The sequence below is a fragment of the Bidens hawaiensis genome, unplaced genomic scaffold, assembly GCF_021521415.1.
Source record: "Bidens hawaiensis isolate Kalapana, Puna unplaced genomic scaffold, B.hawaiensis_p1.1 tig00004931_1, whole genome shotgun sequence".
Lineage (NCBI taxonomy): Eukaryota > Viridiplantae > Streptophyta > Magnoliopsida > Asterales > Asteraceae > Bidens > Bidens hawaiensis.
Genome location: NW_027491311.1, coordinates 1,541,573 through 1,613,661, shown reverse-complemented (window position 1 = coordinate 1,613,661; position 72,089 = coordinate 1,541,573). Strand labels below are relative to the sequence as shown.

General features: G+C 35.8%; 6 protein-coding genes across 6 annotated transcripts in view; 4 read left to right on the top strand and 2 right to left on the bottom strand.

Annotated features, from left to right (window-relative positions):
* LOC143628379 (leucine-rich repeat receptor protein kinase HPCA1-like) overlaps positions 1 to 2,218 on the top strand; it is a 5,347-nt gene extending 3,129 nt beyond the window's left edge. The window contains exons 9-11 of the mRNA XM_077097992.1: positions 909 to 1,128; positions 1,218 to 1,453; positions 1,751 to 2,218. Coding sequence (XP_076954107.1) covers positions 909 to 1,128; positions 1,218 to 1,453; positions 1,751 to 2,218 — 924 coding nt within the window. The remainder of the gene's footprint in view (positions 1 to 908; positions 1,129 to 1,217; positions 1,454 to 1,750) is intronic.
* A 3,407-nt stretch (positions 2,219 to 5,625) lies between these two features.
* On the top strand, positions 5,626 to 6,273 carry LOC143628378 (uncharacterized). The gene has a single exon (XM_077097990.1). The coding sequence runs from the start codon at positions 5,626 to 5,628 to the stop codon at positions 6,271 to 6,273; it is 648 nt and encodes a 215-aa protein (XP_076954105.1).
* Positions 6,274 to 16,168: 9,895 nt separating this feature from the next.
* LOC143628377 (uncharacterized) lies at positions 16,169 to 17,785 on the top strand. The gene has a single exon (XM_077097989.1). The coding sequence runs from the start codon at positions 16,169 to 16,171 to the stop codon at positions 17,783 to 17,785; it is 1,617 nt and encodes a 538-aa protein (XP_076954104.1).
* Positions 17,786 to 37,155: 19,370 nt separating this feature from the next.
* Positions 37,156 to 43,040, top strand: LOC143628391 (leucine-rich repeat receptor protein kinase HPCA1-like). The gene is made up of 19 exons (XM_077098006.1): positions 37,156 to 37,246; positions 37,374 to 37,494; positions 38,087 to 38,158; positions 38,243 to 38,317; positions 38,424 to 38,495; positions 38,695 to 38,856; positions 38,939 to 39,013; positions 39,095 to 39,166; positions 39,242 to 39,313; positions 39,438 to 39,506; positions 39,596 to 39,667; positions 39,813 to 39,881; positions 40,040 to 40,171; positions 40,246 to 40,712; positions 40,805 to 40,945; positions 41,315 to 41,454; positions 41,573 to 41,792; positions 42,248 to 42,486; positions 42,564 to 43,040. The coding sequence occupies exons 1-19, from the start codon at positions 37,162 to 37,164 to the stop codon at positions 43,038 to 43,040; spliced, it is 2,832 nt and encodes a 943-aa protein (XP_076954121.1). The 5' UTR covers positions 37,156 to 37,161.
* Positions 43,041 to 43,412: 372 nt separating this feature from the next.
* On the bottom strand, positions 43,413 to 44,036 carry LOC143628376 (nuclear pore complex protein NUP98A-like). Its single transcript, XM_077097988.1, has 2 exons — positions 44,033 to 44,036; positions 43,413 to 43,938 (listed from the first exon to the last, which is right to left on the bottom strand). The coding sequence occupies exons 1-2, from the start codon at positions 44,034 to 44,036 to the stop codon at positions 43,445 to 43,447; spliced, it is 498 nt and encodes a 165-aa protein (XP_076954103.1). The 3' UTR covers positions 43,413 to 43,444.
* A 197-nt stretch (positions 44,037 to 44,233) lies between these two features.
* Positions 44,234 to 58,825, bottom strand: LOC143628374 (uncharacterized). The gene is made up of 7 exons (XM_077097987.1): positions 58,495 to 58,825; positions 46,687 to 46,758; positions 46,369 to 46,563; positions 44,850 to 46,065; positions 44,622 to 44,760; positions 44,404 to 44,513; positions 44,234 to 44,319 (listed from the first exon to the last, which is right to left on the bottom strand). Exons 1-7 carry the CDS (start codon positions 58,823 to 58,825, stop codon positions 44,307 to 44,309), a joined length of 2,076 nt encoding a protein of 691 aa, XP_076954102.1. The 3' UTR covers positions 44,234 to 44,306.
* Between the last annotated feature and the right edge of the window lie 13,264 nt (positions 58,826 to 72,089).

The following is a 72,089-nucleotide window of genomic DNA, read 5'->3' as shown; positions in this document are numbered from 1 at the left end:
TTTCATTATGTTTTTTCCATTGCGTTATTTACATTGTGTCATACAAGTGTGTTTTTTATTGTGTTTTTGTCATTGTGTTTTTTTTCATAGTGTATTTTTCCATTGTGTTTTTCATAGTATTTTCTATTGTGTTTTTTCGGACTTTTCCGGCGAGGTGGTGGCGGTGGGTGAGGGTTGTAGTGGCGGTGGGCGGTGGAGTGGTGGTGGTTGTAAGAGATGAGTGAAGATGTAATTGGGTTTTATGTAAGTGGGTTTTTGAAATTAATTTAAGTGAGTTTTGAGATTAAAGTAAGTGAGTATTAATATTAAAGTGTTAGACTAAAATACCCTCCTTCTTAGCCTTCTTAAGAAAATCAAACTTCTTATTTGAACACACACACACACACACACATATATATATATATTAAAAACGAATAATGTAAAACAGTCCCCGTAATACAGGGATAAAATCTAGTGTGACGTATATATGGGTAGGTTGATCAACTGTTTAAAATAAGTCAGGTTCAAAAGAGATGATTTTGTTCAGATCCGAAATGTTTTTTTTTCTCTACCAAATGCTTACATTTGTTTTTGTCCAAAAACTTCAAGGTTTGTTTTTTTTTAATTATTATTGTTTTTAAATTTTGTAAATGAAAGTGTCTTAATATAAGTACAAACATTCAAATTATTTCAATAAATCTTAGCCTTTTAACAACATTTGTTCTCTACATTAGTTTTTTTTTTACCTTATTTCCAACCCAGTTCAGTCTTTACAATTAATTTTAAGTATCAATCCATTAGAAATAAAATAGAACCAAAATCCACCTTTTCTATAATTATAATTAAATGGGGTCAAAACTAACAACTCTTTTTGTACAAAGACTAAAGAAAATAATTAAGGTTGGTTTTTGTTACATTATTTTGTGTAGGTATATAGAGGTAGCCTGCCAAATGGGCAGCTAATTGCAATCAAAAGGGCTAAACAAGGATCAACACAGGGCGGGCTCGAGTTCAAAACTGAGATAGAGCTTCTTTCAAGAGTTCATCACAAGAATCTCGTGAGTCTTGTCGGTTTCTGTTTCGATCAAGGTGAACAAATGCTGGTTTATGAGTATATTGTGAATGGTACAGTCAAAGATAGTCTTTCAGGTAATACTACCTTTTCACATGGAAAAATCATAATTACCTATTCATCTTAAATTAAAAAGCCCGATGATCAATGGTTATGATCCAAGCAGGGAGATCTGGAATCAGGTTGGACTGGATAAGACGACTTCGAATAGCATTAGGAGCAGCAAAAGGTTTACAATACTTGCATGATCTTGCTGATCCTCCTATCATACGTAGAGATGTCAAAACAAATAATATCTTATTAGACGAACGCTTAGTTGCAAAAGTGGCGGATTTCGGTCTTTCCAAATCGTTGGGTGATGCAAATAGGACTCATGTTACCACTCAAGTCAAAGGGACAATGGTTAGTATATGTTTTTTTTTATTTGAATTAATAACATGGATAGTCCATATGGTATGCACTAATTTTGGTTTTAGTCTCCAAGTTTCAAAAGTTACACCTTTGACCTAGTTTGCACAACGGTAACCCATTTGGTCCGTGGGATTACGTTTGTGTAAGCTAGGTCAAAGGTGTAACTTTTGGAACTTGGAGACTAAGACCAAAATGAGGGCATATAAGAACTGTGGAATTAATTCTTTTTATTACCTGATTATTAAAGGACTCACTATGAAAAAAAATATGCCATTTGGTTTGATACAGGGCTACATGGACCTCGAGTATTACATGACACAACAGTTAACAGAAAAGAGTGATGTTTATAGCTTTGGAGTCGTGTTGTTGGAGCTCATAACAGCAAGAAACCCAATCGAGAAAGGGAAGTACATTGTGAGAGAAGTGAAACAAGCCATGGATACAAGTAAAGAGCTATACAAACTCCATGATGTCCTTGACCCCACCATCGGTTTGAATAGCCAACTAAAAGGTTTGGAAAGATTTGTAGACGTGGCATTGCAATGCGTTGAAGAAAGAGGAGACCGGAGGCCAACAATGAGTGATGTTGTGAAAAAGATTGAGAGCATTATGGAACTTGCGGGCCTTAACCCGAATGCCGAGTCTGCATCAAACTCAACAGATTATCCAAGTAAGGGAAGTGAGCATCCTTATACTAATGATAGCCTTTTTGCTTATAGTGGCGACCAATTCTCTACGAAGTTGGATCCCAAGTAGAAATATTCGAACATGCAGCTAGACGGAAGACTTCTTGATTGTCAAATGTTTTTTTGTTTGTGTAAATAAGAAGTACAAAATACAGATTTAGGCATGCGAGGTTGTATGTATTTCTTTAAACTTGTTTATATTTTATGTTGCACACATACTATTTGAAGCTATTGCACTTTTCTCTTATCGCAATACAGTAGGTTTCATATTTCAGTTCTTGGATAGCTTTATGAATCGTGGATGCTTCACTATCACATTAAAGTTTTCATGGTTACACAATATCAACAATCAGATAAGACATAGATGGTTTATGCAAAGGCAAGTTCATTTCCCTTAAAACAAAGTGTAGATTATGTGTCTAAAAAAGAGCTTATGATTTTCTTATAGAGAGGGTCTAATCATCTTAATGATTGGAGTGAATCATTGCAACTCTTTATTAAAGAATGATAATTGTTGTGTAACCGGCCAGTGATAGTTACAACAGTTATATAAATGGAAACTTCTTTAGTTACTCGTGCTCACAATTTTTCACACTCCCAATTAAGTTGTCATTAAAACACTGTTGTGGCAGCGAATCTATAAGGATTCACTTGGACATACTTAAAACGACGTTAATTCGGTCGGTAAAACCCGGGTTTTGCGGCAGACGTGAATTCGGTCAAAGTATGTAATTTCTTTTATTTTTTGTCAACTCAAACTGAAGAGGTACACATAAAATAAAATTCTTTTTATTGTTTTGTATAAGTTTTAATTAATTTGGTATAAGAAAGTTAGGTTTATGTAAGAATAAATATTAAATATGCATACATCTATTGAAACGTGAGCAGCCGGGCCTAAGTTTCCACTCTCGCCCTGAGGGTTAACCAAGACACGGTGACAAGTGGGACAGAGGAGAGCACAAGAAGACATCAAGGAATCGTCAAATTCTACGTAACCAATTTACCGGATAGATGCAATGGGACAGAGGTAGCCGAAATACTAAACGCTTTTGGCAATGTGTTTAGGGTTTATATTGCCAAAAAGAGAGACAAAGAAGGAAGGCGGTTTGGTTTCGTAAATTTCAAACAGGTTGCGGATGTTGTAGATCTGGAACGGAGCATGCAGAACGTCCGAATGGGAAGTAACAAGCCGCTGATCAATGTGGCCAAGTTTGTAATGGAGAATAGTGATTACGAGAAGAAAGAAACTGATAAACAAAAGGAGAAGACCTACGAAAAAAAAAGCAGAAGATCAATCTAAACTGAAAACAAGGCAACCTGGAGTGTCATTCAAAAGTGTGTTGTCAGGAGAAGAACCAAGCACAAAACATAAGGAGGTGATTGAGATCGATGAGAAGATTACAACGTTCGGAGATCGGGTCGGTAGGGCGCTTATTTTACGAATGTCAGATCTTGAATCATTAAAGAAGGTGGGTGTTTTGTTGAACAATTTTTCTCAAGAGGTCTGCCATATTCAATATTTAGGAGGCCTTAATGTTTTTGGTACGTTCTCCAATGGAGAGGAGGCTGAGTCGGTAAGGTTGAATGCTCTTAAGATGGATAATTTTTTCTTATCGGTAACACGATGGGAGGGTCAGGTTTTCTATTTTGAAAGGTTAGCTTGGATCAAAATCCAAGGGGTACCTTTACATTTGATGGAGAACGAGGTCATCAATCTAATTGGCAGTAGGTATGGTACGATTCTGCAAATGGCACAAGTTGATAGAATGGGAGGCGATTTATCATACGAATATTTAGGGGTGAGGGTAACCGAATCAATGAGGAAGTGATCATCAGTTGGAAAGGAAAAAAGTTCCGACTTTGGGTAACGGAAGAACTAGGCGAATGGATTTCGGACTTCCTAGGTTGTCCGCCATGGAAAGACTCGAGAAGAAACAATGAGGAAGATATTCAAAACCCCAATAATGATACCGGCGAAGATAATGTGAGCAAGCCAGAGGAAGAAGATGACGGTTATTCTGGAAAGGATAATTGCGCATTTAATGGGGAGGATGTTTTGGAAGGAGCCCATAAAATCACTTCGGCTTCTAAAGGAAATGATGAGGGGAATATTGGTCCAGAACTAGAAGAGGGGGAGATTGAATGTGGTGTTGACTCGGGAATCAAAAGCATCAATTTAAGTGGGACCACAAGGAAAAGAAGAAAAGTTAAAAAATTCAAGAGAATAGGGTCAAAATCACCCCAAAAAATATTCTAATGATGAGCCTGTCACTAAAAGAAATAAACGTGTGGATCCAAATGATCTAGATCGTTTCATTGGGCTAGTAGAGATAGTAAACGGGGAAGAGCAAAGATCATCCATCATATGATAACATTGAAGATAACATGGAGGTAAATTATGTCCATATCTTTTTGGAAGATAATTCTCTAGAAAGTGAGTCGCACCTGGAGGCACCTAAGGAAGATGAGGAGAGTTTAGACCTTAATATTTTACCGGAAGAAAACAGAGAAGAAACAGCAGGTAGAGAAGAAACCGAAATCGAGGGGGCTGCTATGACGACGGAAATAAATCATACAGTCACTCTCGGCCGAATGTTGGGAGCGCAATTGCAATCCTTTGAAGACTTGATTATAGTGAAGATAAAAGATTGTGTCATCTATGAATTTTCTTTCAGTAAATATTAGAGGGATTGGTGTGGAAAAGAAAGCTAGTTGGATTAGAGTTATTAAGGAAAAGAATGGGGTGAGTTTCTTAGCTCTTCAAGAAACTCAAGTGGGAAATTTGGGTGATTTTAAATGGAATTATTTTGGGGCTAAAGAAACCTTTAGATTTGAGTTCGTAGATCTGGTGGGAAGGTCTGGCGGGTTGGTTTCAATATGGGATCCAATAGTTTTACGATTGAGGGATCGTCTAAACATAGAAGATTTTTGGCGACAACTGGTGTTTTAAAAGAGGGTAATACATTACTGAATATTATCAATGTGTATGCTTCCCAAAAGAGTAATGAGAAAAAGTTATTGTGGCAAGAGTTGGGTCAGGTTATGAGAGCGAAACCTGGGTTTTGGATGTTATTGGGATGCTTTAACACCGTTACATTGCAGGAGGAACGAAAAAAATTCTGTTTTTAAACAGTATGATGCCTCAGATTTTAATGACTTTATTCAGGAGATGGGGTTGAGGGAATATGCTATGAGAGGTAATAGATTCACTTTTCTGGCGGGCAAAGGTCGGGATGCTAAGCTGAGTAAGATCGATCGTGTCCTGGTTTGCCCTAACTTCTTTGATAAGTGGTCTGAGGCTAGCTTTAGGGCTTTGCGGAGATGTTATTCAGATCATACTCCTTTATTACTATGTTTGGTATGCACTAATTTTGGGCCTAAACCATTCTGGTGGTTTAATTCGTGGGGGGACAAGGAAGAGTGTGACCTTATTGTTAAGGAGGTTTTGGAGAGAAGAGATATTAAGGCCCCTCGAATATGGTTCTTAATAATAAATTCAGACTTGTTAGAGCTAAGCTTCAAAGTTGGGAAGAAAATTGGAAAGCCAAAGAGGTGGAGGTCTTGACAAAGTTAAAAAATGAAGTGGAGGGAATTGAAAAAATTATGGAGTCGAGAGATTTGGAAGAGGAGGAATGGTGGACGTGGGAGGAATGCAAGAAAGAAATTGAAGGCATTGATCAGGATAAAATTCAAGATCTTCATCAAAAGTCTAGAGTTAATTGGGCGAAATTTGGGGACGACAACACGGCTTTCTACCACGGGGTTATTAATGGTAGGAAAGCTAAGAACTCTATTCCAGGTCTTCTTATTGATGGGGTGTGGGTGGCTAAACCATCTTTGGTAAAAATAGAAATATTTAAACATTTTAGAGACCATTTTTCAGATCATAACCAAGTACGACCACCCCTTTTTTGTGAAGATATCAAGAAAATTCCAATAGAATTGGTTGAGTCACTGATTAGTCGGTTTTCTAAAGATGAAATTAAGGCCGCAGTGTTTGATTGTGGTTCGGACAAAACGCCAGGTCCGGACGGGTTTAATTTCCGGTTCATGAAAAGATATTGGTCCCTACTGGAGGATATTTTTTGGAAATTCTTAATGCTTTTTCGAGACGGGAGAGTTTAGCAAAGGATGCACTTCCGCTTTCATTACTTTAATTCCTAAGGTGGATAATCCGGTTTTTTTAAAAGATTACCGACCTATTACACTGATTGGAATTATTAGTAAGGTGGTTTCGAAACTTTTGGCGGATAGGATTAAAAAGGTGTTACCATTTGTGATTTCTGAGAACCAATCGGCTTTTCTAAAAAATAGATTTATTCTTGATGGGCCGCTAATGGTAAATGAGGTCCTAACCTGGTTGAAGAAGAAGAAAAAGTCCACTTTCTTGATTAAGATTGATTTTGAAAAGGCTTACGATAATGTTAATGGTCCTTTTTATTATCGATTCTTGAACAAATGGATTTCCGGAGAGGTGGGTTCTTTGGATTAAAGGGATCTTAAAATCGGCGAGAGCTTCAATGTTGGTGAACGGGTCGCCCACTTTTGAGTTTAATGCTCAAAAGGGCCTTCGTCAAGGCGACCCTCTTTCTCCTTTTCTCTTTCTAGTGGTTATGGAAGCTCTTTCTTGCATGATTGATAAAGCATGCGTGTTGGGGGAATTTGAGGGTATAAAATTCTAGGAAGAAGAATGGACTTTATCCCACCTTTTCTATGCGGATGATGCAATGATTTTGGGTAAAGGTGAAGTCTCCAATGTTGATCGTTTAGCAAGAATCCTTCGATGTTTTATTTGTGTTCGGGTTTCAAAATAAACTTGAACAAATCTAAACTTTTTGGAATTGGGATTAATGAAGAAGAGATGTATAACACAACTTCGATGTTGGGTTGTAGAAGAGGCGATTTACCTTTTGATTATTTGGGGATTGTAGTGGGCGCAAATATGAATAGGTGTTGTTATTGGAGAAAGGTTATTGAAGTTTTTGAGAAAAGGTTATCGGGTTGGAAGGCTAAACTCTATCATTGGGAGGTCGGGTCACTCTTGTTAAATCGGTTTTAACTAGCCTTTCTATCTATTATTTTTCTCTATATAAAGCTCCTTTGACCGTCATCTCAAGTTTGGAAAGGATTATGAAAAGGTTTCTTTGGTCGGGTAATTCGGAGCATCATAAGATTCATTGGGTGGCTTGGGAACGGGTCACGGCTAGCAAAAGATATGGAGGTCTGGAGATTCAGAACCTTCGTGAAGTTAATGATGCGTTGCTTTTTAAATGGGGCTCCTGCTTCCGGTTTTCTCAAGAATGTTTGTGGAAAACGGTGATATCTGTTACTCATAAAGCTCGATCTCGTAAATTTTCTTTACCAGTTAGTTCTCAAATGGGAGGTAATTGGAAATCTTTAGTGACAAATATTGATAACCTGTCAGTGGGAGGTTCTCCTTTATATTTTAATTACAGAGCCACGGTGGGAGACGGTAAAACTATTCGGTTTTGGCTAGATAGTTGGTTGGTGGATATCCCTTTATTTAAAAAATGGCCATACTTGTTTGCTGTGGAGAAAAATATATTTTGCTTTGTGAAAGACAAAATGTATTTTGAGGAGAACAAATGGTATCTTATATGGAATATGTTTGCTCAGCCGATGACCAAGGAATGTTCAAGTGAGTTTGCTGAAATGGTGGACCTTATAGATAATTTGGGATAATAATGGATCAGATAGATGGAGATGGGGCAATCAGAGCTTGGGAGACATGTCGCTCAAAGAGGTAAGGGACATTATCCAAGATGAAAAAATAACCGAGACCATTTCGTTATAAAATGGGTGAGATGGGTTCCTCTTAAGTGTGTTATTATGGTGTGGCGTGCGGAGATGGGTCGGCTTCTGGTTAAAGTGGAACTGTTAAAATGAAACATTCACGTAAGTGGTCCAAGGTGCATTTGTTGCGAGTGGGGTGATGAGTCGGTGGAACATCTTCTGTCGAGTTGTCCGATAGCTTTGGAAGTTTGGGCGGCCATTGGTCAATGGTGCGGGTTAGGTAACGTTTTTGTGTTTGGGGTTCGGGATTGTTTAGAGCTATATAAAGGAGTTGCAGGTGGTAAGTGGGGGAAACGCATCATGCAAGGCATTAGTATTGTTACATGCTGGAGCATATGGCTAGCCCTGAACGACAAGATTTTCAATAACAAACCAATCGTCGGGAGAAGTATAGTTGACAATATAAAAAGTCTCATTTTTTTGGTTAAAACATAGGTCGAAGTTCAAAGGTTTAAGTTCGAAAGATTGGTGAATTTCGCCGTTGTATATGTTGTAAGTTTGATGGGCGGTCTTCGGTTTGAAGACTTGGCCTTGTTTTGAATGAAATTTATCTTCCAAAAAAAAAATATTAAATATATATATTTATTTATATGGTCATCGTTATCATTTATATTATAATATATCAAAATAATTAATTATACTTTATCAGATATTAGTTGGGTAATTGTTGATTGACCATATTACCTTTAATTAACTAATAAAGGGTAATATGGCCAATCAATAATTATCTTACTTACTCTATTAATAAACAAAAATAAAGATAATAATGTGTCATAACCACATTAAATCTTAATCTCTAATCTCTATTCTTTTTAATCCATGCTATCCATGGGTCATGGGTTAAAATCATTTTGGTAATTGTGTTATAAAATATTCAATTTTCCATTCTAATCTTCTAATATTTCATCTAATTCATATTAGCTATCAATGGGTTATGGGCCAAAATCATTTTGGCAATTGGGTTATAAAATAGTCACGAAATTAAAAGTAAAATTTTGATTGAATATTAAACAAGTAAAAATATGAAAAAGAAGTAGAAAATATTGCAGGACAATCTTTTTAAGGTTGTTTTGTTTCTTCGATCTCTAGTTTCTTTTCATGAACATTATATATTACATTATTCAGGGTAACTAGCAGACGTGGTTAAAATTTGTTTATATTGGATGACGATTTGAATACTTGTGATAAAACAACAAATATTGTATATAAATAGATTTTATCAAATTTATAAATTTAAGATTAAAGACTTTTCATTGTTTGTACAATACATTTCATTTCTTTTTTACCTTTAGTTTTGTTCATTTATTTCAAATAGCAAAACTTACGTTTTTAATTATTTGACAAATCTCGTGTAATACACAGGTAAAAATCTAGTACCCTAATAAAAAAACACATACAATTTTATGTGTCTCATCTCTCCTAAACCGGGTTCCTCTCAAGAACCCTAACACCATCATTAACTATACATCCTAAAGGGGAATTCGATCAAGATGACAAGCATGTCAACTACATCATACGCTATTGCGGTTACTACTCTCCCTACTGCAACAGGTTAATAGGTTTAATATTTATCATGTTTTCTATTATTTTCATGAAGAACTAATCATCAGTGATATCAGAGAGATGTTGATTAATCGGTTCTTCATGTTTTCCCTAAATCTGGAATTGAATCAGAAACATAGACTAAAACTTGATAAACCCTAATTTTTTTCATGTTCTATTACGGAAACAATATATGAAACTGTTTAAAATCGCTAAAAGTCATGTTTAATAAACCTTAATATTTTCAAAATATGTTAAAAGATTTCAATTCCAATATTTTTTATATGTTTAACTGTTAAAGATTTTGATGATGTTTTTCGTGTCATCATAATTCTCGAAAATCATACATATTTTGGTTCAAAGTTAGATTAAAATGTGTTAATGATTATTTAGGGAAATAGTGTTTTAAATCTTGGATAACTTAAAATTTTTAATATTTTCTTAAAAGATTTGAATCCCCTCAAAATAGGAAACAGGTATAATTGCTAATCACTAAAAGATTTGAACCAAATTTTATCATTATTAATTTAGTTAGTAAAGATCATGGGTTAAAGGCTTAAACCAGTTTACGGATTCATGGGTTATTCAAAAATTTATGTATTATGGGCTTAAAGCAGTTTATGGGTTCTTAGAATTTATAGGTTTTTAAAAATGGTTGGGGGTCATAACCCATAAACCAGAAAACTCACTAATACCGGAATCAATATTTTCCCAAAAAACTCCATTAATTCCCGCAAACACCCAAATACCGAAAACCCACTAAAAGCCGGAAACTGGCCATTCCCGGGAACCCAAAATTCCCGAGAACTAAGATTTTACCATAAACTTAAAAATCCTTGCCCCTAAATATAATTTTTTTGCTATTAAGTAATTAAATGTTTTGTAAACATTTAAATATTATAAATTTTTACAAAACATAAAAGGCTTAATTTGAATGAATTTTTTGATGTATCACTTTTGCCCAAAGGTGATGTGTTACATCTACCCTATCGTTCAAGTCTAACTAAAGCTTTTGTTAGTTTTGCCTGACATGATTCAAATGTCTTACTTCTGCCCAAATATGATGTGTTACATTCATATCTAGCAAAACTGGCCTGTGCATAATTAAAATAATTGTCTCACTTCTGCCCAAAGGTGATGTGTTACAATTGTTTTGCACACATACTTAAATAAATTTTAATTCTACACAAAAATGATTTATTTTTTATTTAAGTAGAACTTTTTATTACAGTCTATTAGTTTGATGTTAATAATAGACATCACATTCTTCAATAAAATATAATGATCCTCACATTAATTTATAATCATTATATTAATGAAGGATAATTAATTTTTCAGTTCAAAAAAATTAATTATCCTTCATTAATATAATGATTATAAATTTTAATTTGTCTTACTTTAATATCTTATGGCATTACTCAATATAATTTCCTTCCATAAATTAGTATCTTATCCAAAGCATCCACTATAATCTCAAAACACAATATGAGTTTTGCTTCATAAAAGGTTTAAATAAACATTTAGCTCTTCTCAGTTTTGATTATCCCTAAAGACATGATATGACAATCCTACCGCTCTTTCTAATAACAATAATTCTATTGAAAACTAGAGCATAACAAATGAGATGAGTCAATCATAATGTCTCTTATGATAATGATACTCAATAACTTATTTAAATAAATTTTAATCTGTCTTACTTTAATATCCTATAGCATTACTCAATATAATTTCCTTCATAAATTAGTATCTCATCCAAAGCATCCACTATAATCTCAAAACACAATATGAGTTTTGCTTCATAAAAGGTTTAAATAAACATTTAGCTCTTCTCAGTTTTGATTATCCCTAAAGACATGATATGACAATCCTACCGCTCTTTCTAATAACAATAATTCTATTGAAAACTAGAGCATAACAAATAGGATGAGTCGATCATAATGTCTCTTATGATAATGATACTCAATAACTTATTTAAATAAATGCTATTACTAGAGTTATTCTAGATTAAGTTTTTCCTAAGACTAATCAAAATAACTCCTAAGATTCATGCGCTCCTTAAAAATTCTAACTATAAGGTTAAATGAAATTACTGAATACATCATAATGTACAAAAACATGAACCATAATATTAAGGGCTCACAAATGAAAATAAGTGCAATTTGATGCCTCAAGAATCCAACTATAACACTCAGAGTACCAAAGGAAAATGAGTGTGTTGATCAGCAACATATGTACAATATATATATATATATATATATATATATATATATATATATATATATATATATATATATATATAAGATGTTATTCAACTCACTACCACTAAAGCCTAAAAGAGGATAATTTTAAGGTTCATGGACAAAATACAAGTATTACTTCTAGCTTTAAGTTCTCTAAGGAGAAGTCTCATTGCAAAAATATGTCATTAGATTAGGCATAAGCAACAAGACTATCCATTAATTCAAAAGAACAAGTAGATAAAATTGATAGTTATATGTTAACGATATTTAAGTCTGCTAATCCTAATATTCCCATTAACACATGACTGGTTAAGTCTAGTTCTATATGTTTACCTGAAATCAACAAATAACTAACATGAGTGTTAGTGACAAGTTTAAATGTTAAGGTTATTGGAATCATGATAAACTGTCTTCTAATTACACTTTATGATACCTTAAATATTATGGAGATTAATCAGAATTTAGTGTCAATACTTAAGCTACATTATGCCAGTTTTGAGGTTTGCATAGCTAACATAAAGTCACTCTTACATTAAACTCTCTTATTATTTGTTATCAATATCTAGATTGAAACATTTATAAAATAGAACTAGCTGATACTATATACTTTCACAACTTTTTGTTATCGTGAAAATTAAAAACTTAACAAAAGACAAACGAGACCTATAAAATTCATCCATTAAAACCAAATTTCATGACATGTCATGACATGGTTTATGAGGGTGATTTTTCATATAAGCTCAATCTTAGTGATTTTAAATCATGTGTTAGATGCCCTAAACATTACTTGGCTTAAGAAATAAGTATGGGTCCACCAGAAGTTATATTTCACTTAAATTCGTGTAACTTATTAAAACGAAATATTCAGACATAATTCTTTTATCATTTAAAAGGCTATTTGCTTGTATCTAATCTGTTTTCTATAGTCCATGGTCTTAAAGAAATCCATTCATATATACTTAATATGATTTCTTCTAAATATGTCCCTAAGTTTACTATGACATCTAGACATTAATGAAATTAAATCAAGTCTAACAAACTACTAGAAAAAAGGCCTTTAATGACATGCTTACAATGACATGCGTCGATTTATGACACGCGATTGTGTGTGTCATCATAAAAACGTCATATTTTTTAAAAACTAGAGAATTTATGACATTTATTTTTGCGTGTCATTAAATCACTGTCATAATTTTAAAAATTAACCAATGCGTGTCATATTTGCGTGTCATATTGAAATCCCAAATAAAAAAACCCCACCTCTAACTCTTCCCCCTTCTCTCAAATTATCAGATATCTTCCCCCTTCCCCTTCATCCCTAACACGTAACAGCAGCAACATCTACGCGAACACCGCGACTTCCATAACCACGCGACTGCCGATGTAACACCCCGGCCCGGTTAGGGCTGACGTGTCACTCGATACGGTAATTATAGACATTAAAAACGTTTTCATTAAAGTATTAACCCTAATTTTTAAAATTGCACAACGGTCCAAAAACATTCAAATTTAAAAGTACTCAACAAAACGACAATAAAATAAAGTTGTTTAACTTAAAAGAAATTTTATTAAGTCCCCTCGTTTTACCAACGTCTAGCCTTTTTCTTTTACTCTCTTATCACACGTTTCCCTGGTTCCCATGAGTACCTGTAAAAAATAACAGAAAACACAAAACAAAGAAACACGGCTGAGCCAAAAATTGCCCAGCAACGGAGGAAACAATAGCAATAACAATAGACGATGAAAAACAATACGATACAATGAATGATCAAATGAGAAACCAATAAAGTACACGAGCCAGTAACAGTAACAATACGTTGAACGATCAGTTATGAATCAGTACAATAACAATATATCTATGGAAATACCCATGTGAGCCAGTAACAATAACAGTAACAGTAACAGTAACAGTGCAGTATGTATATTAGCTGCAGACTAATGCACCAGTAATTAAGTGAGATAGGAATGTGGGCACACACACCTAACCATTTCACTCCAGTAACAGTTTACCTAGGATCGATCCATACACCTCTCAGTAATCAATAAATCAATAAGTGCTCTCGTCGCACAATAATATAGAGACGCTGTGGACTAATCGCTCCGCCACAGATAGAGCACGTCAAGGGTGCCTCGATTGACGCCCTATGTCCCCATAGGTGGATAAATGCTCGGGTATTGAGGTCAAATAAAAGGCAATAACAATAATCAATGTCAATTCAATAGGTCTCAATAACAATAAGTCAATGGACAATGGTCTATTTGGAACATGCGATAATGAGTGCAATAAAATATATTCTATCGCATGCATAACCTTTTTAGTTAATCAATTTAACAATAGCAATCTAACAATTTGCAATAATAAAAAAACGACTTAATAAGGGTAGCGATGACACGATACTATGAACGGATAAAAACTATGATACGACTAATAACTCAAGAACCGATATATTACGAAAACAACGACACAATATGACACTACCAGTGTAAGGCCACGAAACCCGTACACTATGAGATCGATGAAAACAATATTTATGCTATAATTTAAATACCACAGAATCCGTACCTTAATCGATGAGCAAAACTCAATAAGTACAATACTCCTTAACTCTCACACGAACCTACAATATTATTTATTGTAACTTAGATCATGTTATTTCATTCGGGTATGCTTACAATCCATATACTTTTTAATAAAAGATGTGCATGTATACAAATGTTAGACAATAATTACTCTTTCCTACTTGCTATCGTTATTACAAGTTTTAAAACTGTTTATATATGAAGTCCACTTATCTTTTTGAATTAGATGGAACACAGTTAATATTTAACTTACCAATCATCCCAACATAACCATTTACACTATTATGCTTTGCTTTAACATGGTTCCAACTAATAATCATCCTTTTCATAAATATTACTTATTCACTTTGGATTTCATATTTTACACAGTTGAATTTTGAAAACATTGAAAACGACATTTAGCTAGTAAATATATTACAAAACAATTCAGATTTATATATGAATATTAGGGTGAGCCATCGGCCTCTGGTTAGAATTTTAAATACAAAGAAAGCATGGTTTAGTTTGCAAAAAGGTTTACCTTCAGATTGGAAACCGGTGAATTAATCAGTGGAGTTGTTTTCAGAAATTGTTTAGCAGATGTTTCAGTTAACCTCTTCCCGTTAAGCCCCATATTTTAAACCGATAATTCAAATAGGAAATAGGCGAGAAGGATAACAAATAGCAGGAATCGATCATGTACTATGCTATTACCTTCAAATGTGGAGGATTCGTGACGGCGGTCCTTAACCAAGGTTCCGGTGACCGCGGCTTGACACGGTGAAGCAGAGAAAAGTACAGATTTAGGGTTTTTGTGATTGGGAGGTCGTCTTTTAATAACAAATGGGCCTCGCTTAAGATTGATTAGAACACTCCGTATTTGTCGGAATGGAAGTACATGGCCTTCCAAATTAACTTTCAAGACATGGCAAAAATGGTCCCTAACTTTATTTTATAATCAGTTAACATTTAACCCTTTTAGTTTACAAATAAATTTTAAACACCCTAAACTTATTATTATAAATATATCGATTAAGTAACATTTATTATATATCATATTCGGTTAGTCGACACCATTTAAATGGATTTTTTTTGATGTATTAAATTCGTTTAAATCCAACACATTAATACAATATATTTATTATTTTAGGGTTTTCGAATTTTCGTATATTACAGCCGACCGCCGCTAAACCACCGCGACTTCCACAACCATGCGACTGCCACAATACCACTCACCACCACCACCGCTGTCACACTACTATGCTGTTAACCACCGATCGCCACCACCACCACCGTCAATAATCTGCAGGTAGGTTCTCCATTGGTCCTCAATTTTACTTCTGTTAGGTTGAAATCGAAGCAAACTATTCTGATATAATTACTTTACTGTTAGGTTAGGGTTTAATGTTGTTTGAATTGTTAATCCTGGTGTTAATTTGTTAAATAATTACTAATGTTAATTTGTTAAATAATTACTTTACTTAATGATGTGTGAATTGTTAATTGCTTAATTAGTTATACTAATTTTAAACTATAATTGAAGATGTGTACCATTGATTTATAATTACTGAATTGTTAATTACTTATGTCTACTATTAACGTTAATTGTTGATATTTGTTAGGGTTTGCTTGCTAATTATGCTTAATATTAACGAATATTAGGTGTTGAGCGTGTAAAATGTGAATGTTCTAATAGTTAAGTAGGGATAGTTGGGTATTAGTGTTGTACTATTGAGTGTTTATGCTTGCTTGTAGAAACATATGATTTGTTTATGATTTGCTACATGGTGTTGTATTGTGTATACATTTTATATTTGGATTGAAAGTTTGATTTTGTTTTTTGTCATGGTGTTAAGTAGAAACAAATGGGCATCGATAAATCATGGATTTCATTTGATAGACTATCAAATGCATATGACGAAGGTGTGGAGGCCTTTTTAGAGTTTGCACAAAGCAATAATCCAAACTCAAATGTTATACCATGTCCTTGTCAAAAATGTATCAATTTGTGTCACCACTCTATTGTTGAAGTCCGTTATCATTTGTTTGCCCGCGGTTTCAACGAAAATTATAAGATTTGGTCTTTCCATGGAGAAAAACTTCCTAAACACTCTAGGCCTCAAGACTTTGATGATAACTATACAAGTGATTATCACTATACAAAGGAAATGCTAGATGATGCCTTCGCATATGTTGACAATGAACCCGAGTCGTTGAAATCACTTCTTGAAGAATGTGATAAGCCACTTTATGTAGGGTCAATGTATAATGCACTTAGTGGATTATTGAAATTCCAACATTTGAAGGGTCAATATGGTTGGTCTGATGCTAGTTTTGATGCATTGTTGGGTGCCATAAAAGATGTCTTACCATTAGATAGCACGATCCCTAGCTCGATATATGAGGCCAAGAAGTTATTAAAAGGAGTAGGTCTACAATATGAAAAGATTCATGCATGTGAAAACGATTGTATTCTATTCTGGAAAGAACATAAAGATGCTTCTCGGTGTCCAACTTGTGGCGCATCCCGTTGGAAGAATAATACGGAAAACGTTCCATCAAAAGTTTTGTGGTATTTTCCTCCCATCCCTAGATTTAGAAGAATGTTTTCGTCACCAGAAATCGCACATGACTTAACTTGGCATGCACGAGGCCGGGTAAATAATGGTAAGCTAACTTATCCTCGTGATTCCCCCGCTTGGAAGCTTGTTGACAACACATGGAAAGAATTCGAAAAAGAAGATCGGAATATTAGATTGGCTTTGTCTGCTGATGGTATTAATCCTCATAAGTCATTAAGTTCCAAGCACAGTTGTTGGCCCGTTATCCTAATAACATATAATCTGCCCTCTTATTTGTGCATGTCAAGAAAATTCATGATGTTGACTCTATTGATATCAGGACCAACCCAACCTAGTAACAATATTGGTGTCTACTTGGCGCCATTGATAGAAGATCTAAAACTCTTGTGGGAAATAGGTGTTAAGACATTTGATGCATATAAGAAAGAATACTTCAATCTAAGAGCAGTATTACTTTGGACTATAAATGACTTTCCCGCATATGGTAATCTTTCGAGATGTGTTACCAAAGGTTATCATGCTTGTCCAATATGTTCAGAGAATACTTCTTCACTATGGCTGCCAAAGTCTAGAAAAGTATGCTTTCTTGGCCATAGAAAATTTCTTCCACTTCGGCATCCTTTTCGTAAAAGAAAAAAAGATTTCAACAATCAACAAGAGAGGGATGCTATGAAACACCCATTATCAGGTGAAGAAATTTACGACTATTTAGAGGGGTTTGAGAATAAATGGGGTAAGAAGAAAAAGTCAAAGAAGGAAACGTCAAAGAAGAAAATGTCGAAGAAGAAAACATCAAAGAAAACTTCAAAGAAAAAAACGCCAAAGGAGAAAACATCAAAGAAGGAAAAAGAAAGTATAGACGAGAGGACTAAATTGTGGCATAAAAATCAGTTGTTTTGAACTTGAATATTGGAAGAAGTTGTTTGTCGTCATCAGTTAGATGTTATTCACATAGAAAAAAATGTGTGTGAGAGCGTTTATGGGATGTTGTTGAATTTTCCTCACAAGACGAAGGATGGGTTACACGCACGCCAAGATCTTGTGGAGTTGGGCATTAAGGCTGAATTACAAACTCAACCGAAAGGGAACCGACTTTTTCTTCCGCCTGCTTGCTACACATTAAATACCTCAGAGAAACATTTATTTTATGATACCTTGTCTAACATAAAAGTGCATGATGGGTATTGCTCTAACTTCAAGAATCTCGTGTCTGATGATATTTCAAAGATGAATGGTTTGAAGTCTAATGATTGTCATGTACTGATGCAACAACTTCTTCCTTTTGCAATCAAGGGGGTGTTACATGAGAAAGTGAGGAAATCAATCATAAGTTTGTGTCATTTTTTCAATAGGTTGTGTAGTAAAGTTGTTGATGTTAGTAAGCTAAGCAAATTGCAAAGTGGCATCGTATTAACTTTGTGTTTGTTAGAGAAGTATTTTCCTCCTTCGTTTTTTGATGTCATGATTCACTTGATGGTGCATTTAGTTAGAGAGGTGAGGTTATGTGGCCCGGTTCATTTTAGGTGGATGTATCCATTTGAGAGATACATGAAAATACTTAAAGGGTATGTACGGAATCATTATCGACCCGAGGGTTGCATTGCTGAATGCTATGTAGCAGAAGAAACCTTAGAGTTTTGCTCGAACTACTTAAAAAACATGAAATCAATTGGCAATCCGTATGAAAATGTTGATGAAAGAACCCGCACCCGCAAGCCTTTATCAAGGGCCACTGTTGAAGTTGTGGATGCTAGCTTACTTGATCAAGCTCATCTTTATGTATTACGAAACACTGTCGTTGTGGAGCCGTAGATAGAGTAAGAATTACAAAAATTTGTATATTATATTTTATTTTACGCTTTCTTGTCTAATACATCAAAATTCTTCTCAATTCTATGATTTAGGCAACATATGTTGGAATTGAAGGATCTTAACCCCCGTTTCTCTCGAAACAGTACATGGTTGCAGAACCAACACACTTGGAGTTTTGTTAGTTGGTTTAAGAACGAGGTGCATTTTTAAATAAGTTTGTTAGAAATACAATAATTTTTTTATTAATTTTTGTTAAATTACTTTAATAATTTTTTAAATAGGTTGGAAAACGTTTGGCTAACGGGGAAGATATTAGTGACACTATTCGTTGGTTGGCCAAAGGGCCTAGTTATTCAGTTAATAAATATAGTGGTTTTACAATAAATGACTATCAATTCCATACAACTTCTCGAGATGAATCTAGAACAACTCAATGTAGCGGAGTATCTTTAGTTGCACATGCTATGCAGATTGCTAGTGCAAAAGATTCTAATCCCGTGTATGGAGCTGTTACTTACTTCAGTCATATAAAGGAGATATGGGATGTTGATTATCACATGTTTACAGTTCCTGTTTTCATGTGTGATTGGGCTGATAGTCGTGGAGTAAAAAAGGATGATTTTGGGTTCACGGTTGTTAACTTTGATAGGCTTGGTCACCAAATCGAACGCTTCATATTAGTGTAACGCCCGTAAATTTCGTTAATCGGCTCGATTGTTTATAAATGTTTGTTTAGAATCCAGGACTCGTCTTGAATCTTCGGGGGGCCTCCTAGACGAGCCCATAAGTTGAATTACTTAAGTTTCATTCAAGTGTCGCAACTTTCAATTTGGAAGGGCCAGAACGTAACATTTTATATTATAATCAAAAACCCAAAACCCTAACCCTATGGTGATGTCCGATCGGAAGCAGCAACCCACCCCCTTTCCACCTCGTTTTGCGTGCAATCAGCCACCGTCCAGCCGTCCAAACTTCAATTCCAGATCGGTATTATACGTATACAACTCTTTTTCACCCTAATTCATCCTTATGGCGCGCTTATTGGTCGTTAAGATTGAGTTTTGATGATAACAGCTTGCTGACAGATTTAAATACGTTTATTGTAGGGTCTGTAATGCGATGTTAATCCACTGTTTTTGATCGATTCTTGATTCCATGATGTTCTACTTTGAGTCTAGTTTTCAGAAAGGTATAATACGTAATTTTTGGACGAGATTTGAATAGATTTTATGATTTTATAAAATCGAGTGTCAAAGCTGATGCGGGATGTCGGATTCTGGTCTGTCTTCCCGACATCATAACCTTTTTTCAAAAAGTCTAAATTGGTTGGTTCCAGTTCTGGAAGTTAGTATTTTGAGTTATAAACCAAACTCAATTAGAATCGTTTAATTTGGCTGGGTAATGAATTTTATAAAAATAAAACCATTTTGTTGCGTAGCTGAAATAGCTGCACATACCTTTCTGTGTTGGAAGAATTTTTATGATTTTTGTGTCCACTAGAAAAATATAATAAAAATATTTTTATAAACTTAAGATATTTATGCAACACTGGTAAAAATTTAATAATTTAATTCCATGGTTTTCCTATGTAATAAAATACATCTTTGCATGCTAAAATCTGCATGTTATATTCGTATTGATCGATAAGTTCGTTTTAGGCTTAACCGGTGGCTGCCCTTTCTCGCATCTTTCGGGGCTGTTATAATTGAAGTTCGTTCTCCGTCAACTTCCTAGGTATGTCACTTGCATCATACTAAAATTTCATGGCCAATGGAGGTGTTTAGGTCGGTCAATCGATTTTAGTTCGAAAACTAGGGTTTATCGGGTGTAGTATTGGCAATTGTTGAGTTTGATACGTTAAACGATCGGAGGACCAACCGAATCAGTTTGTACAGCCCTAGGGGGGTTTAAGGGCTGTGGGAAAATTATATTTTGATGCACGGGGCTGTTGGGGTTAGTGCTTCGTCAATCGAGTCGGCGGTGCGCGAATTTTCGTTTAAACGTTAAAGTAAGAGTTGTAAAAAGGAACCGTCAACCCTATCAACTCGGGTGACATAATCTTGGTGAATGAAAAGATTTAAAATGGAATTTGGTCCATTCGGGGCTGAGTCGTTTAACAAATGGTTTTAAGGTTTATTTCGCGCGCATTCGACCCGATTTGATTATCGTTGGGCCTTAGGCCAAGTTGTTGGGCCTTGGGCCAAGTTGTTGGGCCTTGGGCCATAGTGTTGGGCCTTGGGCCAAAGTGTTGGGCCTTGGGCCAAGTTGTTGGGCCTTGGGCCAAAGTATTGGGCCTTGGGCCAAGTTGTTGGGCCTTGGGCCAAAGTGTTGGGCCTTGGGCCAAGTTGTTGGGCCTTAGGCCAAGTGGTTGGGCCTTGGGCCAAAGTGTTGGGCCTTGGGACAAGTGGTTGGGCCTTGGGCCAAAGTGTTGGGCCTTGGGCCAAGTTGTTGGGCCTTGGGCCAAAGTGTTGGGCCTTGGGCCAAGTGGTTGGGCCTTGGGCCAAAGTGTTGGGCCTTGGGCCAAGTTGTTGGGCCATTAGGCTAGAGTGTTCTTACAGTCTAGTTTAGTAACGCGTTGTGTATAATTTACAGGCCCTTGCTTGTGATTGTGCACTTAGGGATTTCCTAGCTCATTGCAGGTGTTCGGTTGATTCAGGTGAGTTCATGATGCCCTTTTTACTCTTTTCAAGTTTTGGGCTAGCATGCACACCGTAATACAATTTTACACGATTTTACTCGTTACAACTATTTGGATGTTATTACACAGCCTCATTCATATTTGTGCATTTATGAAACTATTTGTGAACTATATTTTATGCCTTAGGATATTGTAGACTCGTTTATGGTCTTATATTCCTTAAGGTTATATACCTGAATATGGTCTAGACTCGATGATGTTAATAGGCTTGGTAGTAATTGAATGCGAGTAGACCTATTTACTTATTTCATGTATTGGACTGATTAATATATATTACCTTATGGCCCATAGGCTTACTTGTTATTTGGAATGTCTTGGGATGATATATATATATATATATATATATATATATATATATATATATATATGAATGTATGGAGGTATGTATGTATGTATGAGTATGTGTTACCTTATAGCCTACGGTTGTGTGATGATATTTATTTCCTCGAAACTAAGAATGATGTGAGTAGGCTTATTGATGTGTGTGTGCATGGTAATCACGGCCGGGTCAAATTTATTACTCGGGTTTTAAAATTACTTGTGGTCTAGGCTCGAGGTTGCTATTAGGCCTAGTATTAATTCCTAGTATTAAACGATTTTTCCTGATGAAACGTTTAAACTAATTTATATAGGCTTGCTAGCATATGGTAGGCCTTGGGATGTTAAATATATATTTATATATATATGTATATACATTATTGCTTGGCCTATATTTGGCGATGTTGTAGTCGTTTCGACTACTGATGTTGTGTATGCCTACTTTGTGTTTGCATGCACTGATGTTACGTGTTTGGGTTGTACGTGTGCTCGACCCTGATGTTATTACTTGGATGAGATGTTACGTGTTTGGGTTGTACGTGTGCTCGACCCTGATTTTATTATGTGGACGGTATTTATAGGGATATAAATATATGGATGTATATAGATGTCTAAGTACGAATACTTAGTGTTGATGATGGCCTAACTGTTCGTATCCCGTATTATATTTTTAACTCTTGGAATGTTTTATAATCCAGTTTTTATATTTAAACTCTTGGAATGTCTTATAATCTCGTTTTTATATTTAAACTCTTGGAATGTTTTATAATCCCGTTTTTATATTTAAACTCTTGGAATATCTTATAATCTCGTTTTTATATTTAAACTCTTGGAATGTCTTATAATCTCATTTTTATATTTAAACTCTTGGAATGTTTTATAATCCCGTTGTGATATTTAAACTCTTGAAATGTTTTTAAATGAATTTATATAGGCTTGCTAGCATATGGTAGGCCTTGGGTTGTTAAATATATATATATATATATGTATATACATTATTGCTTGGCCTATATTTGGCGATGTTGTAGTCGTTTCGACTACTGATGTTGTGTATGCCTACTTTGTGTTTGCATGCATTGATGTTACGTGTTTGGGTTGTACGTTTGCTCGACCCTGATGTTATACGTGGATGTCATATATATATATACTGTTATATATATAGGGATGTAAATGAAAGGATGTTTACATATACATTTTGTATAAATATGTATAAGGATGCTTAGTTTTCGGTAATGATGATTTGATGGATGCACCCTTTTACTTTTAAAAACTTTTGGTATGACTATCATAACTATTACTACGGATACTATTTACTTAAAACTTGAACTCACTCAGCTCAAGCTGACTTTGTGTGCATGTTAGATTAACTTTAAGGTTAAGAAGTGGATGCTACCGCTTGGACGTGCTAGAGACTACTCGGACGGTTGAAGGCACATCTAGTCGAAGAATTAATAACGCAAACTGTTTCTTTTAAATTATTACCATAAGTATTTAAATTTTGATTTTGGTCACTTTCCCGGGTTTTGGGAATTTTGATGTTATCTATTCCGCTGTTTACTACTCTGAAACGACTTTAATGAGATAAAGATTTCAAATAAAACTAATATTTTATTTACAATTGATTTTGGACACCTGTACCTGTGTTTTGGGATTTTTAATACTTAAACTTTTCCGCTGTTATTTACTCTGAACTTGTTTTAAATACAAAGAATCGTTTGGTTTTAAATTTTTGTGAATTTGTGGACGTGATTACCAACTGTAGGACTCCCGGGATTCGGGGTCTTACAATTAGCAAGTCAAGCTAGACAAGTTTTTTATGTTCGGGATCAGCAAGATGAGAAGTTGTCTGTTGTTGGCTTCACACCACATAAGATGTACAAGTATGGAGCAACTGATGAAATTGATGACATGATCGAATTTGAGGCTACTATTGATGTTACACAAGACTCCCCTTAATAGACCTTGATGAAGATTTTTTTGTGTACACGCACGGATGCTGATGGCAAATTAGTTTAAATTGTCTTTGATAATAAAAACTTTATATTTTGTGTTTTTATTTAAGTTTTTGGTTGTGTTTAGTTTTTCTTTAATTAATATGCATTTGAATTACTTGGTTGTGTTTAATTAATATTTTATTTTTGGATCTGTTTTTTTTTTAATTTGTAGCTGTAACTAATATATTATTTGAAACAGATTGTTTGTGGTGACATGGAATCGAATCCGGGTTTGGATCATGATGAATGTTCCAAATCACAAAGAGGTCCGACTATAAACTCAAAACCTAATAAAGGGAAATATCTTGTTAAGTACAACAAAAAAGGGGTCTCAATTGGAAAAAGAAGCAAAAAAGCTTTGTTACTTTTGAGGGAATGGTACATATATATAATAGATTCCCACATCACGTACATCATTGAAACTTCTCTTGTATTTTTCCTAGAGATATTAAAGATCAGTGGGAGCCTTAAGTGTCTCAATCATTACTTGCAAGATTTGCAAGAAGTGGGGGAGTGAAAACTTGATATTATCTCAATTAAACCTCTTGTACAAGACACTGCTCCATCACAACACTATTTCATCAAAATTTATCTCTGTGTAATTTACTACTACTCTTAAAAAAGTTTCATTGTTGCTTAAACGTGGACATATTCAGATTTCTTACTAAACTAATCCTCACTAAGAGAAACTACAACAACTTATATTATTAATTTGTTTCTCTATTAGAATCTATTGGTCTTTAAATATTGACCATAAGCATGTAAATTTCCTAAAGACTTCTAAGGTCAGTGGGAGCAGTAAAAGTCCTTATAGTGACTTGTTATTAGTACAAGAGGTGGGGGGAGAGACTCATTAAATTTTATTCCTAATTTAACTCCAATTACACCTCTTGTACACCATACTACACCAACTCTTACACACTTAGAATCCTAAGAATGATAGCAACCTAACCAAGAGATAATCCATAAAATCAAGACTTTTTAAAATTACCCAATGATCAACTCAGGAGGCCATCTAGGTTTTAAAACCTACTAACTTTAATGATTATGTAGCCTCCCTAACTAAGGTTAAAATGGATGTTGAAAAGTTTAATGATCGTACTCCTTATAATTAAACCATTAACATCAAACATAATTGACTCCATAAGTCAGCGTAACGTTTTGAGATTTGGTTAAACCACCTAAGAGTATTCATAACTAAACTAAATCCCAATATGAAACATTAAGACAATAATATTCAAGGAGAAACTAATTATCAAAGAATCTTCTTACCTATATTACGAAAGATTCCTTTAAGGATCATTACTGTTCTATGTAACATCCATATTACGAGATTACTAAATAAAAGAAAATTATTGTTTCGTGTGAGTCGCTCGTTTAAATGCCTGCGTGTTTATATTTGATAAGGATTAGGATTAGTGAAGGAAGTGGGTGGTGGGGTCAATTGCTCTCTATATAAGGCCATCCCCCCATCCCTTCAACATTTCTTCCCACAACACACACACACTCCCTAGAACACACACATACTCTCTCTCAAGACCTGAATCCGATTCCGGGCTAAAGTAAGGAAGATCTTGGTGATCAAGTATCTTCAAACAACAAGATTCACGTCCAGATCCTCGAGTTGTCCAGATCCGAACCAAACCCGAAGCCAAAGGTGAGTTTTAGCCAACAAGGTTAAGTTTTATGGTTGAGTTCGACATGCAAATCGATATCTTAGTAGATCGGGTTGTAGGATGTAAGAAAAACATAAACTTGGTGAGTCTTAGCCTCACGAGTATGAAATAGGACAAAAAGGTGATGTTCGGAACTCATAAAACATGGGTATACAAAGTTGGTACGACCCAAAACCCATAAAAAGGGTAAAACTGGGTCCTAAGGAGGAAATAAGGAGAAAAATGGCTTTAAAATGGTAAAAGCGAAGAAAAAGGTAATTTCGCATCGCACAGCCATGCGAAGCGAAAAAGGTTGTTTCGCATCGCCTCAACCCCAGCCAGGGGCTCTGCCCCTTGGACCCTGCTAGGGTCCAAGGGTACACAACTAAAGGAGGGTGTTACCATTAACGGCGAGAGAAACTGACTCTAGGTGAGTTTCTAGCCCCATTTCTGTGTTATGTTTTGGGGCTGTGTCATACTCAATGTGATTAGTTAATACACTACCTTAAGTGGTAAGTGTATGCCGTATGAATGTTTATAAATATACCTAATTAGTGTAGAAAGAGTTAAACGTACGTGTGAAGAGGTATATGAGAACAGATATAGCTAATGAAAGAAAGGTATGTACGATATGTGTAGTGTATGAATGGTATGTATGATATGTAGAGCTGAAGAATTAAGGGTTGTCTACCCTAATAATATAGGCGAAGAATTAAGGGTTGCCTACCCTAATAATATAGGCGAAGAATTAAGGGTTGCCTACCCTAATAATATAGGCCTAATAATATAGGCGAAGAATTAAGGGTTGCCTACCCTAATAATATAGGCGAAGAATGAAGGGTTGCATACACTAATAATATATGCGAAGGTTATAGAGCGAAAGGCTCTTTAAAAACGTAGGAAGGTTATGTATGTATAAAATAATGAAGGTAAGTAAAAGTAGGAATGTATGGAAGTAAGAATGTAAAGAATGAGAATGAAATGTATGTACCTGCTTAACTAGAACTCACTCAGCGTAGCTGACTTTTAGTATGCACGCAGGCAAATAGGTTGAGGCAGCTGGCTTGAGGAGGGACACATGGCATGAGCTAAAGAGACGGGTATCTATGAAGAAGCGTCATGACTGTTTTATGTTATGTCTATGAATGGATAATTTTTATGTTAAGACAAGATTCGATGTTTTGTAATGTAATGCATGAAGTTTTTAATTATTCCGCGAAAGTTTTAATTAACTATGATTTTAGAACTGTGTTTATGAGTAAATCCAACGCCAAGGTAGGGTTTCCTGGATCGGGGCCTTACAAGTTGGTATCAGAGCATAATTTCGAGAGAATAAGCATCCTACATGCTTAGAATCGAACAGAGAATGGGACTTAAGGAAGAAAAGAAAGGAGATGCCAGCCCAAGAATGCCATGTGTCTCCCAAGCAAACTTAGAAAGCGATCACCCTGTGTAAGTTGATCCTGTGTATAGTAAAGAATGAGTAAGAAAGCTAACTAAATAACTGGATATAGAAATGCTTGTTATGTGACGATGTGAAATGTACGATTGTCTAATTGTTATAAGTAGAACCTAGCACAAGTGGACTCACAAAGGGAAGTGTAAAGGACATGGAGAGTAACATGATCAGCTAATCACAACTGGCCACTGTTATTACCTGTCAGCCTTACTATCCTCGTACTAAATATTTCCTGTAGTGACGACGTTTGTGTTTTCCTATAGAATACGAATGGCTGGTACTAAGAAGACTGCTAGGAAAGGAGAAAGTTCGAGACGCCGTGGTAGACCACGTGCTACCCGAGTACCCCCCGAGGGACCGATTACCGAGTCTTAGGAGGGAAGAAGCCTAACTATGAGAAATGAAGGGTATCAGCTCGACCCTGCTATCCAAGCTGCCATTACTCAGGCAGTGGCTGCTGTAGTACAGAATCAGCAACAGGAAAAGTCAACCGAGAGTCGTGAAGGAACCGTTGAGAGGATAGGGGAAAGTAGTAAGAAAGATGAAGAGACTGTGAGAGAGGAATCAAGTGAAGATCGGTCTGTGAAGGTCAATGCTGGTAAGAGGGGCCGAGGTGGGTGCAGCTTTAGATTGTTCAAAGGTTGCGACCCACCAAAGTTTTCTGGTACAGGGGATGCAATCTCTACTCTCCAATGGATAACCGCGATGGACAAGGTTATCTGAATTAGCGAGTGCGGTCCCAATCAAGCGGTAGGTTTTGCTACCCAGTCATTTGAGGACGAAGCTATGTTTCGGTGGGAAACTGTTGAGCAGAGGAAGACCGCCACTAAGATTAAGGCTATGATATGGGAAGACTTGAAGGAGATGGTCATGAGGAAGTTTTGTGCGGATGCTGAGGTTGAGAAGGCAGAGATGAAATTCCTGAATTTGAAGGCAGGAACGATGACCCTCCGAGAGTACACTACCGAGTTTAACCGTATGTCAAGACTCGTGCCTGACATGGTGAACTCCGAGGCCAAGAGGGTCAAGTGCTATTTGCGGGGACTACCACCAAACGTTCGCACCTTTGTCCGGGCCAGTAAACCAGCTACTTTCGATTCTGCTGTCGAACTCGCAGAAATGGTTTATGATGACCTGGCCGTGGACGAAGTGGTAGTGGAAGAGAAGAAGGAGAAGAAGTGGGTTGCTCCTGCTAAGCGACCGGGTACTCAGTTGTGGAACTCAAGGGAGAAGAAGCAGAAGGTGTGGGAGAAGAAGCCGTGCAAGGCATGCGGGAAGATGCACGGTGGTGAGTGTAGATGGGGAACTGGTTCTGATATATGCCACAAATGTGGGAAAGCTCATGGAGGAGAGTGTAAGTTTGGGTCGAATGTGTGTTACAAGTGTGGGAAAGTGGGGCATTACGCCAATGAATGTAATGCAAAACCGGCGTGTTTCCGGTGTGGCAAGATAGGCCACATGGCGAGAGAATGTACTGAAGCTGGGGGAAGCGGTAAGAAGGATGCTGAGCAGTCTAGGCCAAAGACCAGAGCCTACATGCTGACACAAGAACAAGCTAAGCATATCCCCGACGTTGTGACAGGTATGTTCCTAGTAAATGGTATTTCTGCTTCCGTATTGTTTGACTCAGGTGCGACTAGGAGTTTTGTAGCTACTCCGTTTTGTAAGAAAGCTAGAATGAAATGTTGTCGTGTGCTTGAAACTTTTATGGTAGAGACCGCTAGTGAGACCTCGGTTAGAATTTTGAGAATGGTTAAGAGTTGTAAAATAGAGTTGGAAGGACACGAATTTCCTGCTACCCTGTATGTGATGACCTTAGGAGGATTTGATGTAGTGTTGCGGATGGATTAGCTGTCTGAATTTGAAGCCCAGATAGAGTGCGAAAGTAGATTGGTAAGACTGAAGTCTTCGGATGGTGGTACGGTAACGGTTTATGGTGACAGAGAAAGTACAGGGCCTAGCGTCATTTTGATGATAAAAGCCGGTTTGTTAAGGCGAGGGTGCAGTGCCTACCTGGCGTATGTTGTCAAAGCTACAGCCAAGACGAAAGAAATGAAAGATGTTCCTGTAGTGTGTGACTACCCAGAGGTGTTCCCTGGGGACCTTCCAGGGTTACCACTGGAACGAGAAGTAGAATTTCAGATAGAGTTAACACCAGGAGCACAGCCCATCGCGAAAGCACCTTATCGTCTGGCGCCATCCGAGATGAAGGAATTGATGCCCCAACTACAAAACTCCTCGACAAAGGTTTCATAAGGCTGAGTGTTTCCCCGTGGGGCGCGCCGGTGTTATTTGTTAAGCAGAAAGATGGAAGCATGAGAATGTGCATTGACTACAGGGAGTTGAATAAGCTTACGGTAAAGAATAGATATCCGTTGCCACGGATTGATGATTTGTTTGATCAGCTACAAGGTGCAAGCTGGTTCTCGCGAATAGATCTCAGATCAGTTATCATCAGCTGAGGGTGAAAGAGGCAGACATCCCTAAGACAGCGTTTCGAACACGGTTTGGGCACTACGAGTTCCTAGTGATGTCATTCGGTTTAACAAATGCTCCTGCAGCATTTATGGATATGATGAATAGGGTATATCGGCCGATGCTAGACAAGTCGGTTATCGTTTTCATCGATGATATATTGATTTATTCGAAGAGCGAGTCTGACCATGCTGAGCATCTGAGAGATGTGTTGGAAGTTCTGAAGAAGGAGAGACTGTACGCTAAGTTTTCAAAATGTGCGTTCTGGTTACGAGAAGTACAGTTTTTAGGTCATATAATTAATCCTGAGGGGATTGCTGTAGACCCAGCCAAGATTGAAGCGATAAAGAATTGGAAAACTCCGCGAAACCCAGCCGAGATATGTAGTTTCCTAGGGTTAGCTGGCTATTATAGGAGATTCATTCCGGGCTTCTCCAAGATAGCCTCACCGTTGACCGGTATAACCCGAAAGACTGTGGTGTTCAGTTGGGGTAAGTTTCAGGAAGAGGCATTCGAAGAGCTGAAGAAGAGACTCACGCAGGCTCCAATCCTTGTTCTACCCGATGGTGAGGAGGATTTGGTAGTCTGTACTGATGCTTCACACCAAGGGTTAGGTTGCGTGTTAATGCAACGAGGTAAGGTCATAGCCTATGCGTCTAGACAACTGAAAGTTCACGAAAGTACATACCCGACGCATGATCTAGAGTTAGCAGCTGTAGTGCATGCTCTTAAGATTTGGAGGCATTACTTGTACGGTACTAAGTGTACTATCTATACAGATCACAAGAGTTTGAAATACTTCTTCGAGTAGAAAGAGTTGAATATGAGGCAGAGAAGGTGGTTGGAACTGATAAAGGATTATGACTGTGAGATCAAGTATTATCCGGGAAAGGCTAACGTGGTCGCCGACGCCTTGAGCCGGAAGAACGCAGAAGTTATCGCGACAATCAAGTCTTATAAGTTGATCATCAACTCAGATTCCTTCGAAGAGATCAGCAAAGTGCATATGAAAGTGTTAGCCGATGAAGGGTTGATGAAGAAGGATAGAATTTTTGGGCAACAGACCGAGTTGATGGATAATACTCATGGGGTAAAGACCAGATTTGATAGAATGTGGATCCCTCGACATGGAAATCTTAGAAATCGAGTCCTAGACGAGGCCCATAAGTCTCGATACTCGATTCATCCAGGATCAACTAAGATGTACCAAGACTTGAAGAAGGACTACTGGTGGCCGGGTATGAAGAATGAAGTGGTGGATTATGTCAGCAAGTGCTTAACTTGCTTGCAAGTCAAAGCAGAACACCAGAAACCGTATGGAAAGATGCAGCCGTTAGAGATACCCGAGTGGAAGTGGGAACACATCACCATGGATTTCATAACTAAGCTACCGCGTACAGCTAAGAATCATGATACCATATGGGTGATTGTGGATCGTTTGACAAAGAGTGCTCACTTTCTGCCTATACGAGAGGCTATCTCGTCAGAATCGTTAGCAAGTATGTTCGTTAAGGAAGTTGTGGCGAAGCATGGGGTGCCATTATCGATTGTGTCAGACAGAGATACCCGCTTTACTTCAAGATTTTGGAAGAGGTTCCATGAAGCCATGGGGACGAGACTGAACATCAGCACTGCGTATCATCCTCAAACAGATGGACAATCCGAGCGGACTATCCAAACCCTTAAGGATATGCTATGTGCTTGTGTGTTAGACTTTGGAGGAAGCTGGGATGATCATTTGCACTTAGCAGAATTCTCTTACAAAAACAACTACCATTCAAGTATTGGTATGCCTCCTTTCGAGATGTTGTATGGTAGACGATGTAGGACTCCCGTGTGTTGGGGAGAAATTGGCCAGAAAAAGATTGGGAGTCTAGAAGTTGTGCAAGAAACCTCTTCGAGGTTTGATCAGATCAAGGCAAGGAAGAAAGCCGCTCAAGATCGCCAGAAGTCATATGCCGATAAGCGGAGATGACCGATCGAGTTTAATGTTGGAGACCACGTGATGCTTAAAGTCTCGCCTTGGAAGGGGATTATTCGTTTCAGAAAAAGAGGAAAGTTGAGTCCTAGGTACATTGGACCGTTCAAGATTGTGGCCCGTGTGGGCGAGGTGGCTTACAAGCTAGACCTACCTGAAGAGCTAAAAGGAATTCACCCTACCTTTCATGTATCTCACTTAAGAAAATGTCTAGCTGATGACACATCCCATGCGCCACTACTAGACATCGAGGTAGACGAGCAGCTGAATTATGTTGAACAGCCTGTTGAGATAGTCGACCGCAAGGAAAAGCAGCTCCGTCATAAGGTTATTCCCCTAGTGAAAGTGATATGGAAGCATCGTAAAGGATCGGATGCTACTTGGGAAGTCGAAGAAGAGATGTGCAAGTTTTACCCGCATTTGTTTAGTAGTAATAGTTAGGTTTCGAGGACGAAACCTCTTTTAAGGAGGGTAGACTTGTAACATCCGTATTACGAGATTACTAAATAAAAGAAAATTATTGTTTCGTGTGAGTCGCTCGTTTAAATGCGTGCGTGTTTATATTTGATAAGGATTAGGATTGGTGAAGGAAGTGGGTGGTTGGGTCCATAGCTCTCTATATAAGGCCATCCCCCCCCCCCCATTCCTTCACCATTTCTTCCCACAACACACACACACCCCCTAGAACACACACATACTCTCTCTCAAGACCCGAATCCAATTCCGGGCTAAAGTAAGGAAGATCTTAGTGATCAAGTGTCTTCAAACAACAAGAATCACGTCCAGATCCTCGAGTGGTCCAGATCCGAACCAAACCCGAAGCCAAAGGTGAGTTTTAGCCAACAAGGTTAAGTTTTGTGGTTGAGTTCGACATGCAAATCGATATCTTAGTAGATCGGGTTGTAGGATGTAAGAAAAACATAAACTTGGTGAGTCTTAGCCTCACGAGTATGAAATAGGACAAAAAGGTGATGTTCGGACCTCATAAAACACGGGTATACAAAGTTGGTACGACCCAAAACCCATAAAAAGGGTAAAACCGGGTCCTAAGGAGGAAATAAGGAGAAAAATGGCTTTAAAATGGTAAAAGCGAAGAAAAAGGTAATTTCGCATCGCACAGCCATGCGAAGCGAAAAAGGTTGTTTCACATCGCACAGCCATGAGAAGCGAAAAGGTTGTTTCGCATCGCACAGCCATGAGAAGCGAAAAGGTAAAAAGGTTCTTTCGCATCGCCTCAACCCCAGCCAGGGGCTCTGCCCCTTGGACCCTGCTAGGGGCTGCCGCCCCTAGACCCCGCTACCAGGGGCGCTGCCCCCGGACCCCCGTTAGTTGAGGGTTCGTAAACTTAAAGGTAGGAAGTAGTGTATAGATAATTGACACGTGTAATGTATTGTACAGTTAGCCATACACAACTAAAAGAAGGGCGTTACCATTAACGGCGAGAGAAACCGACTCCAGGTGAATTTCTAGCCCCATTTCTGTGTTATGTTTTGGGGCTTTGTGCATTCTCAATGTGATTAGTTAATTCACTTACCTTAAGTGGTAAGTGTATGCCGTATGAATGTTTATAAATATACCTAATTAGTGTAGAAAGAGTTAAACGTATGTGTGAAGAGGTATATGAGAACAGATATAGCTAATGAAAGAAAGGTATGTACGATATATGTAGTGTATGAATGGTATGTATGATATGTAGAGCTGAAGAATTAAGGGTTGCCTACCCTAATAATTAAGGGTTGCCTACCCTAATAATATAAGCGAAGAATTAAGGGTTGCCTACCCTAATAATATATGCGAAGGCTATAGAGCGAAAGGCTCTTTAAAAACGTAGGAAGGTTATGTATGTATAAAATAATGAAGGTAAGTAAAAGTAGGAATGTATGGAAGTAAGAATGTAAAGAATGAGAATGAAATGTATGTACCTGCTTAACTAGAACTCACTCAGCGTAGCTGACTTTTAGTATGCATGCAGGCAAATAGGTTGAGGCAGCTGGCTAGAGGAGGGACACATGGCATGAGCTAAAGAGGCGGGTATCTATGAAGAAGCGTCATGACTGTTTTATGTTATGTCTATGAATGGATAATTTGTATGTTAAGACAAGATTTGATGTTTTGTAATGTAATGCATGGAGTTTTTAATTTTTCCGCGAAAGTTTTAATTAACTCTGATTTTAGAACTGTGTTTATGAGTAAATCCAACGCCAAGGTAGGGTTTCCGGGATCGGGGCCTTACATTCTAGTAGCTTATAATAGTTAAGAGCTACATTAACATTAAAACAACTTTCCTTAACAACCGGATTACATGTTTATATGTTCATAAAACAACCTAAAAGTTATGAACCGAAGGTCAAAGAACATTCAGTCTGTAAGTTAATAATATCTATACATGGGTTAATGCGAAATATCAAAGTGTGATGAAATCTTAATACAATTATTTTCCTCAGGAACTAAGTGGATCAATGTACCCACCTCAAGATTAGTGGGAGCAACTTATCCTTATATAGATGATATTTTTTTGACAAGTGGATTAATGTACCCACCTCAAACTTGTTCTTATACAGATGAAATTCTTTTGACAAGTATATGCTACATAAATCAAAGCATTGTTCATACATACTTTGATTTGATAGATCTTAGAGATATCCCTTATGTGATAGATATCATAACATTCTGAGATAGAACCAAAGGGACGTTAGTTTTGTTCCATAAGTTTTATCTTAAATGGGTCCTTACGCATGTAACAAACAATATTGCTCTCCTTTATAGGATAATAGGACCATTGAGATTATTACCTCATGCTTCGTTAAGTAGAAGTCTTATGTAGGTTCAAGTCTATACTCATTCAGATATTACTCATATTGCAACACACTAGATATGTCTAGATTATTGCGAAGCATCTAAAAGCGTGTTGAAATATCTTTAAAGGAAACGAGAAACTATAATTTAAAAGAAATGAGAATTCAAACCAGTTGATTACTCTATGCATTGTTATGTTCAAATATAACAAAATGTGATTTTTGGGATATATACTTATGTCAGCAGATATACCTATCTCATGAAGGAGTCATAATGAACAGATAACAACAACCTAATCATTAAATGTTGTTGAATATTTATCAGTGGACACATAAGTTTATTTGCTCCCTCTAAATTGTATATTGAAGACTTACTGTGATAAAGTCAGCTGCCATGTTTTCTCAAACAGTAATAGTTCGAGAGGTGCTGTATTAAAATTCGATATAAAAATAATTATTCATTTATGAACGAATTAAGGAAACTAAATTTTCATATCGAGTACATTCATGATATGTTTAAGGATCCTATAACTAAAGGTATATTACCCATAAGTATTATGAAAGAACTTATAATCATGACGGGTTTATTGATGACCATGTACAACGCATATCGTACTACGAATGAGTAACTAATAATTTTTTCTCTCCAGTTTTGATTTTGTATGTCTCTTAATATGTTCTACATGCATAATGACATATAGACAAATTATTATACACATCAAACGTTCTGAAGAGCTTACTTGAAAATTTTGATCATAATTACTTAGGTTTTAAATAAGGACTGCAGTATGATTAATGGGGGTCTTGAGCTGATGTTCAATTCAATAACTGTATTTCTCTGCTCCAGTTTAAGTTTAAAGCTCAAATAAGTGTTAACTCCTTATCAGGCTTTTCTAATACTCATAATAAATAATTACTCAACCAAATGGGAGAATGTAAAAATAAATATTATATATATATATAAAAGGTATCCTTTAAGAACTTCAAATCTTTTAAGAACTCTAGGAACTTATGTCAAACACTCATTATTTTTTTATCTTGAAAACTAGAATTTAAATAAAAAGGGCATATTTATAAACTAAACTTATTTCTCTCTCTAATAACTAACTTTCTCTTTCTCTATATTTGTATATTTTCCAGTAGATTAATGATATAACCCATTTTTACACATACATAGATGTTGTGCATATATGTAAATATACCATTTTCATTTATGTAAATTTTGAAACTGATTATCAATTAATTCAAGATGAACTTACATTTAAAGAATATGTAAATTTTCAAATCGCCATCCATTTTCAAAACATAATATCCAATTTACAAATGTGCATGTAACAAAAAGTAGATATAAGAACCAACATTTATTCGAGCATTTTCAAATCGACATTCACACATGTGCAAAGATTTTTATGCATGTCTAGGTAAAAAAACCATAGATGTTTGCATATGTGCACTTCAAAACTATTTAAATATTAATTAATGTACATTGATATACAAGTTCGTCACTTTCAGATTAAAAACATATTTTCTTTTAACTCAAGTAAATGCTTATATGTAATCCATCAATCATTCAATTGTATATGTTTGTTTACTACACATGCATGTAATCGGTCACATGCACATATTACGTAATCCAACTCTTACATACATGTAAATTTCAGCACCTGTATAATGGAATTACTTTATCCAAATTAATTATTTTGAAATCCCCACCGAAATAATATTATCATTACTTGAAATTTGCACCATGCACAAAATAAATTTTATTCCATGGCCAAAACATAGTTACGTAGATTAGTTAAGGGTGAAAGAAGAGTGAGCAATTATAGGAAATATTGAGAAAGAGAATAAATTAATCCCTATAATACCATTTTTCTTATTTAATTATTTTCAAAACAAACATAATATCCTATAATACCCATTTTCGTTTATGTAAATTTTTATGAGTTTTTAAGTTTTCTTTATAAGAGAAGTTTTCACTTGATTCCATCCCTATATATATATATATATGTATATATATATGTTATATATATATGGCCATCGTTATAATTTATATTATAATAGATTAAAATAATTAATTATACCTTATCATATATTAGTTGGGTAATTGTTGATGGACCATATTAACTTTAATTAACTAATAAAGGGTTTCCTATTGTGTGTATATATAGAGAGAATAAATTATCATAACCAATAAAAACACACATACAATTTTGTGTGTCTCCTCTTTCTTAAACCGGGTTTCTCACAAGAAACCTAACATCATCCTTAACTATACATCCTAAAGGGGAACTTGATCAAGAAGACAAGCATGTCGACTACGTCATACTCTGTTGTGGTTACGACTCTTTCTACTGTAACAGGTTCATAGGTTTAATATTGATCAACAGTATCTACTTAATACTTAAGTTGATTTTTTTAATTTTAACGTTTTTAGTTTATGAATGTGTTTAGTTGTGTCCAGAACCTGGAACCCCACCTAAATCGTCGAACCCAAACCGTGAAACACTCAAGCCTATCCAGAAATTTTTATGTACGGTTCTATGAAGTTGGAGCATGTAAAAAACAGTGACTCCATTCGAATAAGTTCTTGAATCAACCACTGAGCGTGTGTTAAAAAGAATGACTAGAATATTAAAATAGAACTAACCTGTGACAATAAAAATAAAAAAAATGAATACTGAAATAATAAAAATTTTCCAACAACACTCTCTGGTAAGAGTACATGTGGCGGATTTGATGCATGGATTTAATGGTTCCAATAATAAACGGGTTAATTAAGTTAAGAGCAGTTGACAATATAATATTATAATATAATATAATTAGCACCAAGTAATATTGGCAACACCAAAAACAAAACGGCCGGAAACCATTGTAACGATCCTGCTTGTCGTTATCTTTAACAATGACCTGGTCAACATGGGTATCATCAATTTTTGTTTATTGTTTTATTATATACGTACAGGTGTTACGTAACATAACATTGAACTTGACGAATGCGGAGTGTGCCAAATGCTTCCAGCCATTTGTGATTTGCTGTTTAAGTTTCTTTGTGTACTCGGGGAGAATATCATATTGTTGAGGTTAGAGAAATGAGTCGAAGAAGAATTCGGTTATGGGTGATGATTTGTTTTTGCCAAGTTATGGTAATTGCAGCAGTCACAGATCCAAATGATGGTAAGTACTTGCTTATATACCTACATATTTTATAAGCAAGTGATCATCAGGTTTGCTATTCTGTTCCTAACTTTATGCATTGATCATATGTTGTTTTGGTTTGGTTTGGTTTGGTTTATACTTGTAGTTGCTGTGTTAACTGCTCTCAAGTCTGGATGGCAGAATCTTCCACCTGATTGGAAGGGTTCCGATCCCTGCGGAAGTAGATGGGAAGGGATCAACTGTACCGAATCACGTGTAACCACCTTGTATGTCATCTTTATGCATTGATATGTTGTTTTGGTTTATACTTGTACTTGGCGGATCGATTGACAGGTTGGCAGGTTCACGGCCCATATTTTTATTCGTGTCAAAACATTAACCGTAACGTGCATACACTTAAAATCGTGTAACCCAAACACGACCTATTTAACCCATCTATCTAAACGTATCAAACAGGTTGATGGGTAAATGGGTAATAATCAAGCTCTAAACATGTTACATGGGTGCGAAAAATGGGTTCAACAGGATGGCGGGACGACTTGTTTAACTAAATGGAGGTCAACCTGACCCGTTTAATTAAACAAGTTGGCGGGTTGACTTGTTTAACTAAATTGGTTAAGCGGGTCAGGCTGAATCGCGTATTAAGCCGATCGACCCGAACACAACCCGCTTTTTAAATGGGTTGAATATGCCAAGCCAAAACCTGATTTTTTTCGTCGAAAATTGCATTCCTAGTTTTACTTGATCCCAATGATTAGCAGGGTATTGGTAGGTTCCCTTAAGTTTTCGAGTAATGCTCATGGTTTTAGAAAACCGTTATAGGTAACTTTTAACTTACGTTTCACCTCTTTAATCCAGAGTACTGGCAGGCATGGGCGTTAAGACTATGGACATTGGAGACATTCCATCACTTTCCATGTTGCAATATTTGTAGGCTTAATTTCCATTCTCATTTCAACTTTTGCTTATATGATTAATTGAAACTGTATATATACTTATGGTTTATGCCTGTAGAGATCTTTCCAACAACAAAGAGATTAAAGCCATTCTTCCACCATCTATTGAGAAACTGAAGAACTTGACGACGTTGTAAGAATTCCATTTTGTTTATCAAATGCAGCAAACTTATTTGTCACGGTTTTTCTTTGTTATTCAAAACCTTGTGTCTAACAAAGTACTCTACACGTGTATGTAGAATCTTGGTTGGTTGCAGTTTTAGGGGTCCAATTCCTGATTCAATAGGATCCCTCAAGAAGCTAGTCTTTTTGTAAGTATTTTTGTATTATTCATAATATAATATTGGATCGACTGGTATTCCATATGTTTTAAGCAGCCTCTATATCCTCCAAGAAAGAGATATTGTTTGCCTGAATCCCATCCTTAATGGATTTGGTCGCACCGTGCTTGCTTTAATACATGGTCTATTGGTTTAACAGAGTTTCTGATTCATCTCTTATTTGCTGCAGAGGTCTCAATAACAACAGCTTTACGGGACCTATCCCACGATCCATTGGTAGTTTAACTAATCTTTCATGGTTGGATCTAAGCGATAACCAGCTTTCAGGACTCATTCCCATCTCTAATGAAACTGCCCCCGGTCTTGACAATCTAGTGAAAACAAAACATTTGTATGCTCTGTCTCTAATATATCACATTGTTAGTTCACAACTTTTGCAAGTGACCGTTCTCACGCGTGTTGTCATGATGCAGCCATTTAGCAGATAATCAGTTGTCTGGTCCCATTCCATCTCAACTTTTCAACTCAAGCATGAGCTTAATACATTTGTAAGCATTGCATTAGTTTTTAAATTATATGAAACTTTACTTAGTTGACATGGAAATATCTGCACAAAATTTTGTTTACAGTATAGTTAACAACAACCAATTATCTGGAAGAATTCCTCCATTGATAGGAAGCGTGCAGACTCTTGAGGTCGTGTAAGTATCAACTATTAAAAATATTTAAAATTTATGAAAATGCCTTCTGAATTGAATACATTCTTTCTGTAACAGACGCCTGGACTCAAATTCCTTGACAGGGAAAGTGCCTCAGGAACTAACAAGTCTCAAAAGCGTTAGTGAGCTGTAAGTAACAAGAGAATATTGAGCCAAGTTATTCTTTTGTTTTAGTTTTTTGTGCTAATAATGTTAATTTCAGAGCTATTTATTTTGGCGGAAGGATTTAATTAGCAGATTCTTTTATTATCAGGTACTTGTCAAACAATATCCTGAATGGACCTGTTCCAGATCTCTCAGAAATGAGCTCACTCTCTTATGTGTAAGTTGGTTTAAATATTTTTGAATTTGGTCAGTTTTTATATTTTTAACTTTCCCGTAATTCTAACATCATATATCTAATATTTGCAGGGACATGAGCAATAATAGTTTTAATAACTCTGATATTCCTGCATGGTTTACACTTCTATCATTGACCTCAGTGTAATATATATGTTTTGTCTCTATCTATACTTTTTCATTAAACCGTGTGCTGCAGTGTAGACACTTCACCATATTGCCATAATATTTTGAGTTTGTTATGTGTTGTAGAAGACAGTGTTACAATACTTTAAGCATTGTGTAACAGATTGATGGAAATGACACAGCTCCAAGGAGAAATCCCATCCGATATCTTCCGGCCTCAGTTGGAGAGATTGTGAGTATCATCTGAATGCTGTCTTCTAAAGTGATACTGCCTAAGCAGCAGTTAAAATTATCATTTCATATTAAATATGATCAACGGTGCATCAAATAGTGAAATGTGACACCGAGATTGTTTGTTTCTTCTTTGGCTTTTTCGTTATCTGTTGACAGAATGCTAAGCAATAACGATCTTAACGGAACTCTGGATGTTGGCAGCAGCTATAATGGTGACTTGATAGTTGATCTCACTAACAATTCCATCACTAGCTTCAAACAAAATTCTGGATATAATTTGAGCTTAAAGTAAGATATCTTATGGTGACTATAAGAATTTCAAAGAGGCGGCTATTTTGACCCGTTTACTTGTGAATGTGCAGTCTTGAAAATAATCCAATTTGCGAAGGCGGAGCAACAGGAAGATATTGTGCAGCTGGAAAGCCCAATCCGCCAACTGGTTTACCATCAAATAATTGTCCACCCGTGCGCTGTGGTTCAAATAAAGTGCTAAGTCCAAATTGTAAATGCACAAGTCCATACACAGGAACCATATTTTTTTTCTCTCATTCCTTCTCAAACTTGGACAATTTAACCTACTATACAACTCTTCGTGATACTTTGTTATCCGCCTTTCGGTCCAATCAACTTCCAGTGGACTCTATTTCTATTTCTAATCCAACTCTCAGTGAATACCTTCAATATAAACTCCACATTTTCCCCTCGGGTCAAGATTATTTTACTCGTTCAGCCGTCTCTTCAATTGGGACGGTGATCAACCGCCAACTCTTCTCTCTCCCATATTATGGACCTTCATTTTTTCTTGATGATAGCTATTGTTGCTTTCCAGGTATTATTTGTTCGATTTTAACATACAAAACAAAATCTAAAACTTCGTTTTGCCACTAGAGAAACATGTTTTCTGATTTGGAGTATCAACAGGGAAGAAGTCATCAAATCGTGGCATCATTATTGGCACTGCGGTTGGTGGTTCTGTGATCCTGTTGCTTATTGCCTCGGCTATAACTTACGCGGTCTATAAAAAACGACAAGCCAAAAAAGCCAAAGAGAATAATCCTTTCGGTAAGATGTATTGGGATATAGGCAACATATTATAGAGTTGGAAATATCTTCTCATAAATTTCAAAATGGGTCGATTTGGATTGTAGTTTATATATAACAGGTCAAGTAAAAAGGCTTCATTTAAAAATGAACGGGTCAAATGGTTGAAAATCTTTAAAAGAATATATATTATTAGCGCATAACATAGTTTTTGTAGGCATATTTAAAACCAGAAAAAAATAAAATAAAATAAACACACACACAATTCATTTCTGATACATTCTTGAAGAGACATGATTTGACTTGTTACCAAACTTTCCACTTCTTAATATATTCATCTTTCTACAACAAACTGATGTTCTTATATTCGTATATCGGTTGATAATGTAGCATCTTGGCAGCTTAATAGCAATGATGCGGGTGATGCTCCTCAACTAAAAGGAACGCGCTGGTGTTCATTTGAAGAACTCAAAAGAGCCACTAACAGATTTTCAGAAGAAAATATAATTGGATCTGGGGGCTATGGGAAGGTATCCTGGTGACATACATACCTATGTTAGATTTCAATTTTGTGCAATAAGTATTCTTAGTTATTATTTTATAAAGAGTGCAATGCATCTCTAAAGAGGTAAAGATGATGCATGACAGGTGTACAAAGGAACTCTTGATAGTGGTCTTGTATTTGCAATCAAAAGAGCTGAACAAGGATCATTACAGGGTGCACAAGAGTTTAAAACCGAAATTGAACTTCTTTCACGGATTCATCATAAAAACGTTGTATCCCTTTTCGGTTTCTGTTACGAGCAAGGTGAACAAATGCTGGTGTATGAGTACATATCAAATGGTACTCTAAAAGATAATCTTTCGGGTAAATTTACTTACTTCCTAGCCTTTTACTTTCTTTGGGACCCATATAACTATGAAAAGACAGTATGGGAATAGTGTATATACCAGAGATGACAATTTCGACTCATTTACCAGCGAATAAGTTTGCAGCGTTGTGTTTTCTCTTGAACACACCAAATGGTCAGAATACCAATAAACCTCTTGAATAGCATTATCTAAACAGATGAATTATCACTAGTATAATCTGTGTTTTTAAATCCTTAAAACCTAATGATATATACAATTTTTAAGCATACTGGACAACACTAATTTTTAATGAACTTTTTTTTTCTGATAAAATTGTTTAAGGTCAACGACCCTAACCCGGCCCATTTCAGCCCGTACTGATTTGACCCATTACCCAACCCTCACTCGCTTCCCATTTTTGTCACCTCAAATAAGATGGGAAGATAAACACATGTTTATTGTTATTTAAAGCCGGGATGACAGGCATGAAGTTGAATTGGATGAAGAGACTTAAAGTAGCTCTTGATTCTGCCAATGGTGTGGCATACCTGCATGAGCTTGCAAACCCTCCCATTATACACCGGGACCTCAAATCAACTAACATTCTCCTGGATCAACATTTGAATGCCAAGGTTGCTGATTTTGGATTGTCAAAACTTTTGGGAGATGAATCAAAGGGTTATGTCTCTACTCAAGTGAAGGGGACACTGGTATGTGCTCATTAATCCTCTCTTTCATATGGATGCGTTTTATATTCTTTGTGCGTAAGCATCCGCTCTAAATGCAGGGTTACATGGATCCCGAATACTACATGACCCAACAACTGACAGAAAAGAGTGATGTTTATAGTTTTGGGATTGTATTATTAGAGCTCTTAACCGCAAGGCCACCGATATACAAGGGTAAATACATCGTAAGAGAGGTCAAAGATGCGATTGACAAGTCAGGAGATCCAAATGGCATTTACACGGTTCTTGATCCATCTCTTGGTTCATTCCAAACACTTGGAGGTTTGACAAGGTTTGTGAACCTGGCATTGAGCTGTGTCCAAGATTCAGGAGCTGACCGACCCAGAATGGGAGAAGTTGTGAGAGAGATCGAGAACATTATAGATTTGGCGGTTTTAAGCAAAGATGTTAAATCACCTTTGAGTTTCTCAAGTCAAAATACAGGAAAAGTTGGGGACATGTGTCATCCATATGGTGATTCAGTATCTGATGCAAGCAGCTTGTCGATGCCGTTTGAAACAGAACTCAGCAGGTGAATTAACCAAGGTGATGATGCTTTCTACATGACGGAATTGCTGTACTGGTATATATAAAAACATGGAAATTTAGAAAGATTCAAACTATATTATGAACTTTGTTGTATGTTGTTTCTATAATATTTTGTGCGGACTAAAAGCTAATAATATCGACATTTTTTATAACGAGCCAGTTATTATGCTTAAGCTAGTTTTGATGATGTGTAATGGCCAATAAATGTTAAGATAGATAACTTCAACTGAAATAATAAAGCATAATAATGATAAAAACATTTTACTAAGCTTTGAAAATGTAATAGCATTTGCATTCTGGCAACTGTTAATGAGGACAAAACAAATCTTCACACTCTAAAATGCATTAGCTGACATAGCTTCAGATTAAAACAAACTGTTTGCAATTCACTTCAGAAGTGCTGGACTCTAAATTTCCATTCTCCTTCAACCGGGTCATACGACACAAACTCAGCACCTTGTGCCATCGCCTTCTTCTTTAGCATCTCAGTGTATTTGATAACCTTTGATCCATCTGTGTGCTGCATTCCAGTCTTTTTATCAAACCATTTGATGTTAAGAAGCGTGATCTCAGCAGGTTTGTTAAGGCCTTCACCAACCGGAGGTTTCTTACTGTCATCCATATACACAATCACTCCACGCTTATTAAACCGGATATCAGTTTCAATATCAACATTTCTCACATCCGTTTCCCCTAAAAACTTGATACTCCCATATCCATGACGTCCAACCACAAAGTCGTTCACGCGTATGCAGTATCCAGGCTCGGCCCTTTCTTTTGCTTCTAACTCTGATATTTTAGGTTGCGTGTAGTAGTCGGGTTGCTGAAGTTCAACAGGTACATCGAAGACTGTTGAAAACAATGGTTCCTCTTTGTTTGTATCATCTGATCAACAAAAGTTAATATTATTTCAACAAAAAGTTAACATTATATCAATAATAATCTAATTTTATTCAATGTAACGGCTAGTTTTTTATACCCATAGGACAGATTGGTGTGGAGCATCATTAAAAGGGTTTAAAACGCTTTGACTCACCCTGTCTATTTAGTCGCGTAAACCAAAAATTATACATGTGAAGAATATGAGACATGTTAAAAGTTGTTACCTTTAGCATTCTCACACGTGCTACTAGATTTATCGTCATGAATGTTCTCTCTCGCAGAGATCAGTGGCCACTTTTCAGGACTGATCACCAATGCCCGAGGATTCTCCCTTGGGACATATGCAACAACTGGTACATCCTTGGTGTCACTCAAATATGGTATCTGAAAAAAAAACAATGAAAATTAATACTAATGTGCAACGTTTAACATGATATGGGAGTAAATTCAGATTTTCAAAATTCTCACCTTTTGAGCATTTGATTTCGGGTCATACTTTCGAACCGGCAGCTTGATTCTTCCAGACAATGCCTAGTAGTCAACAATGAATACTTGACCGGAGCAGGCTTGTCTTTAACCTGCGAGGAGGCATTTTGCTCAAATATTAATCTTGGCAAATAATTAAAACCAGAAGATCATTAAGTCTTCTTTATAATATGCAAAGACGAAATACATTCTATACTTACAGGTATGCTGGATATCCCATATTGAATTTGTTGTTTCAACTGGTAACCATCAAAATACACACGAGGGCTTGGTGGAAGTACTCCAAATGGACTAGCAACAGATGATGGTTTTTCCATGGTTGTAATCTGAGACGAAGACCTGTAAACGAAAATCCCATGAGCCAAACAAGTCAACAACCTAAAACAATGAAACACGATATAACATTTTTAGATTAAAAAAGAGCTTACATGTGAGAAGCAGTGTTTTGATTCAAAGGAGCAAGTGTAACTGATGATGTGGTTGAGACTGGAAAGGTAAGATTTGTTCTAGGAGTAAATGGGTTGAATGAGTTTGAAGGAGCAGATGTAACGGTGGTCAAATAAGTGGTTGCAGAAGGTGAAAATGTGTTGTATGAGGAAGATGTGTTTGTAAAGAGATTACTGGCTGGTGAAGTAGATGAGTTTGTAAAGAGATTATTATTCAAAGGAGCAAATGAAACTGATGATGCAGTTGTTGAGGCTGGAAAGGTAAATGGGTTGAATGAGTTTGAAGGAGTCGATGTGGTAAATGGACTGAACGAGTTTGTAGGAGTCGATGTGGTAAATGGACTGAACGAGTTTGTAGGAGTCGATGTGGTAAATGGGCTGAACAAGCTTGAAGGAGTGGAAGTGGTAAATGGGCTGAACGAGTTTGTAGGAGTGGAAGTGGTAAATGGGCTGAACGTGTTTGTAGGAGTCGATGTGGTAAATGGGCTGAACGAGTTTGCTGGAGTCGAAGTGGTAAATGGGCTGTACGTGTTTGTAGGAGTTGATGTGGTAAATGGGCTGAACGTGTTTATAGGAGTCGAAGTGGTAAATGGGCTGAACGTGTTTGTAGGAGTCGAAGTGGTAAATGGGCTGAACGAGTTTGTAGGAGTCGCTGTGGTAAATGGGCTGAACGTGTTTGTAGGAGTCGATGTGGTAAATGGGCTGAACGAGTTTGTAGGAGTCGGTGTGGTAAATGGGCTGAACGTGTTTGTAGGAGTTGATGTGGTAAATGGGCTGAACGAGTTTGAAGGAGTCTGCGTGGTAAATGGGCTGAACAGGTTTGAAGAAGTCGATGTGGTAAATGGGTTGGGTGCAATGATAAATGAGTTTGAAGGAGTACACGTGGTAAATGGGCTAAATGAGTTTGAAGTAGTAGAGGTGGTAAATGGGCTAAATGAGTTTGAAGGAGTAGACGTGGTAAATGGGTTGACTGAGTTTGAAGGAGCAGTGGGGAAATAAGAGGTTGCAGAATGTGAAAATTGAAATGGTTTTGAAGTGAATGAATTAAATGTGGGTCCAGTATAGTTCCAGCTGGCCGTCCCCGAGGTTGATGAAGGGAATGTTGGCCCAAATGTGCTCGGTTTAACTGATGTTGAAAAGATTGAAGCGGTTCCCTGTGATGTTGGCTTTACTGCCGAAGAGATTAAGCCAAACCCACCTGAATCAACACATAAAAGATTAGATAAAAGGGGGTGTACGGTTTAACTGATGTTTTCATAATCATACCGGTCATCGTACAGGCGCTCCACCGTCAGACCGGTTTCAAAAACCAGATCATGTTGTAAATAATTTAAAATCAAAAAGTTTATATATTCACATAACTTGTTATAAACAACATATAAAACTAATTAACTTTCTGCAAAGGATTTGCAATGTTAGCAGCATGAATCACCAACAAACTAGCATTTTGAAAATATAATATATAATCAAATGGAGAGGGGTTATAAATACTCAATCATACCTTGTCTAGTGAAGTTGTAATCTTCCCACCTTAGTTCCTCATGGTTTTTAGTTTTGTAAGGAGTCATGGCAGAAATTGATGTAATCAGTTTCTCTTTACCATCTGCTGCATCCTCAGAAGTTGTTTTTCGGTAAACCGCAATTCTGCTTCCTCTTCCTTGGGCATTGTCACAATTACTAAATGCTAATTGAGGTCCTGCAAAACCATATAAAATTACAGCAAAACAGGTAACTAAGAGCGCCTTTTCAGTTTTGTTAAACAAGAAATAATAACGAACACCTAAGTCATTAAGTAGTCACCAAATGAACAACAAAATACCAATGAGCAAAGTCGAAATGCAGATTTCGTTAGTCCCAAACAACCCAAAACCGCCAATGCTTGAATTTGAGGCTGTTGCAAGACACCGAATATTATTACAAGATACCAAATATTATATGCAGATAATTCCTAATATTCCTGTTTTTTATTCAAAAAACAAAAATTGGTTGAATCTTTTATTTGAGTAATTTGCAATGTGTATTTAGAAAATTGGAAGCAAACTTACCAGCAGTTGTGGGAAACATGATGAATCGAGATCGGAATTGGGATCACAACAACTCCAAGAATCGAATGGAAGGTGTTTTATTTTGTGGGTGAATGTTACGATGAATAGGCAGGAGTTTTGGTGTGTTTATATATATAATATAATATGGTTTCCCGCGTTCATTGCCGAGTAGCTTCAAAATCAGGCCGTCAGTTATACATCCATTGCGTATGCTTAAAGCTACGCTTATGTTTTATTTAAGGATTTTACTTTATTTTTTCTTTTTTTTATAGACCTTCCTAAATTACTATTTTGATCCATGACCCCTATAATTTAACCTTTTAATATTCCAACTTTTATGTTTGAATTTTGTAATTAAAAAAAATCCTAAATAGCGAGAGAGAATCCTTAAAATAGCTCAAAAGTCCTGATTATTTTCAAAGAATTTAGACCGAAGAGACACATTGGAAGAAAATCTTTATTATGAGGAAGCATGTCAAACTCTTAAAAATATGGAAGGAGCAGACCAAATAGGAAATAATGTTGATGGACACGGCCAAATTTTTGAAAATATTAAGGGAGCATTTTCTCTTAAATGCGTCTTCGAAGAAGAAATTAAAAAGGCACATTTTTCAAGAAATTGAAAATTTGTATGGTCCAGGTTTGGGATGAAATCGGTACCGTGCCGATACCGATACCGAAAGCAGCGACACCGAATTTGAGAAAAAGTAGGAACCGAATACCGTACCGAATAAATCGGTTCGGTTTCGGTGTGCTATCGGTATCGGTACCGATATTTCGGTAATTTACCGCTTCGATACCACTTTAGCGTTTTATCCTTTTTTAGCATTTAACAAGTCCGAACTAGCGTTTTATTTTTTTAGTAGTAAAAAAATTTGTTTTAAATTGTTATATATCATTGATTATCATTAATTTATTGAATTTATTTAACCTGCTTAAATAGACAAGATTTTTATAAACCTCTAACAAAACCATAACCAATCTAAGTTTAAAAAACCATAACAAAACCAAATTCATAGAATGCAGAAACTTACAAAACCATAAGGCTTGCCGCTATAAGCGCGGTGGATGGGGCCTGGAGGGCGCGGTTGAAGCAGGCGCAGAAGGAGGGACGGTGGTTGTGACGACAGACGCGGTGAGGGTTCTCTCTCTCTCTCTCTCACTACACTCATATATATATATATATATATATATATATATATATTGGGGCGCTCAAGGGGCATAAACCATAGCGGGACGGACTTCGATGCCCCGTTTTTTACGAGGCGATGACATAGCGTTGATTTGGTACTGTAGAGGGGTTTCGATGCCCCTCACCATACCATTGGTAATGAAGATGCAATATTATCTTGAATGAGGATTCCTAAATCCTAACCGTTTGATCAGTACTGGGTTTTCAAGGGAAAAAACAAACAAACTGACATTTTAAATAATGATTATGATTCGAATATGATAAGTTGCTTAAAATTCGAAAAAACAGAGTAACTACAATTTGTGATATTGTTACAATTTGTGATATTGTTATTTATATGTGATATTTTTAAAAATTTAGTACAAATCCCTAGAAATCCTCTAGATACATATCTTATATAAATTCGGTACCAATACCGATTTTTACCGCAAAGTACTGATACCAATACCGCTTTTTATCGATACCGAATTTAAGAAAAAGAAATACCGATACCGGTACCGCTTATGATCAGTCGGGACGGTACCTGTATGATATCGGTACAGTACTGGTATTTGGGAAAAAAAGCTCATACCTAGTCCAGGTAGGAAACATAATAAAACCGTCTGGAAAGACTGTCTTTTTAGAAGAAAAGTTAAGAAAGAATTATGGTCTGCTCCCTTAATATTTTCAAAAATTTAGCTTTATCCATCAACATTATTCCCATATTTGGTCTGATCCATCCATATTTTTTAGAGTTTAGCTTGCTTCCCTCATAATAAAGATCTCCTCCCAATGTGTCTCCTCAGTCTAAATTCTTTGGGAATAATCAAAACTTTTAGGCTATTTTGGGGGTTCTCTCTCTAGAATGAGCTATTTTAAGAATTTTTCAATTTTGTAATTATTATGTTAGTTTTTTATTATTAAGTTTAGGGAAAATTATGAAAATAGTCCAAAAAAAGAGAGAGAGAGAGTATCAAAATAGTCTTTGAAATATTCAACTTACCAAGACAATCCAATGAAATCTATCAACGCTGATATATTTGGTCTGAAATTCGTCCACCACTAAATCATTTGACACGTGTAAAGTGATTGCCACAATCCGATAGTTTTACTTTCAAATCTATCTATCCTGATTATTTTGGTCTGAAATTCGTGTTCACGTGAAATTCGTCTGACCAGACGAATTTCATGTGAATTTCGTTAATCCTAACATCTTCATCTTCTTCATCTTCACCTTCTTCATCTTCATCTTCATCTTCGTCACATCCTCCCTTCGCCGCCGCCACCTGTCTCCTTTCCCGAAGAACTCCAAGAGCTCAACATTTTCCGGCGAGCTACCGCCATCGCCGGAGATTCATATGGATTTGAGCGGCGGTGGCGGCGGCTCGCCGGAAAAAAAATGAGCTCTTGAAGTTCTTCGAGGAAGGAGATGAGTTGCGGCGGCGGCGAAGGGAGGTTGTAACGAAGATGAAGATAAAGAAAATGAAGATGATGAAGAAGATGATGAAAGAGATAAAGAAGATGAAGATGATGAAGGAGATGAAGAAGAAGAAGAAGAAGATGAAGATGATGAAGGAGATGAAGAAGATGGAGATGATGAAGAAGATGAAGATGAAGATAAAGATGGTGTTTTTTTTGAAATTCTTCTCCAAAGATGAAATTTACGTGAAATTCATCTAGTCAGATGAATTTCAAAAAAACACGAATTTCGATGGAGATGATTTTCAAATAATGATGCTTTTTCAAAGATGATTTTTAAACAAAACAATCTGCTCCAATTTATTTGAAGGGAAAACCCACGTGGTAGGTGGGTTATGGGACACTTGTCACTATATTAGTGGATATTGAAATCTATCGATGGGATGACCTAGGTGGCGACTCCGACGGATTTCATGGGACCATTCTTGGAAATTGCTATTTACTGGGACTACTTGTGTACTCTCTCTCCTAAATAGGACTATTTTTAAAATTCTTCCTTAAGTTTAAGTTGAGTTGTTCTATAAAGGCTCACAAAAACAAGAAGTGTGAGAAGCCATAAATAATTGACATGTGTCACGTGAGACCAAAATGATAAGGACATAAAAGTAATCACATATATTTTCTCTTCTACATGCAAGTCACATGTCAATTCCTTAATCATTTTAAAACTTTTATAACTTCTTCATATGATAATTTAAAAAAAAAAAATTTCACCATAGTAACAAACGTTTTTTTATCTTTAATATGAGTATGACTTTATTATATAAAAATTAAAACAAAAATTGCGATATTGTGTTTTTCTACGTTTCATTGTGTCTTTTTTCATCCTTACGTCTTTCTATCTATCATTGTGTCTTTTCTTGTTATTGTGTCTTTCTACTTATCATGTATATTTTTTTTAAATACTAATAGCAACGTTGTGTAATCTTGATATGTAAATATAATGATAAAATAGCAACAAATTATCAAATACATAAAACACAATAATTTGAAACATAAAACGCAATGGTGACATATATTACACAATGACATTAAACGTAAAACACATTGGAAAATACATATTACACAATAACTTGAAATAACATGGTTGTTGAGTTCACAAGTTTTGAGACTCGATATGAAATAACGTTATTTATAAAATATTGTATCAGTTCACAAATAAGTATACGATAATCTGTTGAAACAAATACGATAATCCTCCGTAGACTTGATAAATCTACGAATTAATAGGACGAACCTTGAGCCTATAACCAAACCACGACTTATATCCTTTTGCCCTGTTTAAATCTCACAAATGGAATATACACACCCTGGTTGATGTAATATCGGAGGTTAGTGCGACAAACCTAACAGTAGGGGGGAATGTCAACGCTAATAGTACTATTCATATATTTCTATGGCTAACTACGTTAGCTAATGTTTATAGTATGCAAGCAAGGGACTTTTAGCACTACATAGTTCAACTCATGTTTTCATAAGGATTGGTGTTTTGTTTCTAATTATCGTATATAAAAATAGTTGTGTATGTTTTCCACCCTAGATTTATAAAACAATAAAATAGTAGAAAGGGGTCGTGAACTCACCTCGTGAGTTTAGTGGTCGGTTTGATAGCAATTTAAGATTAACCCCGGTTCCGCTGCTTCACACGTCCTAAATGCGTAAGGTCAGTTAGTTTGTTATCGACTCACAAGTCGGTTTATGCTAATCACTTTCACCTAACTAGCTGTTTCGTTTGTTATGGTTGTGTCGGTTGCTTTCACCAACCGAACGTTTCGTTTATTATCGTTGTGCCGGTTTATGACAAACTGAAAATTTTTCTTACTTTTTCAGACACTCATCACGACTTGACTCAAATTTTCGGGACGAAAATTCTTTAACATGGGAATGATGTGACAATCGTCAATTTTAGGTTAACTCCGTTAACTCAACTCCGTCAATTCAAACTTAAGATCATTAAATCTATAACGCACACTTCATTACATTTAAACTAGGGTTTAAATGACGCTTAACACTTACTACATGTGTAGTCTTTCGGGATTTGCACCGAAACGCAAACGAGTTGACGCAAACGATTGATGAATAAACGAAAAACGTCAAAACAGTAATTATGTGATAATTATGTGTTAGACTTATGTGTTACGTGATAACATGGTTATGAACATTAACTCAAGATGTAAACTAGTTAGTTAAGTTAGAAAAACAACAATTGAAAGTAGAGGGACTTGAGTGTAACTTGTGTGTTTATAAATAGATCATTAACAAGTAAACCCTAACTATTATTATTATTATTATTATCCCAACCCCGATCGGCCCCCCCTCCCTTGTAAACCCTTGCTGCCGTCGCCTTCACACACACATTCAACCAAGAAATCAAGCTTGTGATTGAAGAACTAGGTGCTAGGAAGGTATAATTGATTATCCTATACATCCTTGTTACTTAGTTTTGATGTTTGTTGGGTTAATTGTAAACCCTAACAGCCGATTTTGGTGTGTGTGTATAGTTAATATGATTGTTGTTATTTGAATGATGATTTGATAACTAGATTGAATCTTGTTACATGTAAATTGTTGTGTCTTTGATTTGAGTTCAAACACAAACCCTAATCAAGTATGTATTATGTAATTGCTGTGCATGGATGGTGTTTATGGAGTCTAGAGGATTATATGAATGCATGATAGTTCATAGATTGTTAATATGTTGAGTTTGGATACAAACAGTTTCTGGACAGAATGTGTTATTGATGTTTAAGTGACTGTAACGAAGTGTAAAGATGAAAATTGGTTGAGGTTATTGGTACTACACTAAACTAGGTTGAGTCTAGTTTCTATAGAGTATAAATTTGTAATTTTTGGACAAGTAAAGGTTAACTTTTATGATTTTACAAAAACATTGTGCAAAGCTGAGCTGTTAGACCTGCTGTTAGGTTGTGTTGTAAATGTTATATCTATGAACTACGAGACCAATTGGGTTGGTTCCACTTCTGGAAGTTGACGTATTGAGTTAGGAACCTAACCCAAGTGGTCTTGCATTTATTGGATTTTTCGTTTAACGGGAATTGCAAATAACATTCTGTTGCGCATGAATTTGACTGTTATGAGTTTGCTGTAATGATTTGATGATTGTGAAAAAAATATGTGAAATAAAAATATAATTAAATATGTTCTGGAAACCTAAACATATGTGCTTCTGTGATGATTTTTGGTAAATTAATTGAGATGCTATGATCGGTGAAATAGTACAATCTTTCTAGTAGGATTTCTGTCTCGGTAAAACTAGCTGCTGAGTTGTGTAAAAATGCATGAAACATGATACTTGCTATATAATTGTTTTGTTTTGACCAAAATACCCTTGCGGGGAATAATTGCTAATTGATTGCCATGATTTGACCAAATTGCCCTCATGGGGAATAATGGCTAGTTAATTGTTAATTGTTGACCAAAATGCCCTTACGGGGAATAATTGATAGTGATGTACTTTATGAATACATGACACGTATATGATTGCTTACACATGTAATGTGTCACAAAAACACTTGTTAAAGTCACACATGATTCACAAACGAAACACGAAACATGTTATGTGCATAGGTATTATGTGCCGGGTCTAGAGACTCGATAATATTCCGACACTTAGAAAAATCTCTTTATTGTTTTAGAACGCTAGAGAGAGTTTTTCGGTGACGCGCATCTTGGTGATTTAATTTGGGAAATTCTTCGCAAACAGTGAGTTTCACTTTCCCCTCTTTAAACTGTTTTCAAACGCTTTTCACTTGGGGGAGATAACATACTCCACAACGCATTTAAGATTTTGTTATAAATTATATATCACTTGTAAAGGCTAAGTGGCAAACGAAACATTTGAAGTCCTACACATCGAACCGGTTAATATTTTGAATAGCGAGTCACTGTTGAGTAGTACTACTGGGTTTGACAAACCCCACCCAACGCTAAACTCGACTGGAGGTCGAGCGGGTGTAATTTTGGCTAACACGTACCATGGTCTGGAGGACCTGGTGACAAGGCACTTATTAAACGAGTCAGCTTCGGTGTCGAACACTTAGTAATACATGTTGTATAGACTAGCTACCTATCGATATATAATTGACATAACACTATCTGGTAACGCAAAACGCTGTAACGCTAAACGCTGTAACGCAAAACGCTGTAACGCAAAACGCTGTAACGCTGTAGCGCACAACGCTGAACGCAAACGCTGAACGCTTTATTTTTATTTAAACTTGTGAACTCACCAACCTTGTGTTGACACTTTTAGTATGTTATTCTCAGGTAGCCGAGGCGGGCGCGCGGTTTAGGAACATGCATTGCTTGATAAACTTTTAACTATGCAAACTTACTTTTAACTGTTATCATTGGTTTAAATCGTCCTGCGTGACGCAACATTGTTTCTATGGTTTTATGCTTCCGCACTTATTTTCATTTAAACGCTTTTATGGTTTGATTATAACTAATGATTCCGATCCTGTTAGTTCACACCCTCTGACGGTAAAACTCCGTTAGTGGATTTTGAGGGTGTGACACGGTTGCTTTCACCAACCGAACGTTTCGTTTATTATCGTTGTGCCGGTTGTTTTCACCAACTGAAAGTTTCGTTTATTATGTTTGTGTCGGTTGCTTTCACCAACCGAATGCTTCGTTTTATTTTTGGATGACCCGCTGGTGATAAGTTTTTATATTATTAACGAAAATACATATATGTATACGTGCATAAATATTAAGAATTCCCGTGGCGTGCATATCTGCATAAGCACACATCACAGAATCTTCACATACATTATCAGTATGAGATACGTTAACTTCAGATTCTTCATCACATACGTTAGCGACTTGGCGTCGTGTGTGTACCCCGTCGCTTACGTTACCGATTATCTGTTCCTGTGGATGATTTGCATGAATCCTTAAGGAAGGATTCGCAGGAACAGATACATTATCACTAAGGTTGGTGATATTCTCCTCGGCTGTGTCTAAGGAGACAATTGGTGACACATCTTCAGTTGCAATTGGCTCAATCATGTCTTGAGTTTCTTCCAAAAGAACAGAAGACGAGTCAACAAACTCAGCTTCATCGCAGGAATCAGAAACATCATTCGATGTTCCCGATTGTATAGATACTTCGATCTCTTCGTATGTAGAGGAACTCGGTCATGGAATACATTGTTCTTCCAAATATGCTCTAACCAAGTCTTAGATACGACTTCAACCGACTATGTGAACGAGTTAAATAACGACTCGTAGTCGAACATGTCACACCCCAACCTAAGGCTGAAATGTCGGGGCGTGATCTGGCTCACAGCTCGAAAATACTATCATAATATAAATGTGATAATATCTAAATAATTATTTTATTTCAATTATACACACAATATTCGAATACAATAAACAATTTAAATATACAAATATACACTCAAATAAAGGTTAACTTGATTTTATCCTAAGGTCTTGTTTACATGTCCAAACTTCAATCTTCAATACAAGCAACCTGCATATGCGTATAAAATGGAGTTTTTGTCAACATAAATTTGAGTGAGAATATCACCAGTTTCGACACAACAATATAAATAAGCATGACGTGATAAGTGCGGTAGATATAATCAAAACACAAACAAGTATGTGGACCGTTGCCAAGCGAATCGGGCGTTGGTCACCAGCAGGAACACCCGCTATATGATTAATTGAATAGTAATCCCAATATACGATTGATTGAATGGTAACACAAGTAAGCAAGTAGCACGTATGTTTGATTAAATCACTCATAATAACACGTATGCATTTGTTTGAATATATATATATATATATATATATATATATATATATAGTAATAACATGTGGAATCTGTAAATATCGTATTCATTAGGAAGAAATTCTTAAGATCGAGAGTATAAGTTTAAACGAGGATTTTGGTGAGTCAAGTTTAGTTAATTGAGAACTTATGAGATTTAAATAGAAGTTAATATAAAGTTTATAGCTTTTCATGTTGCGATTTTTAAGATGAGATTAATTCGATTTTATAATAAAAATTATAATAATTTGTAAATAATAATTGAAATATTAATGAAAATGCGAAAATGTACGTATTCAAATAAATCGTTAATAGATTAAATTGGGAAGCGGATATTCCCGAATCACCGAGATAGTCCTATTCCAATTATATCTTTTAAAATTAGAGAAAATATAAAGTGGGTGATTGAAGATATTAAATTAGATTAACTTGGAAATTCGTGGATTTTTCCTTTTTCACAAAATCCTTATAAATATTAGGAAATATGTAAATTGAATTATCGATGGTTTATAATGGAATTTCAAGTAAATAACAAATTTTAAATTAATTGTGATACCAAAAATTAAGTGTGAAATAGTATAATAAAATAAGATAAATGTGAGGCTAGATATGCATGAACCACCATTACTATTCTAACAACTACGAATTTATCATTAAAATGTTTTAAAATTTTCAAAATGTATTAGAAGTCAAAGTAGGGTGTTGAAATATTTACTAACCGTTTAGTTTCAAATAACGAACTTAATCAATGAATAATGTGAGTGATAAGTTTTAATGAAGATTTATCAAAAAGTCAATTTTAATGGTAAAAATTTAATTTAATAATGAAAATTAAATTTGAATGATGAAAAATGCAGTTTAATATCAATGAAATTTACAATATTTGAATTTTTAATAATAAAGACTTATAAGTAAGTTGTGAAAAGTAACATGAGAAAAAACAAGAGGTAATAAAATGTTTATAGTTTAAATTTGAGGGTAATGATTGAAATATACTTGATAATTTATAGTTTAAGAATATGGAAATAAATAAGAAAAGATTATTTAAATAATATTTTAATGGATATAAGTTAGTATGAGATTTCTTGTTCGAGGTATTTTAGTTTTGTCGAGATTGGATGTCATTTGGGTAACGAAATACAGCAGCAAACTCATTGTTAATTATAGTAGTCGAACAGCAATCATGAGAAGCAGGTGAACGACGTTGATTATGACGATGATTTACTAGGGAAGACATTCTACAAGGACCAAAGATGAAATTTTAATGAGATGATGGGTAAGTTATGGGAATGAGTTGATGTGAAATAATAGGGATGCGTATATATATGTATATGTATGTATATGAATTAGTGCTAGTGAAGACTCGAGGACGAGTCAGGATTTAAAATAATATGTATAAGTTTGAAGCATTTAAGTAAATGAACAATGTTTATAAAATTTTCCAATAATAAAATAATCAAGCATATCAAACGAGTTGACCTCCCATGAGCTTTTCATGGAAATTTGAATGGCCCAACTAAATAAACAACATAAAGTTTATGAATTGACCTCCCATGAGCATCCCATGGTATTTTGATGGCCCAATTCAAATAACGTGTAATAAACAATTGAGTTGTTCAGCCCGTGAGCGTGTACAAGACATTTAACTGATCCAACTAATTAACGAATTACCGAATCAATGGAGTTGTTCGGACCATGAGCGTTACATGGCATTTAATCGACCCAACTAAATATAGAATCAACGTATCAAATATAAGTAGTTGGTGTATCTCGGGAACCATCCCGGACGATACGTTCCAACCCAAAAATCAAATCGAAAATGGTTTAAGAAATGGATAGTTGGAGTGCCCATGGATTTTTCACCCAACTAAGCATTTAAAATAATTTAAAAACATAATTTGGAAGTATAACCGTTAAGCCGGTTATGTTTACTACGCAACCGTTTAGCCGATTGCGGGTACCGCTTAAAGTTATGGTTGTACGACATTTGTCATGCCTCCATGCTTCAAGGTGAAGAAACAAAACAAAACACATGAATTCTTAAGGAATTTCCCACAATAAAAGGCAATCTACTAAAATTAAGAGGATTCAAAAAAATATTTTGAAAGTGAGGCGTAACCTCGGAATTTGTGTGTGTGCAATAATTAAATAAGATAAATATAATAAAATAACTAATCTAATTAAGCTGTAAACAATTTAAATAGCACATAAGATAGTTTATATAAGCACATACAGGGTTCCTAACATATGTCTAGGACCATTTCTAACGACCTATCTTAAAACCTTCGTCTCTGATACCAATCTGTCACACCCCAACCAAAGGCAGAAATGACGGGGCATGATCTGATTGCTCACAGCTCGAAGATACTATCATAATATAAATGTGACAATATCTAATTAATTATTTTATTTCAATTATACACACAATATTCAAATACAATAAACAATTTAAATATACAAATATAAACTCAAATAAAGGTTAACTTGATTTTATCCTAAGGTCTGTTCTACATGTCCAAACTTCAATTTTCAATACAAGCAACCTGCATATGCGTATATAATGGAGTTTTTGTCAACATAAAGTTGAGTGAGAATATCACCAGTTTCGACATAACAATATAAATAAGCATGACGTGATAAGTGCGGTAAATATAATCAAAACACAAACAAGTATGTGGACCGTTGCTAAGCGAATCGGGCGTTGGTCACTAGCAGGAACACCCGCTATATAATTGATTGAATAGTAATCCCAATATACGATTGATTGAATGGTAACACAAGTAAGCAAGTAGCACGTATGTTTGATTAAATCACTCACAATAACACGTATGCATTTGTTTGAATATATATATATATATATATATATATATATATATATAGTATGAAATACGAATACATACGCATATGTCCCCAAAACATTTAGAAAATTGAGTAAAATAAGGGAATGATAAACTCACCTAAGGGCTATTTGGCATAATTGAAAGTTATGAATTTATAAAATAAGTTAAATACCAACAAATACAAGATTTAAATAGTTCAAAAGATCCGAATTACGTTCTCGAATCGGTTTAAACTTAAATGAATACAAATATGAAAAATCCGAGATGTTACAGAACATCTAGTCGGGTCCTTTACCGGTTGGAGGTGTGATGTAACTCTGACAGTGAACATGAAACCATTCTTCCACACACCCCGAAGAAATGTTGAATACCCGCTTCTTAGGTGAATTATACCCAAGAAAGTATCCCTTGAACGCCTTTTCATCAAATTTCCTGGCGTCTTTCTTCAATACCGTACACGGACACCCGAAAGGTTCCAAATACTTTAGATTCGACTTACGGTTATTAAGAAGTTCGTAACTCATTTTCTTAAACTTCTTAACCATGAGGACTCGATTCAACATGTAGTAAGTGGTGTTCACAGCTTCGTTCCAGAATTGAACGCGAAGCTTAGAATTTGCTAACATAGTCCTTACCGCTTCAATTAAAGTACGGTTCTTCCATTTAGACACTCCATTCTGTTGTGGTACGTATGATGCACTAAACTCCCTATTTATTCCCGTTGAATACGAAAGAAGTGCAATACATTGTTCTTAGACTCCGTACCATTATCATTTCGAATACGCCTCACTTTATGTTTGTAAAGTGATTCTATCTTCGTGATTAAGTTCTGGATCAAAACAGGTGTCTGATCTTTAGAACTCATAAATAAAACCCATGAGTATTTCGAATAATCATCGGCTACAACCAAACAGTAGAAATCGCTCGCAATACTTGCACGATTCACAGGACTGAATAAATCCATATGAAGTCGCTCAAGTGGAGTGTCAATCGAGTTCAACAACTTGCTCGGGTGAGACGTCTTCTTCTATTTACCTTTCTTGCAGGAAACACAGTGATCGTTCAGCTTGGAATGTTTTAGGGACACAACATCCACCAGATTGTTTGCAATTAAATGGTTCATTTTGCGTATGTGGATGTGTCCCATACGTCTATGCCAGAGAATTGTGTCTTTCTCAGTTGCTTTTGAGATGAAAAACATCTCAGAAGGTGTAGCCGATACATTAATACCCATGTCGAGGACATAAATATCATTAGATCGTGGTGATCTCATGACAACCATATCTTCTGGAATTGTGAATCCTGGTTGAAGGATTACACATTCCTTATCTGTGAAAATGGTAGTGTATTTCTTGTCACAAATTTGAGACACACTTAACAGATTATGATCTACCTTCTCACAATAATTAACCTTTTTGAATGTTATACGACCGTTAGACACCTCTCCCTCTTTCGTAATCGTACCCCCATTATTGCCCGCAAACGCTACGTAACCCCCATAAATATCCTTAACATTAGTGAGGGGGTGTAGGTTACCGTTAATGTGCTGAGAACATCCGCTATCTAGAATCCATTTTTCTCCCGATATTGTCCTAGATGAACTCTGCACATAAGGTAAAATGATTAGTTCAAAAAGGCACCCCAAGACACAGTCTTGGGCTCTCCTTTCAAGATTTTCGGAGAAACGTTTACATTTGACTGTGATTTCAGGTATGATTGAGGCACTTGTATAATGTTTCTTTGATTTCTTTTTCAAATAACCATCTCTTATCACACCCGAATCAGTGTTCTTGCAGATCGGTTGAGTAGGCTCAAACGATTTGCTCGAGACATTAAAAGCATCAACTCGAACAACTTTTCGAGGATTGATGTTGGAATAAATTATGTATGATTCATCAATATGTGATTCCACCGATTGTTGTTCAATGTCAACAGTAGGAATTTATCTTTTGCTACTTGTTTGACATTCTTATGTTGATCAGCTCTTCATGTTAGTAATGGAAAAACATGAAAATATAATAAGCCTGTAATTATTTATGTACCCGTTACAGCAGGGAGAGTAGTAACCGCAGCAGAGTATGACGTAGTCGACATGTTTATCATCTTGATCAAGTTCCCCTTTAGGATGTATAGTTAAGGATGGTGTTAGGGTTCTTGAGAGGAACCCGGTTTAGGAGAGAGGAGGCACACAAAATTGTTATGGTTAGGTGGTTAGGTTTTGATGTTAATTTATTTTCTCTATATATACACCCAAGGGAAAACCCTTTATTAGCTAGTAAGGGTAATATGGCCCCATCAACAATTACCAAACTGATATACAATAAGGTATAATTAACTATTTTGATCTATTATAATATAAATGATAATGATGGCCATATTAATAAATATATAATATATATTTATCTTACATTCTCCCACTTGGCCGAGTAATCATTTATTAGTATTAGATAAGCCTGATCAGGAATTAAAACTCATTTTAGCTTTAAACTCAAACTGGAGTAGAGAAATACAGTCATTGAATTGAACATCAGCTCAAGACCCCCATTAATCATACTGCAGTCCTTATAAGTAGTTATGATCAAAATTTTCAAGTAAGCCCTTTAGAATGTTTGATTTGTATTATAATTTGTCTATGTGTCATTATGCATGCAGAACATATTAGGAGACATACAAAATCATAACTGTGGAAAATTAATATTAGTCACGATACGTAATTATACATGGTCATTAGTAATCCCGTATTAATTATTAAGCGCTTACATAAGACTTATGAGTGATACACTTTTAGTTATCAAATCCTTAAGCATATCATGAATGTATTCGATACGAAAATTTAGTTTCCTCATTTCATTCATAAACGAATAATTGATTTCATATCGAAATTTTAATGCAGCACCTCTAGAACTATTACTGTTAGAGAAAACATGGTAGCTGACTTTATCACCATAAGCCTTCAATATACAATTTATATGGAGCTAATAAACTTATGAGTCCGCTGATAAAATATTCAACAACATTTATTGATTAGGTTGTTGTTATCAGTTCATTATTACTCCTCTATGAGATAGATTTATCTGCTGACATAAGAATGCATCCCAAAAATTACATTTTGTCATATTTGAGTATAACAAAATTTAGAGTAATCAACCGGCTTGAATTCTCACTTCTTCTTAGTCTTCCGTTTCCTTTAAAGATATTTTAATACTCTTTTAGATGCTTCACATTAATCTAGACATATCCAGTGTATTGCAATTTTGAGTAATATCTGAGTGAGTATAGACTTGAACCTACATAAGACTTCTACTTAACGAAACATGAGGTAATAATCTTAGTGGTCCTATTATCCTCTAAAGGAGAGCAATATTGTTTGTTACATGCGTAAGGACCTATTTAAGGTAAAACTTATGGAACAAACTAACGTTCCTTTGGGTCTATCTCAGAATGTTATGATATCTATCACGTAAGGGATATCTCTGAGATATATCAAATCAAAGTATGTATGAACAATGCTTTGACTTAGGTAGCATATACTTGTCAAAACAATGTCATCTATATAAGGACAAGTTTGTTTTAGTTGCTCCCACTAATCTTTAGGTATGTATATTAATCCACTTGGTTCTTGACGAAAATAATTATATAAATATCTCATCACATTTTAATATTTTCATTAACCCATACATGGATTTTATTAACTTACAGACTAAGTGTTCTTTGACCTTCGGTTTAGAACTTTCAGGTTGCTTTATGAACATGTAAATATGCAAGTCAGTTGTTAGGGAAAGTTGTTTTAGTATTCATCTATTGTAACTTTTAACTATTATAAGCTACTTGAATAGTGATGATCCTCATAGAAATATTTTGTAATATAGGTAGGAAGATTCTTTGATAATTGGTTTCTCCTTGAATATGACCTTTAACAATTAATTGTGCTTCTTACTGTCCTAATGCTTCGTATTAGGATTTAGTTTATTTAAGAACACTCTTAGGTGATTCAACCAAATCTCAAAAAGTTACGCTGACTTATGGAGTCAATTATTGTAAGACCCCGAATCCTGGGAATTCCACAGTTGGTAATCATGACACAAAACTTAACAAAATTTTAAACCCAAAGCAATTCACTTATTTTAAAACCAGTTCAGAGTATAAAATCAGCGGAAAGTCATAAGTATTAAAACAAGTTCCCAAAAACTGAGAAATCTGCCCAAAACCATATTTGAATGCATCTAGTAATATTTAAAAAGAAACAGGTTCATTATTAAATTCCCCGACTAGATATGCCTTCAACCGTCCAAGTAGTCTCAAGCACGTCCAAGTGGTAAGCATCCTCCTTTTAACCTGAAAGTCACACTAACATACACACAAAGTCAGCTTGAGCTGAGTGAGTTCAAGTTTTAATAAACGACAGTTATATAAATCATTCCAAGAGTTTAAATATAATACGGAATATGAACAATTAGGCAATGGATAAATGATAAGTAGTCATACTTATATATGTATAAATATATCCCTATGCATAACATCCAAGTAATAAAATCAAGGTTGAACACGCGTACGACCCAAACACGTGATACGGGATTTTAGGGACCCGTTATGATAATAATGCCACACGAGCCGCCCCCTTACGGGCTTTCCAGGGCCCATCACAGGATTTTAGAACCTGCGTAGTATAGTTTGGCCTGGCCAAAATCAATATGCATGCAACATTCCATACGATGGTGATCATGCCACATGAGCCTCCCCCCTCACGGGCTTTCCAGGGCCCGCCATAGGATTTTAGAACTTGAGTAGTATAGTTTAGCCCCGCCAAGATCACCATACCCCATATGCCATCACACATAAGGCATACACAATCATCCTTAGTCAATAATAACTAATTAACATCACTAATCATCGGCTATAAGATAACTCATGTGTAAGCATATATATATATATATTCCAAAATATAACATAATACAAGCAAGCCTATGGAAAATCATTCAAACGGTTTATCAAGTAAAATCAGTTAGGTGTGTATGCTAGACCAAAACTTGAAAATAGTGAAAAGGGGCATCATGAACTTACCTGACATGAGGCACAAAGTCACCACGAGCTAGAGAACCCCTAAGTATTCCTTCAACTCACACGCCTGTCGGATTATACACAATAATTACTAACGATACCGAAAGGACTCATTTATCCTACGAGGCGTTCTAACATGGTTTGAGTCTCCTAAAGCCTCGACCTCACCAAGTTCAATTATAACAGCCCCCGAGGCCTTGTATATACCAAAACGACCCTCATATACTCCCGGGAATAAAAAATTCCTAAATCACCCCCGGGAGTTGCTAAATGAGACGAATATGCGTGTTTATGAGTTGTTTAGCACTTAACAACCAACTCAGCCCCGTGTGGACCAAAATTAAAAAAATCACAGCCAACTAGTCCACACGACACTACACAAGTTGGATGGGTCGGTAACTTGCAAGCACAATGCACCAACTATTCAATAAACACGAATTCGCGTTGTACTGACCCGTTTGAGTAACCGACAACAAATTCAGCCCGAATACTTAAAAAAATAATTTTCCAACAGCCCGTACATCAAACCGAAGCCACCCGAACTGAATTGGTCGTTAATTAATTCAACCCTCGCGTTAAACGCAACAATTCACTATTCTAGACAACCGAATACTAACTTTCAATCTCCCACTAGTTGTCCAATCAAACGAACACCAATGCACACGATTTTAAAGTACGATATATTGGACATACCTAGGAAGATTATGAAGCGAAAACCTCAGTCACCACAGCCCCGAAACTGCTCAAATGGACAGCCACTCAGTAAGCCTAAAACAAGCGGTTTATCGATCAATACGCGGTATATAAAGATGAATTAGGATGTAAAAGACTAGTAGGGATGTAGGACTAATCTTGAATTAGAGTTTTATACCTTAATCTTGGCTGCAAAAAAGAAAAACGGGGGTGGGAAGCTGCTGCTGCTGTCCGATCGGCTAGAGGAGAAAGAGAGGCTAGGGTTTTTTGTTATAACATAAAAAATTTTACACTCTAGTCCCTTCAGTTGGAAGGATGTAGCAACTTGGATGAAAAGTAAATTAATTTAACGTACCGAGATGACGAGAAGGTCTCCGAGGAATTCCGGATAAATCCCGAGAGATGTATATACTTTACATGCTTTAAATCATTTACCGGAAATTAACGGGCGTTACAAGCCACCCCCTTATAGTGGGATTCGTCCTCGAATCCCGATGCAACAGGAACAATTGCGGGTAGAGTTTCATCATTTCATCCTCGGATTCCCAAGTGGCCTCAGAGCCCTTACGGTGCCTCCACTGCACCTTCACCTGTCTGACCACCTTATTTCTCAAACGCCTTTCCTGACGGTCAAGAATCGCGATAGGTTCCTCAATGTAATTTAACTTATTATCAAGCTCAATATCACCAAGGGGCACATGGGCCTCCTCATCTGCCAAACATTTCCTCAAATGAGACACGTGGAAAGTAGGATGAATCCCAGCGAGCTAATCGGGCAAATCCAGTCTATACGCTACCTCACCAACACGTGACAAGATACGGAACAGACCTATGAACCTCGGACTAAGCTTCCCCCTCTTATGAAAACCAGTAAAGGAGAAACTTTTAACATAACCTGATCACTAGCCTCAAACACAATAGGCCTTCGCCTTATATCCGCATAGGACTTTTGACGATCCTGAGCGGCCTTCTTAAAATCCTTAATCTTGTCAAGCTTCTCAGTGGTGGCTTCAACCACCTCCAAACTATCCAACTGTTTCTGGCCGATGGAGCCCCAACAGACTGGAGTCCTACACCTACCCCATACAACATCTCAACCAGTAGCATCCCAATAGTGGCGTGGTAACTGTTATTATAAGAAAACTCAACCAACGGTAAGTGACGATCCCAACTACCACCAAAATCGATAACATAAGCCCGCAGCATATCCTCGAGAGTCTGTGTGGTCCTCTCAGATTGGCCATCCGTCTGTGGGTGATAAGCGGTACTTATGAGGAGTTTTGGTACCCATCTCCTCATGAAACTTCTTCCAAAACCTGGAGGTAAAACGTGTGTCCCTATCCGAAACAATAGATACAGGCACCCCGTGCCTAGAAACAATCTCACGAATAAACACATGAGCCAGCTGCTCGGAATTATAAGTTTCTCGAATCGACAACAAGTGGGCGCTCTTAGTCAATCTATCCACGATTACCCAAATGGTGTCATAGTTGACCCTAGGAGTACGAGGCAGTTTAGTCACAAAATCCATCGTAAGATGCTCCCACTTCCACCAATTTGTAAGACCCCGAATCACGGGAATCCCACAGTTGGTAATCATGACACAAAACTTAACAAAATTTTAAACCCATAGCAAGTCACTTATTTTAAAACCAGTTTAGAGTATAAAATCAGCGGAAAGTCATAAGTATTAAAACAAGTTCCCAAAAACCGGGAAATCTACCTAAAACTAAATTTGAATGCGTCTAGTAATATTTAAAAAGAAACAAGTTCATTATTAAATTCCCCGACTAGATATGCCTTCAACCGTCCAAGTAGTCTCGAGCACGTCAAAGCGGTAAGCATCCTCCTCTTAACCTGAAACTCACACTAACATACACACAAAGTCATCTTGAGCTGAGTGAGTTCAAATTTTAATAAACGACAGTTATATAAATCATTCCAAGAGTTTAAATATAATACGAAATATGAACAATTAGACAATGGATAAATGATAAGTAGTCATACTTATATATGTATAAATATATCCCTATGCATAACATCCAAATAATAACATCAAGGTCGAACACTTGTACGACCCAAACAGATGATACGGGATTTTAGGGACCCGTTATGATGATAATGCCACACGAGCCGCCCTCCTTACGGGCTTTCCAGGGCCTGCCACAGGATTTTAAAACCTGAGTAGTATAGTTTGGCCCGGCCAAAATCATCATGCACGCAACATTCCATACGATGGTGATCATGCCACACGAGCATTCCCCCTCACGGGCTTTCCAGGGCCGGCCACAGGATTTTAGAACCTGAGTAGTATAGTTTGGCCCAGCCAAGATCATGATATCCCGTATGCCATTCACAGAAGGCATACACAATCATCCTTAGTCTATAATAACTAATTAACATCACTAATCATCGGCTATAAGATAACACATGTGTAAGCATACATATATACATATATATAAATATATATATATATATATATATATATATATATATTATTCCAAAATATACCATAATACAAGCAAGCCTATGGAAATTCATTCAAACGGTTTATCAAGTAAAATTAGTTAGGTGTGTATGCTAGCCCAAAACTTGAAAAAAGTGAAAAGGGATATCATGAACTCACCTGACATGAGGCACAAAGTAACCACTAGCTAGAGAACCCCTAAGTATTCCCACAACTCACACGCCTGTCGGATTATACACAATAATTACTAACGATACCGAAAGGACTCGTTTATCTTACGAGGCGTTCTAACATGTTTCGAGTCATCTAAAGCCTCGACCTCACCAAGTTCAATTATAACAGCCCCCGAGGCCTTGTTTAAAACATCTAACACATGATTTAAAATCGCCAAGAATGAGATTATATGAAAAAAATGACCCTCATCAAATATGTCATGATTTCCCATGAAATTTGGTTTTAATGGATGAATTTTATAGGTCTCATTTGTATTTTGTTAAATTTTTATTTGCATGATAACAGAAGTTGTGAAAGTATATAGTATCATCCAGTTCTACTTTATAAATGTTTCAATCCAGATGTTGATAACAAATAATATGAGAGTTTAAGATAAGAGTGACTTTATGTTGGCTATGCAAACCTAATAGTTGTCATAATTTAGCTCAAGTATTGATACTAAAATCTGATTAATCTCCAGAATATTTAAGGTATCATAAAGCGTAATTAAAAGACAGTTTATCATGGTTCTAATAACCTTAACATTTAAATTTGTCACTAACACTCATGTTATTTATTTGTTGATTTTGGTAAACATATAGAACTAGACTTAACCAATCATGTGTTAATGGAAATATTAGGATTCGCAGACTTAAATATCATTAACATACAACTATTAATTTTAGTCAGTTGTTCTTTTGAATTATGGATAGTCATGTTGCTTATGCCTAATCTAATGGCATATTTTTGCAATGAGACTTCTCCTTAAAGAACTTAAAGCTGGAAGTAATACTTGTATTTTATCTATGAACTTTAGAATAATCCTATTTTAGGTTTTAGGGTGGTGAGTTGAATAACATCTTATTTCCATTGCTAGATATTTCTTTTCTTGTACATATATTGCTGATCAACACGCTCATTTTCCTTTGGTACTTCTGAGTGTTATAGTTGATTCTTCAGGCATCAAATTGTACTAGTCAAAATTTAGTATACAATGCATTGGAAAAGTGTAATTATTTTCATGTGTAAGCCCTTAATATTATAGGTCATGGTATTGTACATTATGATGTATTTAGCAAAACCAATAACCTTATAGTTAGAATTTTGAAGGAATGCATGCATCTTAGGAGTTATTTTGATTAGTCTTAGGAAAAACTAAATCTAGAATAACTTTAGTGATAGAATTTATTTAAATAAGTTCTTGATTATCATTACCATAAGAGACATTATGATTAACTCATCCTATTTTTTATGCTATGATTTTCAATAGAATGATTGTTATTAGAAAGAGCAATATGATAGTCATATCATGTCTTACGGGATAATTAAAAATGAGAAGAGCTAAATGTTACTGAAACTTTTTATGATATAAAACTTATATTATGTTTTAATATTAGAGTGGATGATTTGGATGAGAAGGTTATTTATAGAAGAAAATTATAGTGAGTAATATTATGGGATATTAAAAAAATATAGATTAAAATTTATGATCATTAGATTAATGAAGAATCATTAATGTGATGATCATTATATTTATTGAAGATATGATATGTCTATTATTAACATCAAACTAATATACTACAATTAAAAGTTCTACTTAAATAAAAAATAAATCACCTTTGGGCAGAATTAAAATTTATTTAAGTATGTGTGCAAAACAATTGTAACGCATCGCATTTGGGCAGAAGTGAGACAATTATTTTAGTTATGCACGAGCTAGTTTTGCTAGATAAAATGTAACGCATCACCTTTAGGCAGAAGTGAGACATTTGTATCACGTTGGGCAAATCTAACAAAAGCTTGTAGTAGTTAGACTTGAATGATAAGGTAGACGTAACACATCACCTTTGGGCAGAAGTGATACATCAAAATTCACTCAAGTTAAACATTTTATATTTTGTAAAATTTTGTAAGATTTAATTGTTTACAAAAAATTTAATTAGGAACAGTTTATGGGAAAATTAGAGTTCTCGAGAAATTAGTTATCGAGAATTTTGAGTTCTTGGGAATTATGAGTTCTCGGGAATTTTAGTGAGCCCGACTTGTAGTGGGTTTTCTGGATTATGAGAGTTTTCGGGTTTTATAAGGTTTTCGAGATTTTGGTAAACCAAAAACCATTTTAAAATAAACCAAAATCTATTTTTAAATCTTTAACCCATAAATTATTTTATCCCATAAATTATTATTATTATTATTATTATTATTATTATTAATATTATTATTATTATTATTATTATTATTATTATTATTATTATTATTATTTGTAACACCTTTTAGTTCTCGGTTCCATGGTTTAAAGCTTGTAAAATATGTATATTTCTCGGGAGTTGTCCAGCACTTCTCAAGGGGCCTTTGCGTCATTCCTGTAAGTTAAACTAATTAACTTTTTTACCAAGTTGCTCCTTATTTCCATTTGGAGGGGCTAGAGTGTAAGATTTTTATATCATAAACAGAAAACCCTAACCGCTCACTCATATGTCCGATCGGATGCCTCCATCAGCCCCAAACCATCCGATTTTTCTTTTTGCAGCCAAGGTTTGAGGATAAAACTTTAATTGAAGGTTAGTACTATGTCCCTACAAGTTTTTACGCATTAAATGATCATTATATCTCGCGTATCGATCGATAAATGGCTTGTTTTAGGTTAACCGGATGGCTGTGCAATTGAGCGGTTTCGGTACTGTTTTGATTATGGTTTTTGCACCAAAATCTTCCTAGGTATGTCTAGTATAACATTCTTTAAAATCATGTTCATTGGTGTTCGTTTGATTGGTCAACTAGTTGTAGTTTGAAAGATTGTTTTCGATTGACTAAAATGGTAGATTGTTGCGTTTAACGCTAGATATGAAGTAAGTGATAACCAATGCAGTTCGGATAGCTTCGGTTTAGTGTACGGGCTGTTCGAAAATGATTTCTATAAGTATTGGGGCAAAATTGGTTGTCGGTTACTTAAACGGGTCGGTACCACGCGCATTTGCGTTTATTGAATAGTTGGTGTGTTGTACTTGCGAGTTACCGGCTCATTTGACTCGTGTAGCTTTGTGTGGACTTGTTGGTTGTGCATTTATCATATCGGGTCCACACGGGGCTTATTTGGATGTTAGTTGCCTAAACGACTCTTAAACGCGCGTGTTAGTATCACCTAGTGCTTCCGGGGGTAATTTGGGAATTCTTTATTCCCGAGAGTATCTAAGGGTCGTGTTGGTGGATCTAAGGCCCTGGGGGCTGTTATGAATGAGTTTGTTGAGGTTGAGGCTTTAGGTAACTCGAACCATGTTAGGACGTCTCGTAGGATAAACGAGTCCTTTCGATGTCATTTGTGATGATTGTATGTTTACCGGCAGGCGTTTGAGTTTTGGGATACTTAGGGTTCTCTAGCTCGTGGTGAATTCGTGCCTTGTGTTAGGTGAGTTCATGATGCCCCTGTTTACTCTTTTTAAGTTTTTGGTCTAGCATGCACACCTAAGCGATTTTGTTTGATGAACCGTTTAAACTATTTTGTATAGGCTTACTTGTATAGGGTAGGCCTTGGGATGATATTATGGTATGTTTGTATGTATTATTGTATGACCAATAATTGGCGATGTTATTAGTCGTTATCGACTAAGGATGTTTATGTATGCCTACTTTGTGTTTGCATACGTTGGATGAGATGTTACGTGTTTGGGTTGTACGTGTGCTAGACCCTGATGTTATTACTTGGATGATATATATATATATGGATGTAATTATATGCATATATATATATATATATATATATATATATATATATATATATAAATGATTATTTATTGATGATGATGGCCTAACTGTTATATCCCGTCTATTTTAGAACTCTTGGAATAACTATTATGATTATTATTATAGATGTTAATTAATAAAACTTGAACTCACTCAGCTCAAGCTGACTTTGTATGCATGTTAGTGTGAGTTTCAGGTTAAGAGGTGAATGCATTACCGCTTGGACGTGCACGAAGCTACTTGGACGGTGGATGGCATGCTTAGTCGGAAGTTTTAATAATAATAAACATTTTTCTTTTAACGTTTTATTAAATACCTTTTAATTTGGTTTTGGGCATAATTCCCGGGTTTTGGAAACTTGTTTTATTAATTATGATTTTCCGCTGAATTAAACTATGAATTGGTTATTTTAATGGAATGAACTGTTTTTAAGTTTAAGTATTTTTGTAAGTATTTTGGATGAATACCAACTGTAGGATTCCCGGGATTCGGGGTCTTACATTATTATTATTATTATTATTATTATTATTTTAAATCCCATAAACTATTTTATCATAAAGATGAAATTTGAATTTTAATGGATTATCTTGTTTCTTAATTTAAATGATTTAATTATAATTATCCCATATTTTGAAATCTTTATTTGATTAAACTATAACATGTTTCAAAATTTTTTAATAGATAAAAATCAATCAAAATTGGAAAAACATATTTTATTCCTACGATTCATCCAAAATAAGGACGATTCTTTGAATTTTATGATGATCATGAAGAACATCTTCGAAGAATCTATAGTTAGTTTTCTCTAAAATTGAAATCTTAAACATATTTTTAACAGATTTCGAGTATATTAGTGTTTTAATATGAATTTTAGCAATTATAACTAGTTTTCTTAACAAAACATGAACAGAAAACCAAAAAAAATTAAGAGTTTTAATCAAAATTCATGTCTTTCGATTTTAATTCCAGATTTAGGAAAAACATGAATAACTGATTAATCAATATCGCTCTGATGCCGCATGTTGATCAGTTCTTCATGTTAGTAATGGAAAAATATGAAAATATGATAAGCCTGTAATTATATGCGTACCCGTTACAGCAAAGAGAGTAGTAAACGCAGCATAGTGTGACTTAGTCGATATGTTTGTCATCTTGATCGAGTTCTCCCTTCGGATGTATAGTTAAGGATGGTGATGTGTGGGTGAAATATCGTGTATTAAATGAGTCGTATCACATGTTTTGTGTGTTTATATGCCAGAAACACGATTACTTTGTGTGAGTTAACGATTACAGGTGTGCGGAGCTTAAAGGAGCTAAATGGGAGCATATGAGATGAAAAGGAAAGGAGGATTTTATTGCATGGAATGATAGAGCTAGTGAAGACGAAGATGTGGCTGAAAACGGGGCATAAATCGGAGTTCGGACGAAGAAGTTACAAGAAAAATACCATAGTGGTGACAGGCCAACTATAGCCTATGGTGGTGGCTGCCACCATAAGGCAGTGCGTGTCTACCGTAAGCTACGTGTAAGGCCCCGAAACCCGGGAACCCCACAGTTGGTATTCATTCCAAACACTCGTAAAAATAATTAAACTTAAAAAAAATTCTTTTCATTAAAATAACATCACAAAGTATAATTCGGCGGAAAACGTAAATAAATGAATGAGTTCTCAAAACCCGGGGATTTAACCCCAAAACCAAAATTAAGTATAACTTTTA

Bases quoted from the DNA above. Each gene is read 5' to 3' on its own strand.
- LOC143628378 (XM_077097990.1), top strand. From the start codon at position 5,626: ATGGTTCTTAATAATAAATTCAGACTTGTTAGAGCTAAGCTTCAAAGT.
- LOC143628374 (XM_077097987.1), bottom strand. From the start codon at position 58,825: ATGTTAGCAAATTCTAAGCTTCGCGTTCAATTCTGGAACGAAGCTGTG. The intron at 46,759-58,494 runs GTAAAGGACCCG...GTCTTGCAACAG, and splicing joins TTACATCACACCTCCAACCG to CCTCAAATTCAAGCATTGGC. The intron at 46,564-46,686 runs GTATTTTGTTGT...ATGGTTTTGCAG, and splicing joins CATTTCGACTTTGCTCATTG to GACCTCAATTAGCATTTAGT.
- LOC143628391 (XM_077098006.1), top strand. From the start codon at position 37,162: ATGAGTCGAAGAAGAATTCGGTTATGGGTGATGATTTGTTTTTGCCAA. The intron at 40,172-40,245 runs GTAAGATATCTT...GTGAATGTGCAG, and splicing joins GGATATAATTTGAGCTTAAA to TCTTGAAAATAATCCAATTT. The intron at 40,946-41,314 runs GTAAGATGTATT...TTGATAATGTAG, and splicing joins CAAAGAGAATAATCCTTTCG to CATCTTGGCAGCTTAATAGC.
- LOC143628377 (XM_077097989.1), top strand. From the start codon at position 16,169: ATGGGCATCGATAAATCATGGATTTCATTTGATAGACTATCAAATGCA.